Genomic DNA, 72,089 nt, shown 5'->3' on the forward strand with positions numbered 1-72,089 from the left:
CTAAAACCAAGCTCTAAGGGAGTAGACACGGGCTTACAATCCTCAAATTGAAAACGTTGAAGAAGTTGTCCAGTATACTTGGATTGTGTCATAATGATGCCACCCTCAATGGTGGCAAATTGGATGCCCAAATAATAATGAAGTAAAACAAGATCTATCATGGCAAATGTTTGCTATAAATCATACTTCAATGTTGCAATTTGACTAGCATTGGTTCCAGTGACAAGCATGTCATCAACATAAAGCACAAGAATAATAAAATCAGATCCATGATATCGAATGTAAGGAATAGCCTCGGTAGGGTATTTTGAAATCCAAGATATAATGGATGAGAATGTATGTGAGTGTACCAAGCCCACGGAGCCTACTTTAAACCATACAAAGCCTTCTTAAGACGATGGACTTTGTACTTAGAGCCTTTAAGTGCAAATCTTGGAGGAGGCTGAGAAATATATATCTCTTCACTTAGAGCCTTTAAGTGCAAATCTCAGAGGTTGAGAAAAATATATCTCTTCACTAAGATATTCATGTAGGAGAAATTCCATCTTGATGTCTGGCTGATGCACCTCCTAATGAAAGTGGGCAGCAAGGGCAATAATATTCTGATGGTAGTAATGTGAGAGGCATGGGCAAAAATCCCCTCAAAGTCGATTCCTTTGTTGTTGGGCATAGCCCTTGGCAACAAGGCCGGATTTGTACCTATCAATAGAACCATCTGGCTTTGTTTTAATTTTATAAACCCATTTGGTACCTATGGCACACTTGTTGTGAGGCAAGTCACATAGCTCCAAAGTGTCATTTTGATGGATTGAATCAATCTCTATCTTCATTGCTTCTACCCAATCATAATCTGAAAAAGCATCTTTATAACATAGGATTCTTCATTGCATGTTGTAGCCACCAATGCACATGCGAGAAGATTACCTTGACCCTTGCAAGCAGAGGCTCATGTGCAGGTAGCCAAAGGATGAGGTTGTTTGCTATCTCAGAGTGTGTCTAACAGCCAATGAGGGACTCTTTTAGGCTACTGAATTTCAGCCCTTGTATGCTCCAATTGATCTAGAATAGGGGGTTACTCTTCAAAGAAGGTATCATGATGTTGTTGTGGTTGTAAATCAGGCTGAACATATTGCTATAATGTATCTGTAGATGGTGGAAAAGAACGTTGAGAAGAAGGATCAACCATGGAACCATTATGGAAAAGCAGTAGTAGGCTATCAAGATGTTTGAAGCATCAATAGTAGGTTATTTTTGACAATCCAACAAGGGGCGAGAAGCATTTTCAGCAAAGTTAACATATTTGCTGAAGACAATAACCTTGCTTGTAGAGGGTTGATAAAGACAATACCCTTTACTTTTAGGACTATATCCAATAAATATGCAACAAGCAGCCTTATCATCCAACTTATGCCTTTCGGAGAAGGCACATGAGCATACGCCAAATGATCCAAAAGTCCTCATATGAGAGATGAAAGGCTTGGACGCACAGTCCATGCCTCATAAGGAGTGATGGTGCATAAAGCTCTTGTGGGACACTTGTTCAAAACATAAGCGGAATATAGAATAGCATCGAACCAAAAGGAATTAGGTAAACTCTTACTCTTCAACATGCATCTTGCCATCTCCATGAGTGACTGATTCTTTCACTTTGCTGCTCCATTTTGTTGTGGGGAGTAAGGAATGGTGCATTGATGATGATTTCCTCAATATGTAAGATACTTTGAAAACTGTTTGGAAAGATATTCACCCACCTTGTTGGTGCAAAGTGTCTGAATGAAAAATCTGCTTTGGTTTTCCACCATAGCAATAACATTCTTGAAGTAAGAGAAAACTTCAAACTTAGATTTCAGCCCATATACCCAATTAAATCAAGATTTGTCATCAATAAATGTAACAAAATATAACAATCCACCAATGGATTTGGTCTACATAGAACCACAAACATAATTGTGAAGGAGGTGCAAAATAGATTACAAATGAACATGAGAATCCTTAGGAAAGGAGAATTGATGCATCTTACCAGGTAAACAACCTTCACAAATGTGATTTGATGGCAAGTGAATTTTTGGAAGATCTTTGACCATTTTCTCTTATTGGAGCTTCATCAATGCTTGATAGTTCATGCGACCAAGTCTCTGATGCCATAAATGTGTATCATGAAAAGATTCCTTTGTTATTAAGGCACTGTCAATAGGATTTTCAACATGACAGACGATAGAGAGCTTTAGTGAGGGTGCATGTCAAGACAATGAAAGAAGAAATCTGATCATCATATACTACACATCGAGGGCTATCAAAAATGATGCAAAACCTAGAAGTAGCAATGGCTAAAATGGAGATAAGATTCTTCTTGATGCTGGGCACATAGAGAACATCATGCAATGTCAAAGGAGTGTCCAAGTCATAAAAAAAGTACATAGAGCACATCAGAGAGAGATGAAAATAATGTTCGACAGGAGCGAGAGGTGACGTGCTTAGATACACCACTGTGTCGAAGTACCAAGTAGAAGCTACATCAATAATAGAAAAACAAGTATAATGAATAGAAGGATTAAACTAACACTGAATGAAAAATGTATAATTCTTAAACTAAGAATAGCTCGCGGTCTCATGTGTAAGAGTAAGATCAGACTCAAAAAATAATTGCTTTCAAAAATAAATATTACCTAATCAAGGTCGTAATAAAAAATATACTAAAATTAAATATTAATTGTTAGAAATGCTCCAATAATGTAGACAATAGCCTCAAGTAAAATATTAGTATTGTCGACAAAATCCAAATATTATCGAATTCCATACTAGAAGGTGAATTAAGCCTCAACATTGATGAATTTTGATGAATTTAAGAAAATCCCCAAATATTCTAAAGAAATTGGGATGAAATTGGGCTCAAAAGATGAAAAGCCCCAAATTTTATCGAGAAATTGAAGAGAAATTTGATACTTTTTGTAAAACTTTTTACCCAAAAGATGTGGAATGTCAGGTGAGGTGATGAATTCTGCTTCAATGTTAATGAAGAATGTTGAATTGTGAAAAGGCCCTAAATTTGGTGACAAAAATAGAGCAAAAATTGTTCAATTTGATAAAAAAACCTCAACTTTTGTTGATGACACTGCCAAATTTTTTCAATTCGATGAAGAGTTCAGTGAAATTCATGCAGAATCCTCGAAGCTTGTTGGAAATTTGACCAAATTGGGTGAGTGTTGTGCAAACCCCCAAATTTGGCCCTATTGGTGCTTAGATGGGACAGTGGGCATGAGCTAGGGCCCAATATATATATATTACAATGATTTTACTTTGATGTTGGGCAAAAGTTGACAATGCGGCGCTCTGTCGTGAGGACTCAGGGCTAATGTGGCAAAAAAAGTCAGGGAAGTTCCTCCATGTGGCAATTTGCATGATGCATCGGCGTGAATCATGATGGTCGGCTAGTCAACAGGAGGGTGATGGTCCACGTCAATGAGACGAAACGTTCTTCAGAATTGTTCCAATGCCTGCAACTTCCTCTTCTGTTCTCACAAAGGGAAATACCTGTGTGGGACCTATCCGTAAAGCGTGCTAAAAATGCGATTGTGCGAGATCTCTCCTAGTTTTAGGCTTGGATCATTGCAGAAACAAAATCTAAGAACCAGGAAACATGAATACGATTGGAGATACTAATGAGCACCTTTCTCGGAGTGGGCAATCTGTCGCACGCAACAAAGCCAACTCCACAACCACAGGTTCACCTCCCTCTACTGGCATCATGTTGGAGCAGCCATGTGTTGGAGAAATCTCACATGATGGGATATGGAATTTTTTGGCGACACTTCAAGCATCAATCAATGCACAAAATCAAGAAATCACACGCTTGGCTATCGAGTGTCAAGCGTTGAAAAGCAAGAATACACAATTGGAACAGGCTGTGGAAGAACAAGCCAAGAGAATCACACACTTGGAAATGAGCATGGCAACACGCACATGCATGGAAATGCCAAAAACATGGGCCAGAGTAGTAGCACATACTCCCCCAAATGGAGACATGCATGTACTTCATGTAAAGGGCAGTGATGCAGTGGTAGATGATGTGGATGCACATGAACGTAAAAAAAGAGAAAAGCGAGCCCAAAACCTGGTTATTTGGGGATTGCCCAAAACAGATGATGAGACTGTATTATCTCTTACTACAGAGGTCACGGAGTTTTTTGGTAAGCATTTTGTCATGGCAGATGTACCTATTTTTGGTGCTCGACATATGGGCAAGAAGAAAGACGATGGGAAGGCAAGAGCCATTGTATGCATTCTACTAGATGCACATAAGAGAACTATACTTTTAGATAGTAGTCGAGTATTTACCTCAAGGGAATGGATTTTTATGTAAATGAGGATTGCACCTCCATGCAACATGAGACATGTCGGAAGCAATACAATAAGCAAAAGAAGTCTAGTGACAACACTTCAAAGGATGCATAGGGATGCTCGACCCATGGGAGCTGTGCGATTATGAAGGTGTTATTTTGGAATTGCAAAGGGTTTCCATGGCATAAAGGTGAAAGCATTAATGCTATGGTTGGTGATGCTGACATTGTGTTCCTTTCCGAGACATGGGAGCAGGAAACATGTAGAATTCCGGATATCCCAGGGTACATAATTCATAGCACATATCAGCCACATGTAGGAAAAAGAGGGCAAGGAGGAGTTGCATGCATATACAAATGTCATTTGGAAGGAATTATTGATGTATGTAAAGTAGACCAACATAAACGGTACATATGGATTATGCTCAAGCACACTACACCGATGTACATTGCGGGATGTTACATTCCAAATAAGGAGTTCCCCTTCTATGCACGACATGAAGTGGATTCACAAGAACCTTTTGAAGATTTGAGTATGGATGCATGCACATATATGCAACAAGGGCATGTGATGGTCTTAGGTGACTTAAATGTGCGTATTGGACGTATGCAATTTCAACCTGTAGTGCGTGATGAGCTAGACAAGGAAGAGGTTGTGGATGTAGATGTACATTGGTGTAGACAATCTGAGGATACAAACATTAACGCTCATGGATGTGCTTTAATGGATATGGTTAATGGTTTACACATGCCAATATTGAATGGTAAGAATTATTTCCCCGATATTGAAGGATGCATGTACTACTCATCTAGTGGAGGTTCCAGTGTGGTAGACTATGCAATGGTACACATGAATGATTCATGCATGATCAGAGAGTTCTGGTTAGGTGAAAAACATCCAGAATCGAATCATATAGCTTTGGTCTTAACACTTGATATTTTCCACCATGTAGAACATGCAGGGGACACAGTAGGTACTGGTGCATTCCGTATTGATGTAGACAAGAAACAAGCATATGCTGGTCACCTAGATGGTCTTATGAGAAATCTTACTAGGAGCATATAGACTGATCTGAGAGATGCAATGTTAAATACGGCTATAGAGGTTTTTGGGAAACCAAAGAGCAGTCACAAAAATGTCAAAGGATTGCCATGCAAGAAATGGTTTGATGATGAATGTAAGACTGTACGTAGAAAGCTGAAAATCCTCCCTAAGGGACAAGAGTGAAGTGAGGCAAAAAAACGATATAATGCTCTCACGTGTAAAAAGTGACGATAATATGTAGTGGCCAAAGAAAGTTAAGATGCTGGGGAGTTTGAGAAATGTCCAAGGCAAGCATGGAGAAAATTGCAAACCAAACGATCAAAGGTTATGGGGGATTTTACAGATATTGACATGCTATCGTATGTTACAAAACTTTACATGCATAAAGGGGTACATACCATCAAATGTGATGTACATGTGTAGCCATTTAGTGCGTTGTTCAAACATTGGAGACAGCCCTCAACAAGATGGCTAATGGAAAAGCATGTGATACTTTGCAGTTGAATGTGGAGATGTTGAAATGGACAACAAAGGAGATGAGATTGTTTATGTTGGCATGTGATACATCATGCTTTTGCATATGGTTTTCCCCAAGAATGGCAGGGGAATTGGATACAACCGTTATATAAGGGAGGAGATCGCAATTTACTCACAAACTACCGCACGATTATGGTCAGTTTAGCCATGGCAAAGCTATTCAGCACTATCCTGGAAATGCAATTGAGTAATTTGCCCTGGTCATAACACCATAAGCCATTTGGTTACTTTTTGTGTGCTTATGGATGAGAGTCAGCTTGAGGGAGTAACCTTGTATTGATGTTTTGTGGATTTTAAGAAGGCTTTTGACACTATACCAAGGGTTGGCTTATGGCAATGAATGCAAGAATTAGGGGTCCCAAGTGACCTATGCATGGGAATTTACAGGATATATCAACGAGTGGTGTGCCACGTCAAAGGTCGCAACAAGTTGTCACAAGTATTTGAGAGTAATATGGGAGTCAAACAAGGTTGCCTGCTCTCCCCTACATTATTTGGTTTATGCATTAATAAGCTAGAGGAAGTACTTCTCATGGCTATGAATGAAGAGGAAGCCAAAACCCCACATACTGGTATGTTTGCCATCTTGCTCCTGCTTTATGCAGATGATGTGGTCTTCTTTACATATACTGGGGAACGTATGTTGTTCATGGGGATTCTTGAACGGTTTTGTCAAGATAGTGGTTTGATGGTGAATGTATAAAAAACAAAGCTAATGGATGTGCGCACCAAGCAATCAAAGATTCCACCAAAAGTACATTATGTGTAACAGTCTATAGAGGTAGTATCTACTTTCAAATACTTGGGGATTGAGATACCTATAGACCACAAATGGCATACATGTGTGGAGCAGTGGTTAGCGGTAGGGAAAGGCAAGTATTATCACTTTGAAAATGACTGCAGGCGTATAGATACTAAATGCTGAAAAATATGTTGTATGATTTTTTATGCATATGTTCTACAGACGGTATTATATGGAGTGGAAGTGTGTGTGGGTGGGGGGGGGGAACATCTCCTCATATGCATGGAATGGCATTGAGAAGCTGCAAAAAGCTTTTATTCGTAGACATTTGGGCATCAAAAGCACCACACCATATGTACTTATGCTTTTGGAAACTAGCTATCAACCAATTGAGGTACATGCTATGATCCGAGTACTGAGATATGCCACCCAAGTACGTCAAATGGATGACAGTAGGCTCCCCAAATGGGCATGGGATGCTAGCACATGCCTATCTTCTTTGATTGGTCCCCACACCTTTGGAAGACCTACAGAACTTGATGATCATTGAAAACCACAAGTCACTCATGCATAGCTAGGGAAGTTTCACTATCAAGAACTAGAACCTACCATATTGGCCTCTAATATTTCATCTCAATACCATTGGGCACATTATTCAAGGGAAACCTAGCCATTTGAAAAGAATTCAAGAGTTAGATTGATGGAAGTGACAAAACCAACACCATCAAGGGTACTCCACCAAATCCTACACACATCTTGCCATCCAACCTAGGACTCAATGCTCTAGGAGTTGCTACATTCTAAGAAGGTGTGACAAAAGCCTTGGCAACTCCACACAAAGAGGCATTGAAGACACAAGAGATGGTGTCCATATTGTGAACCAATAAGTGCTTAAGCTATTGGGAAAAACTCTGAATGAGCCCATTCATTTCAACCTCACCATTGCCGATGGTTCCAAGGTATACCCCTTGGGAGTGCCAAAGGATTGGATGGTAAAGATAGTAGATGTCATATTTTTTGTCACCTTGGTGGTTATGTGGGGAGTGGACTATGACTTATTATAGAGACATCCATGGATATGCAATGCATGACTCATTGAAGATTGGGGCAATGGTTTAGTATTTTTGGAAAATCATACTGATGCTGTGTGAATTGAGATGAAAGTTGGAATACCATACTCATTGATCTAGATGCTATCTCTAGTTTATTATGAGACACAACCTTTCCTCCAACATTGGAGACTTTGAGATGATACCTTTCATGCCTCCTCAGGGATGGGAAATATTGGATGCATATCCTTGCTACCTTGGAGTTATCTTTCACAGAGGAAGGAGAGTATAAAGAAGCCAATGAGCATTTGATTCAATAAGGAACAAATCAACCCTTGTAAACATACTTGATACCCTGGAAGAAACATTCTCTATGATGTTCCTGATTATGAATCATTGCCTATCCACATCATCCAAGCCTAAAGGCTTTCCCACACCTAGTGACAAACTCAAACTTCACAAAACCCTTTCTCTATGGAGACCATGTTTTATACTTAGGACAAAGGAAGCTAATCTATCAATCTTTGCGGAATTACTTGCTATCATCCCAAATAAAAATGGAAAAAGTTGCATCCATGGCTATTCCACTATCATTAATAACCTCTTTATCTCAACTATGGATGTAAAGGGCCCAATTGCTGGCAATGAGAGTGACTTTGAGGATGTCCCAAAAACTGAGTATGAAAGTGACTCTAATTTTGATGTTGTTAAAAGGGTGAGCATGAGTGAGTGTGAGAGAGAAACAAAAGTGAAAGCAAGAGAGCAATGGCTATGGAGGTTTGAACTCAAGAGAGAGACACCAGTATGTGTGACATGTCTTCCCTTTATTATTCCATAGTAAAAAATGAAGAATAAACATAACAGTGACGAACAAGTGCCACCTACAGTGTACATGTATATGGGTACCAAGTACAGAATAAATATAGGTGGCTAGGCATATGCAACCTTTAACCCCTAATAACCTCGCAGTTAAATGTGAATGTACCTAGAGTAAGGAGAAAAATACAAAGTGTACATATGAATACAATAGGATGAGAAAAGATAACATCTCATCCTATGCCCATCATCTTCCTAAGGCAAGCATGGCATTCTACTAGGAAACTTTGATGAGCAAATCAACAAGATTCTCATATCTGAGTTCTTAACAAGCTCTATTTGTCTGTCCTCAATCATCTATCTAATGAAGTGATAACAGACCTCGATATGCTTGGCCTTTGCATGAAAGACCAAAACTACATGCCAACTAGATGGCACTCATAGAGTCTGAATGCAAGGTACGAATCATAGAGGTAATTCCAAGGTCTGCAAGTAGAAGGCCTAACCATAGGGCCTCCTTACAAGACTCAATGGGGCTGTGATGTACTCAGCCTCGGGTAGTAGACAAGATAATGTATTTCTGCATCCTAGACATCCAAGAAAAAGCATCTCTAGCAAAGGTGAAGACATAACTAGGGGTGGACTTCCTATTGCTTGCATGTCTTGCATAATCTGAGAGTATATCCCACAACTTTGATATCCTAGTTGCCATACCATAGGCACAAGCCTAAAATTCCCTTAAGGTATCTCATGGTACACTTCATAACATCCCAATATTTCATGCTAGGTATCAAAATATAATGAGCCATGACTCCCACTACAAATGTTGTGGCAAGTATAGTGGCTATCATGGCATACATCAAGCTACCCACTATAGATGCATACAAAACCTTGGTCATCTCTACCCTCTCATAATTTGATTGGGAACAATTTTTCTAACCTTCATATGGGAAGATAAAGGAATGCCAACGAGCTTACCACCTTGCATATGAAACCACTCAAGTACCCTATGAATGTATACCTTCTATGATAAGTAGAGGAGTCCCTTAGAGAAGTTATGCATAATGTGCATGTGCATACTAAGTATGTGAGAAGCATGCCCGAAAATCCCTCATCTCAAAGCTCCTCTTGAGTTGAGTGTTCAAAGCATCGAGCTCATCATGAGCACTCCTAGGAATAATTAGCATTCCATTGACATATAATACCAAGATAAGGCTAGCATCACGGGCCTTCTTTGTGTAAACACATGGATCCATAGTGCTACAAGTATAGGATCATGAATACATAAAGGTATTAAACTTATGATACCATTCCCTAGGTGCCTACTTAAGTCCTTAGAGATTATTTCTCAACTTGTACGCTAGGTGTTCCGTGCCCTTTTCAATAAAGCCCTTAGGCTACTACACATAGATGTCCTCATGTAAGTCCCCATGTAGAAAATCTATCTTAGCGTCCATCTGATACCAATCTAGATCCAACTTTGCAACCAAGGCCAAAACTAAGAAAAGGGTAGTCATCTTGACCATAGGGGAGAAAATCTCATCAAAATCACCTCCCTTCTCTTATTTAAAACCCTCTACAACAACCAATCGGGCCTTATATACTAGCTTAGGGAGACCAAGGGTGCTCTTCAACTTATACATCCACTTGCATGGCAATGCATGTTTATCATTAGGCAAGGAAACCAAATCCCAAGTATGATTATTTTGTAGTGAGTCAAAATTAGACTACATAGCCCTTTCCCAAGCAGAACTATCACCTTTGTGCATAGCTTTCTCATAAGTAAGGGACTCATTAGAATCAATCACCACGACATGATGAATAGAGGGGTCATACACCGATCAGAAGGGCATGATGCTCTAGTAGAGCATTGCAAAAGTAGTTGTGAAACTAGTACATCTTATCCTCTCTATCCATCATCAACATAGTCCTACATAACAAGTTGATCTGTACTGTATAGACAATGCTAGTTAGATACAGTAAACAAAAGACTCCTCCTAAAAGATCGTGTTGTGCACCTCAATCGCCTACTTAGGTTGCTTATGCATCTCTTCATCATGAAACACAACATCATGGCTACAAATAACTTTCCTAGCATGGAGATCCCAAAGATGATAGCCCATCTCACATGCATCACCATATCCAAGAAAGATGCATTTTACAGACTTGGGATCCAACTTAGTGTGCTTGTCTTTGGGAATATGGCAAAAAGCATCATATCTAAAGATTTACAAGTGTGCATATGAGAGAGGTTTACCAAACCATACCTCCTCAATAACCCTACCACTAAGAGCAGTGCATGGGGATCTATTAATCAAGTGAACTACCATAGTAACTACCTCAACCCAAAATGTATGAGGTGAGTCTTTTAGGGGTTAAAGGCTACCTATGCCTAGCCACCTACATTTACTTGTACTTACTGCCTACACATCTATATACTATAGGTGGCAACCACCTATCATTGTCACTTAATTCTTTCTATGGAAATAGAATAAGGGAAGGCAAGTCACACATTGTGAATATTGGATTTCTCACACATACCATCCTGCTCTCTCTTGCTTGAACCTCCATAGCTCTTGCATCTTCTTGCTTCAATTCGTGCTCTCACCTCTTGCTCCACTTTTCAACTAGTATTAGAGCAAGAATTTGAAGAGCTTCACTAACTACAATTGAGGACACGTCTATTGTTCGATTTGGACAACAAGTATTTTCTTGGTTTATGCTCTACTAATGCTTATGGGGAAAGTTTGCAATGCTCAAATGATGTATTGATGATCGAGAAAGGCTTTTCGATCAATTAGAGCTTGTTCAGCTCAATTCTTGAAGAGTTCTTTACTGTTATGTCCCACGGGAAGCAAGCATTCACTGTGAAGGCTAATGTATTGCATGTCTACATATGCTTTGAGGATGCTACTTTGATGTATTTATGCTTGGCATTGGTTATCATGCCCAAATATGCTTATGTTGAGCTCTAGTATTTTCTCTTTAGGTCTCACATCTTTACTGAATGCCTTTTGTTAATTCCTTTGACCTCACTTTAACTACATTAACCAACCCTTTAACTTTGAATTTTTGTGGTCCTTCTACAACCTTCTTTGTTTGGGGTTGATAGAGACATATAGGTATTAGACATCATTTGCATAGGCTTTTAATAGTGTATAGCAAAGGATAGGTCAATATCATCTAGCTCAAGGAGAAATAGCAAGTTTGTGAATCCAAACTAAGAATGACATGATAACACTAATTTAAAAATATCAATACATATCTCAAAGGCATGAACAAGTGTTAGTGGTCATGGGTAAAGTAGTCCACATTGTGAATAACACAATAATGTTGATAAAAGAAGATCAATATATAAAGGCTAGTCATGGGTGAAAAAGTAATAAGGCACGAATAAAAGATTTGAGTAATGACAATGAGCTACCTTGATGATAATAGCATCTATGATAACAACAAAGCTAGGATTTCAACACTAGCAACTACATGTCTTGTTATAAATGCCTTATATTAGTGAAGATAGGTCTACAATGATGAATAACAATCGTTTTTTTCCATCGTTTGATCAATGAATCTTTGCAGCAATACATGTAGTAGGAGTATGGCTAATCTCTATTGAAGAAGTCCTAATATATTGATTGGATATAAAGGTTTAGAAGCACCACTCCACAGCTTGATTCTAGCTAATCATTTAACAACTAATGTATAGGTAGGACAATGTGTGGCATTGCTTAGGCCAAAAATGTCAAGCATGGTAGGCATGAAGTGAGGTGGGTAAGATGATACAATAATTATCCTAAGTGGAATCCTTAGAAAGGCTGACAAGCCATCATTATCATGTGTAGACAAACTATGTTCATAGGGGTTAGGAGATGTGATACCATACATGCAAAAGGGTCAACCTTGGTGGGGTTGCTTTATGATGTGGCAACTATGTTTACATGGTCACTTCGACATAACCATATGGGATTTTATTTTATTTTTGTGGTGAGCCATAGTTCAGGTGGCTTCCCTTATCAATAACTCACAAGTCACATGGAAATCCCCCCCCCCCCCATGTGATGGGATCAATGCTCAAGAAGTGCATGTGTATTCCAAAGTGACATATTTATTTCCAAGTGTAAAGTGACAATTTTCAGATGCTGTGATGTCAAGATGTGACATATGTGTGAAAATGTTGAAATCATCTTTTAGCTTTAAAAGGTACTACAAAATTTGGTACAAAACCATATCCTAGTGAACATGCACTTGATGTGCCAATGAGGTGGCCACATATTCAAATATTGGGCTTGGTTACCCATGTGAATAGGGGGGTCAGAGTGCACACATTGTGGGTCACTACTTTTGTGTGGGTTACTCATGCCACGAGATGTGCATGCCATTCTCACCCATGGATCCCTTCATTTTGAGAGACAAGTCCCCATGTGAGATAGTGATAAGGGGTGGCTTCCATCCTTTTTGCATGGGGATTTGCGTAGTACCACTCAACAAGGTTGGATCGGCAATGATGTTTTCCTACTTAAACATCATTATTCCATGATTTGTGTCATTTTCAATCACACTCATGTGTTTTTAGAGGGCCACAAGTGTAACTTTGTCATCACATATTGTATGCATGCCTTCATCACCACCATCAAGTTCTTGTAGAGCCAAAGCTGTGGCTCCTATGTAAGAGAATCATCCCATGTACAACCATAAGCTTTGATTAATAGTTTTTAACATCCCATGTATAATTAGTTTGTTTAGGAGCTTCTTGGAAACTTTTGTCATCCTTGCTTCCATCTCTTTCCTTACAATCAATTCCCACTCCCTTGTCTTCTTTTGATAAATTTTCATGTATTTTTTGTTCTTATTGCTCTATTACGAACCTAACATGCCATATGCACTCTTTCAAAGCCCCATCAACATGGGAGAAAAGGTCCCCTATAGCTAGCCTCTTTTGCATTTTTGCATCAAGCTCGTCTCATGCTCACAACCTCTAATTTTGCCTTCTCCTAACCTACAACAATAGGAGGGAAGTATATTTGTGTGTGTGTGTGTGTGTGTGTGTGTGTGTGTGTGTGTGTGTGTGTGTGTGTGTGTGTGTGTGTGTGTGTGTGTGTGTGTGTGTGTGTGTGTGTGTGTGTGTGTGTGTGTGTGTGTGTGTGTGTGTGTGTGTGTGTGTGTGTGTGTGTGTGTGTGTGTGTGTGTGTGTGTGTGTGTGTGTGTGTGTGTGTGTGTGTGTGTGTGTGTGTGTGTGTGTGTGTGTGTGTGTGTGTGTGTGTGTGTGTGTGTGTGGAAATTAAAACATCCAAACAAGGCAGTTTTAGAATATAGTGGATCCCAAGCCATATATTTCTTTTCACAATCCAAATCTTCATTAATCAAAACCCTCATTGATCTAAACCAAATTTGCCTATGATAGCTACATGCATTAGTTTTGTTGGATTGTCCACTTCCTTCATCTCACTCCAGGGTTGTTATGTGCTTTTGGTTCATATTTGTCGTGTCAACACTATGCATATGAATCATAACTATAAGTTTAGGATCCTTATGTCGTTAAGATTTGATTTTGATTTTAAAGGGATGCTATGCTTTGAGAACACTAACTAGCTCTAACTCCCTATGGTAACTACACCCATTCAAATGTTGGGCATTCACTTACTCATTTGGGTCTTAGGTTAAATGCTCTCAATTTCTATTTGCTTCAATAAAACTTAAGATTACAGACATTGACAACAAGTTTATGCTCATTGCTTGGGTATACATTTTCTAGAATTGAGGAGGCTATGAGTTAAGTATCCTTATGAGGTTCAACTCCCTTTGGTAGCTACATCCTTTGCCTTTGCTAGATATTCAAATGTTCATTTGGATTAAGAGTTGTTAAGTGCTCTCATTTTTTTCCTAGATTAGTCTTTTTATTGCTTTTGATAAAGCTTTACTTTAGGTATTACTATTGTTAAGGTTGTCAATAAAGTTAATCAAACTACTCACAGGCATGCAGTCTTTTGAAACAACAACCTATGGTATTTGATATATCCGAGTATTGGTTACAATAGAAAATTTATTGTAGTTACATCTCATGGATATCTTCTAGGTTTTTCCTAAGCACTTGGTGTATTCTAGATCACTAGAGCTTGTACAGCTTATTTCTTGTAAGCTCAAGTTCTCTTCGAGTTCCATTGGGACAATTGATATAGTTATGTCCAATGTTGTGGCACTCGGAGCATCGGTGTTTAGGGTGCTTTGGACATTCCCTTTTGAAATGACCTAACTCCCTGCAATAGAAACAGCACGGAGATTTATCACTTGCGGTCACAAGGTTCTTGGTTGTCAATGCTAAGTGTTTTCAATTGCTATATGTTCTTGATCCTTTTATTGCTCTAATAACAATATGGTTTACGTTCTTTTTTTGTTAGGGTTTTTTTATGAAGCCATGTGATTGTTATATGGATTAGGTGTTCTTATGTTCACTTAAGTGCCTATATTTAGGCTTTCTTTTATTATGATTTAAATCTTTTGGACTTATGGTTTTTAAGTCATTTGGATTCGTATGAGTCAAGGTTTCTTTTATGCTCACCTAAGTGTAAGGGCTTAGGATTCTTGTGTATTTTTGGTTCATCTTATTTAGGGTTTATTTTATGCTACTATTTTTGGGCTTAGGTTTCTTCATTATTCTAGAGTCTAGATTATTAAAGCCATTTGGTTGAGAGTTTAGGTTTGTTACGTGCTATCAATGGTTATGTGGATTGTCTCTCTAGTTTGTATAGCACATCTCATGCCCTCAAGGATTCCATTCCCCATTTTTTCATTCTTTGAGTTATTGTATTCTCTCTTTCACAATTGATCATTCTTCTCAATGTTCAACAATTGTATTCTTCTCCTTCCATTGCTTTTCTCATTTTCACACACACATGTGTGCGCATGCATGCACGTATGTGCACGTGCATGTGCACATGTACCTATGCACATATGTGAAAGTAAACTATGAGGAAAAGTGAGAATGCATGGATAAATGACAATGCAAAAATTGTTTCAAAAACAAAGGTCCAGAATGTCAATTTTTTTGTGTATAGCTTACCCATTCCGTGATTGCATTTTTCCTATAAGGGGGGTGGGACATTAACTTTTCTTACTATGAACACCTTTCAATAATGGTAGCAAAAACACTCTATCCAACAATCCTTGTTCCTATGTATTTCAAAATAGGGTTACTCCATTCCTAGCTATCATTCCCTTCATTCCATGTTGAGACTTGTGTCAACATTTTCTCAACTAGCAGTTGAGTCTATCCCTATCCCTTCACTCAAGTCTTTCTTCTCCACATGAGTCAGTTGTGCTCTCTCCTCTTGACTCAAATGTGCTTGTTTAAGTAGTGCTAGTGGCTCATTAAATTTACTTTTATTCATTTGTCAAATCCAATGACTTGGTGACAAGGTAGTTACGCCTATGCACAAAAAGTACTCCTCCAATTACATTTTTCATTAATTCTCATTTAAAGCACCACTTTGCTCGAGCATTTAGTCCCATTCAATACAACCTCCCTTTTCTCTTCCCCCCTTCTGAACAAATTAGATGCTACAAGTTTGTGCCCTTTAGATCCTCTCCTTTTGTATTGTTAATCAAAAATTGGAATGTGAAACTCTCCCGATGCGACCTCCTTCCCAAAAAGAAAACCCCTTACTTGTGTGAAAACCATGTTGTGCACGAAACCCTCACAAGAATAGCCTCAAAAAGTAGAGGGCACAGCTCATACACATGCACAATGGTGTAAGTTTTACAAACATCATTACACTCTAAGTGTTATTGGCTCAATGGTAGGTATTCGACACATACATGCAAGTTCATCGATTTTAAAACTAATGTCGCTTGGTTCTAAGTATATGCATCATGATCATGTTAGTTGAATTTTTCATCCACACACACTTCTCTCAGGGCCGGAGCATTTGACACCAACTCCATGCATCTTCACGCTTTTATTATCTGCCGAAGTGTGAAATCATCCTTACAGCAACGTATGGCAAAATTCCCATGCTCTTTGCATTGGAAATACACATCATGGAAGTGATAAAACTTAACATCAATATAAAGCTCAAGACCATGTGGAGCAAAGAGATCGAGACCATGTGGATCAAAGAGATCAAGACTATCTAGAGGGGATTCCAAAAGTCCCAAAGGGCACATACCTTCTTTTCTTCGCTAAGGACTCTTATCCCTAAAACTCCTCTACCGGAGGTTTACCCATAAAACAAAAATATATGCAAACCAAGTAGAAGCCATCATACCATTATTTGAGCAACAAAAGGGAGAGTTTGTACCTTAAATCAGCATTTTTGATATGCACCTCTAAAAGTTTCGAAATTTGCACAAAGCCTTTTCCACCACAAGTTTATCATTGCTAAAAATTTTACAATCAATATATTGCCATTGTGCTATGGTACAATTAGTAATGGATTACCATGCAATGAAGGGGGGAAATTGACTGTGGTACAGTTATTAGTAGTAATAAAGCAAAAAATGGATCTTATTAAAATGATGCAAGGTGCTTCAAATAAGTTCAATGAGATCACCACCAAATAAGAATCAAGCTTTTTATCCATCATTATCAAGCCATGGTATTGTAATTTATCCCATTGAAGATTTTGCTCAATTAGTAACTCCAAGCCAAAGACGATTTGCATCTTTCCATCAACAATCTAATTTTATTCTGTTGGATTGACATATTGAAGGGTATGAACAAAAAATGTTCATAAATACACATTGTAACTTGCTTGTTTTGTAAAAAAACGAGGAATATATACTATTTGGTCTTTGTCCCAAAAGGCATCTCAAAGTAAACCTAATAAAAAGACAAACATCCTTCAAACACAAGTCTTGAAAAAATAAACTTTGGTTCTACTATTTACTCAAAAGATAATAAATGTTTGTGAACCAACCCTATATTATGGTGTTCTAAATACGTATGCCTCAACTTACTACATTTTCAAGTCAAGAAGGTTGTATTTGCAATATTAAATGAAGAGCAAGCACAAATATGATTTCAAAGTAGATTTTAGAACACAAAATAACTTGCATGTGATATGAAAGAGGTCTAGAACATGAATGAGAAGGCAAAACATAATATGATCTTACACTTAGAACCAAAGGATGGGATACAAGAAGATGAGTTCAATCAAGAACATCAACGAAAATATGTGGGAACATGAGCTTCGTCTCGCTAAATGATTGCCTTACAAGTATTTCTGAAAAACTTTGTTTACACCTTTAGCCATATTGACACCTAGTAGCATTTTTGACACAAGTTTTCTCCGAGGTTGGTCGCTAATAGGCTAAGATACATTTGCTACAAAATTTGTATACAAAGTAATTTTTGACACCACTTTGAACATCATGATGCCTATGAACATCACAAACTCCTCGGGCTTCAACAAAGATCATGATTCATTAGATCTACAAAGCACTTGAGAGACTACAACAGGACTATATTCAAGAATTAACAATAGCCTTGGTTCAAGGAAAGGTTGCTTAATGTTATGCATACCTTATCCAAAGATGCCCAAGGCAGTCTAGCTCTTAGTGATTTAGTATTTGGCAGCACCATTCTGCACAAGTATATGAGGCAAGGTTGTCCTTAAACCCTTTATTATGAAACATTGCAGCTCATCTATTATTAGTGGGTCTAGAATACAGCTAGTAATAAAGAGCTTGTAGATCTTGACTGTGTTCGAAACTATATCAAGTCAAGCATATGCGAGTAAGCTTTCCTCATCATCTTGAAGCACATAAAAGTGAACCTGCAAAGCTGCTATCGACTTTGTCTACGCATTCCCATGAGCTTCTGAATAAACATCAAGGGGGGAAATTCTCACACTAATAAAAGTATTTTGCTGCATAACTTTGGATGCTTGGAAGCGGCAAGGAAAAATACATAGTATAGAAACTATATCAAAGGAATGGGATGTTGAATTTGTACGTGTTATTTCCAAACAACAGAGATACATGTTACTTCCATATAACAGACAAAATGGATGTTCAATCAGGTTACACACACACAGACACAAAGGATACCTCAACCTAGAACAAAATTGCAAAATTCAAGATTCCATCCATGGGAGCAAAGAAAAGAAGAGGATGTTGTTGATACATATGTAAGGTGTGGAGAGGTCCAGTATGCTCATTAAAATGCATTTATTTTATTAAGTTAAATTTCCTCATGATGCATTACTCCCCTCCCTACATGTGGCATCGTCGTCCATACAAGGCTCCACATGGGAGACCTTGCATGCTCAGCACTGTGTAGCACAGGATGGCTGGGGAAGTGAGACGAGCACATGGCTGATGAAGACTCCAAGACCAGTGATTCCATGCAAACTGAGGAAGGTAGCAGGAATATCCTCAAGTGCCTCCCTTGGACCTCTTATTTCTTTCTACTTATCAGTAATGGATAGGAAACCTGTTCATTTAAATATCGACTCACATTTTCTTTGGAGCAACAAACATCATTTTCTTTGGAATAATAAAGCACCCTAACAGATAAGTAACGACTTTATCTTGGAAGGAAGTATGCAGCCTAGCACTTGGGGAGGACTTGGTTATATCAATTTGGAGATATGGTTGGACCATGGTTTTGTCAATTTGGAGAAGCTGTGGTCTGTGAAGGATCGATGCTGTAGGCAATATCAGTTACAGTCTGATTCTTGGTACATTTGGCCACAGATAATGTTAATCTGCCTAGCATTTGTTCTCCAATAGGTCGAATATGTTTTTACTCAAAATATTACATCTTTTCTAGCATTTCTTTTTTGATTACTTAATATCAGAAGTTCTCTCTCAAAGAGCTTGCAGGTTAATTTTCTTTCTTTTGAGGCCTAAGGTTGCTCCAGAATATTTGAATATCCTCCAACAAATTAAGGCCCTGAATGGGTAAAATATTAGCAGGAAGGGATTATCTTGCTAAGAGCAATTAGAGCACTTTTGTTGATCACCAATATGATCCCAAATTTAATTGGCCAAAAGATCAACAGGCTTACCAGGTAAACGAAATAAAATGCTTAAAACCTTCACACGGTTTATCATCCAGTGGGGCAAGGTTTTACAGATTGTAGACATTGTAAAGAATTGTCTGCCAACACAGGCTGGCTTCAATATGTAGGTTTTTCCTTGCCATCGGAGTAAGGCCCTGACCAAATCTAGGAAAAGGAAAAACAGGTTAATGAAAATCAAAACCTAACTATCGTCAGAACTTGAGTGATTACACCCAAATCTAACATAGACATCTTCACGCAGGATTACATATACACAATAACAGATTCCAATAAAGTTCAATTGACGATTAAGAAGCTATACAAGTCACAAATCTTAAGCAATTTTGAGGGATAAGAAAGTGGTACAAGCTAGCCAAAAAGCCACGAAGGCTAGAATGTATTAACTGCTCAGAGAAGTCATGCTCTGTGGAAAGTCTAATTGCTTACGCATTTTCATTGAATTTACGAACCACGACATTCTTTCCCAGAAGAAGAGCTGTGGATGTTCAAATCATCTCAGTTGCATGATAAGTTTTTCTTCCAAAACGGCTCAGGAGTGCATATAGGTTCGCATTACAAACATCACCGTGCCTTGAGTTCATCCTCAAAATTCTGCAATTTCTCCCGTATAGCAGGCAAAAAAGATTGTAAAGCTTGCATGAAAACACTCTTCTCGGAGTCCGCAATGGCACTATTATCTGACAAAACCACCTCAAGCTGCCAGAAGAACAAAAGACACATGACTTCCAACTCCTCTAACTTTACACCATGTCACTTTCCAACAAAAAGTTTCAAAGAGAGATCCACCCACAGCAGTGATTCCATGTTAAGCATTGAACAACAAAAGATACAAGACAATGTTGCAAAACATGTTAAAATGTAGAAATTGCTGCATGTAAGACAGGCTTATTTAAAAGGCATGAGAAGAGAAAAGACAAGCAAGAGACAGCTTCATAGATCTGAGTGAAAGATCATACTTTCAGCTTATGTCAAACATACTTTCTGCTTAAGTTACTTCAGAATGCTCAGCTCAAAATTATACAGATTGAGGTGCTTCTTTGCAAAGGACATGTAAAGTCCTCGCTACTCATCCTGATCATTGATAGTTAAAAACAAGGTAACTCTGGAGTGGATTTAATGTTGGCTTTCCAGGAGCCAGCATTAGATCCAAACTGGACGTGCATTTGAGAGCAAAGAAGTGTGGTAGCTTCATTAGCAGCGAGTAGGTACAAAGCATCAGAGACTTGGTGCTTCTGGTGTGTAGAATCATACAGATGACCTGTTAAGAAGAATTGCATGACCCCACTGCAGGCTTGTGTGCTCTTGCTAGACTACCAATTGACTTGTGAAAACATGTCAATGCTGTGCTCAATATAACATACAACCCTAAAAAATTTCACTGGCAAATCTTCAGACTTGCAACTTTGATGAGCTAAAGGTGATCACAAGTATCAACAATACATCAGTAATTTGGCAGGAGGGGTAGCCTTCTGTCAAGGGTGGGTACCCTGTAGCTTTTAATATTGGGTAGCTTTCTATCAGGCTGGGCATCATATAGATTTTGAAAGCAAGCTCTAAAAACCAAAATGAAGTAATCCCCTTATAATTATTTTAGGACTTCCAAAGTCACTCACTCTCAAAAAAATGCTGGTCTTTTGGGTTAAAAGCTGTGGTTTTAAGTTAACCACCTATGACCAGCACACCATGAGGTACACCAGCCATGATGTGGCCATGAGCACATGAGTGGCACTGTGATGACGCCCAGTTAAACATGATAATGATATGAAGCAGGCAGGAAATGGCTAAGTGACCTTTATAATTGCTACATCCCAGTCCCATAAGCAGTCAAAAAGGGCATCCAGCCAGTGAATTGTGAAAGTGAGCAACAGAAGCAAACGAAAATGGAGAGATGACAAGAGAAGATGAAACATAAATGAGATGGAATGATACCCTCTGATCCAAATGCACATACAAGCTGGCTGCTGCGAACAGTCAGCCTCTGCATGTGTGAATGCCAGGTTGGAATGATGGCAAAAGATGAGAATCTGACTGAGGAAGTTAAAGAAGATGATCACAGCTGGATCAGATGACTGCAACAGCAGTAGGAAGGCAGAAATCAGCTGCATTCAATGACCTGCGAGGACAGGAGCATGTGGCTGTAAATAGCCTGCAAATAAGTGACTGGCTGACTGGCAATATCACCTGAAAACTGGCAGATTGCTGAAGATAAATGGTCATCTCTTGCGAAATATCCACTCTCCAGGAAAGGGGACACAGTGTCAGCCCAGCTGTCCAAAATGTCTGTTGATGCAGGAGAGTGGTATCCCAGGCAGGAAGATGCTATGAACAGCAGAAAAGAGTGTAGATAGAACTGCTGCAGTGCCACGTGGGTAGGAAATATTGGGACTGGGCAGGGACAGTTGTGGAAAAGGGTCCTATCATAAAAGAGAGACTGAGGACACAGCCACTATCAAGCTCCTAATCTCCTTGTCTGATTCTGAGTGAGGCTCACAAGCAGAATATAAGCAAAAAAAAAGACACAGGAAAACATTCTGCTAACAGCCCCTCTCAGATCTTGGGTGTGGGCCATGACCCAAGGCAAAAGCAGAAAATCCAACGGAAGATCGGAACATGTCAATGTTGATGAATTCTGTCGATGAAGAGAACCAACCAAGCATGATCCTTCTCCAAGCAAGAACACAACTATATGGGAAGCAAGAACAAGTCAAACGGAGTGAAGAGGCCTCGAACCAAATATTTCCACTCAAGAGTGGATGAGCCAAGTCACCTGATTGACCAAAAGATGATAGTGATGAGCTACCAAAGTTGCCGCAATGCATTCTTGCAAAAAATGGACATCAAGGACCAAAGGGCATGGATGGGCATGCTAGCAGCAAGGATGGCTCAAAAAGAGGCAAAGCAGCCATTGCATGAGGTACAGGCCCTATGAAGATGAGAATCCCTAAGAAAGCTCCTCACAAACTTGGGGAACCCCTATGAAACTAATACAAGGACCAGGGAATCCACAGCCACATAACCCATACTGTATCCCCCTTGCAAGGAATAGAGGATCAAAGGAACCACCAAAGGAGATTGTGGGAAATAGGTAGGAACTTGTGGGATGGAAAATAGCCGAATGGGTGAGGCAATGAGGAGATGCCAAAGAAGACCACACACAAAAGAAGCGGAATGGAGTTAACAAAGCCCGCGCTTCTGACAACATGCCCAAAGACCAGCTCCTCAAGTAGCATCCTCTACAAAGACGAACTGCACCATAACCTCAGAGCCAAGACATGTAAGGCCATAGGCTGAGACAAGATGGAGGCCCAAATCCAGAATATGAACCACCTCCACTACCAAACTCAAAGATGGATGGTCAGGTAGAATCGACATTGGTGACCACACCAGGAATAGGACTGTCACTACGGCGATGACACTCTCCTAGGAACTTAGATCCTGGAGCCAATCACACCTGCAAATGATGTGACTCAAAGCACTGCTATCCTCAAGCCAAGTCTCTTTGAAGACAAGCTTAGGTAGAGTCCTCCACTGATATAGTATTTGAGTACAGGCACTGCCACAATGGATATGAGGTAAAAGAACATGCTTGCATTCCTCAATTCCCCTTCCCTTGCTTGTACTTGGGAAAGGGATTCTGTCCTTACTTCCAAAGCTGGGCCTGATGCTTGAAGGCATTAGAGGCAAACCCACATGTCAACTCCAATAACTAGTAATGTAAAACTCAAATATGGTAGAGACAAAACTTGCCATTTGCAAAAATGATTACACCTACTAAAGAAAGTATTTGTGTGAATTGAAAGATAAGGTAATAACTAATTATTTCCACCCCACAGCCAAATTTCTAGTTGAAAGATTTTCCAAGTTTCTTTGGAACAATTAAAGAGAAGATTGTTATAGATTCATGCATAGCCTCTTCCACTCCTCTCAAAAACTAACCTCAGACATTATCTACTACTCGTAAATACAATGTCAATCTCTATAAATTTGATGGAGCCTTTGTCTCCTAACAAAAAGATAAAGGCAAGGTGGGCTCGTCATCTGGTGGAAAGCATAAGACCCAAGGGGAACTCATCATTGAGTAGTCAGCCAAGAGGTGACAACCAAAAAAGAAGAGATGCAACTATTGTCACAAGAATGGGTATGATTTTCAAGTTCCTCAAGGCTTCTAAGGACAGAAAGAAGCAAAGTGGGTTTAGCCATTGCAAGAGTATATGTTATTACAACCAATAGTTTTGGCATTTATTTTGTTCTAGCACGATGTATAATGTGGGACGTTCTTGGTGCCCATGTAATTGTTATAACTAGCGCTTTATATGGTTGGATATATTGACTTGATATCTACAACCGACAATCTAATTCCGATGCATTGGTAGTGGACTCTTCTACTACCTCCATTACTAAGTTGTGGCATGCATGGTTTGGCCATTTGAAATGTGGGTGCTTTGTACAAGTGCACATTTGTGACAAATGTCTACTTGGCAAAATCCATGGCTTTGAGTTTCCAAGCGCAAAAGCACATTTGTGAGGGGTATCTACTTTGCAAAGTTCATAGTGTTGGTGCCACTCGAGAAATACAGCTTGTGCATAGTAATGCATCCAAAGCTTTGCAAGCTCCGTCACTTGCAAAAGCACATCTACTATGTCACTTCCATTGGTCTCAAGGAATCTGATGTTTTCAATATTTCCTTGCATGACAAAAAAAACAATGATTGCAAGTTGGTCATGTTTAATATAAATAGAGGGGAGGGGAGTACATGTCTAAAGTGCTTATTGCACTTTTGTCTTCATTTAAGATCATAAATCAATGCACCGTACTTTACACATCACAAAAAAATGGAGTTGATTAGCACAAGAATCAATCACCAATGGAGATGGCTAGCTGTCACCTCAGGGTTTGGTCGAGCGCGATTATGATAGCATGTTATGGGCATTATTCACCCATACACACATTGAAGATGTCACCAAAAAGCCTTATAAGCTTAAAGTTCATCTTAATGAGAATAAGAAATCTTAATGCTTTGCTTAGCATTTGATTAAGTTGTTGATTAAATGTGCAAATGTGAGGTGTATATGTGATATGCACGATAGTTATTTCACAATAATAGGCTAAGGACCCCCTGAGAAGTGAACAAGTGCCAAAGGCAAGAGTTTTAATAAGTTGTACTTATCATGCCAAGTGGTATAATTAATGAATTAGTGCGATTTCAGCCACTAATAAGTGCTCAAGAATACTAGATTGACAAAATTGGTCTAGCCAATTTAATTGTTGGCTAGTATAGTGTCTCTTTAAAAGCAAGGACTAATAATTAAATTAGTTTTTAGAATATTAACTAGGATGAAAATTTCTCAAAAATGCAATTAGAAGGCTGCCACTTGGCAAAAACCTTCCCATGCAAGAGGGAAAAGGGCTGTTAGAGGCTAGTGAAACCTCATTCTATAAAAATTACACAGCGTAGCGAACAAAATCTCAACAAGGGAATAAAGAGTACACAACAAATATGAGAAGAACAAAAACTTCTTTAACATCCCGCAACTCGATGCGATGTACCTCAAGTTTGCTACCAGCTTAGCTACTCTATGGAAATTTGGGGACTTCACACAATTTCAAGAGGTCAATCAACCAACATTGAATTTGGGCTAAATTTTGTCTTTCTAGGAGTAAATTGAAGGCCAATCCCCATCAAACCAATGGGCAATTTGGTTTAAAAACTTGCTAGTTGCTATGGACAGAAAGATGTATTGAAGATTGAAGAAGATGAAGCTAGATCTCGATGTACTTTAACCTTTGGCAATACAAGTTAAAGAAATACCACAAGGAGACCTAGTTTTGTGGCCAATCAAGTGTCCAATGTCCAAGATTAAGTGGTAACATTTGCATTCACTTTATATGAATTTATACTTGCTATAATTAGTGTTAAATCAAGTCGTTGCCACCCTTTCCCTGAAATGAATGCTAGTTTCATGGTTCCATTGCCACAATACCATTGGCTCCCTTGAATTGGTGGGTCCATGGCACTTGAATGGAAGTCGAAAGCAATGCTTTAGTGTTGAATCAGTAATCAGCTAAGGATTACAGCAAAAATGTCTTCAGTGACTAGTTCGTACTCAACAGGCGTCGTCGTCGTCGTCGTCGTCGTCGTCGTCGTCGTCGTCGTCGTCGTCGTCCCTCGTCGTCGTCGTCCGCCGCCCGCCGCCGCCGCCGTCGCCCGCCGCCGCCGCCCGCCCGCCGCCGCGTCGACTCCTCACACACACACACACACACACACACCCACACACACACACACGCACCACTCACGCACCACACCACACACCACTCACACCACTCACTCACTCACACACTCTCTCCATCCATCCATCCCATTCACCCATCCATCTCTCTCTCTCTCTCCAATTCTCTCTCTCTCTCTCTCCTTCTTCTTCTTCTTCATCATCATCGTCATCCGTTGCCTCATCATCATCATCCATTCAACTCAAAAAAAATTGTCCATCAAACTGGTACCAGAGCACAAGTTGTGCACGCTTCCCGAAGCCAACAAGTAGCAAGCAATAGGTAGCAGTCGGACCAATCAGCAGGTCGCAAGCACTACAGGTGACACATGGACAGGCGGTAGACAACACGTTGTAGGGGAGTCGAGACTAGCACGTGACCACTGTAAACGATGATGCGCAAACGCGCCGACCAGACTACAAACAAGACGGCAATTCACGCACAGCCAGGCGGACAGGACCGGCGACCACACCGTGTTGTCACGAACGTGGCACGCGGCGCCAGGCACAACAATAGGCAAAAGTCAATGTTTTTTTTAATCAGAAATATCCTCCTTTTTTTTTCTCCATCAAGTGTTCACACACAAAGGCACAAAGTCAAATTTTGACCAAGAAAATTTGGGCTTTTCCCAAATTTGGAGACTTTAATGCAGAAGTGGACAATCTAACTCAAAAATTGCAAAACCGGTGCACATTTGCTCGTGAAGTTTTGGGGCTTTTCACATTTCAATGAAATTTCTTCAATTTCAGTGAAATTTGTGCACACCAGACCCAAGAAATTTGGGCCTTTTGCAGAATTTCATCAATTTGTGCAAGAATTGCCTAGTGTATGCACTTGGATACATGTGTTGATGCAATCTGAACGGATTATCCTCTAAAAATTTTGGGGCTTTTAATCCAAATTGTCAAATTTGTGCTCAGGAATGCCTTTGGAGCAGAAATTGCAATGAAATTTTGGGGATTTCACATGTAACTGGTGGCTTGGTCTCTAAATGTGTCAAAATTTGCTTAAGAAGTGCAGCAAACAACATATTTTAATTCTGAAAATCTATTTGCAGACCTGAAATTTCTGCAATCTTGGGATTTTCATTGCTGGTTGATACTCTTGTGTACTGTAGTCACTTGTGTCACATTTGGGCTTGCCTTTGGTGTCTGGTTAGTCAATTTGGGACTGTAAATTATGGCTAGAAACAGTGACAGCAGTAATCTTTTGCACATAAAGAAACTTGAGGGTGCACATAATTTTGCAATTTGGGAAAAACAATGCTACAATGTCTTGTGCAAAAGAAACATGTAAAGCCCATCAAAACAAAGGGAATCAAACCAACAGACATGGAACAAGACAAGTGGGATGACTTGGCTCTGCCATTGAGCTCTCAATGTCAGACAACTTGCTCTTTAACATTGAGAAGCTGAATTCAGCATATGCAATGCGGCAAAGGCTTGAAGAATTGTATGCTCAAAAAAGTGCAGCCAGCAAGCTGTTATTGCAGATTTACAGGCTTAACAGCCAGCAAATATTGGCCATTGGGTCCGTAGGTCGACTATAGTGCAAAAATAGCCAAATAGATTTGTTCTTGGAATAAACTATGTGGCTGATTATGTCATGTTAACAGATTGTGGTGAACCATCATGCTTCCAGGAAGCAATGGATAGACAGGATAGTAAGAAATGGCAAAAAGAAATGCTATCAAAGATGGAATCTCTTATGAAGAATGGCACTTGGGATTTGGTACTTTTGCCAGAATCAAAGTTTGCAAATTTCAAGACTGAATTAAAAGGCACATTTGCTATGTTAGATATGGGCTATCTACCAAAGTACAAAGCAAGATTGGTTGCAAAGGGGTACGAACAGTACCACTTCATCTGTATCTGCTTTGTCTTTGCATAAAAGACAGGATTCCGTGCTAGCATGATAGCACTCTGACTATCACAATGGAGAACACGTAACTCTGTGATGCCAAGCTCTCCCACCAGACGTGAAAGCCATAAAGCCTCCTTGCATGCCTCAGTGGCAGCCACATACTCTGCCTCTGTAAGTAGTGGACAATGCAACACACTTTTGTAGCCTTGAGATCCAAGAGACTGCTCCTCCTGTGAAAGTAAACACATACCCAAAAGTGGACTTTCTGCAGTCCACATGACCAACAAAGTCTACATCCGTAAAGCCAACAACAAATGCCTTCTGCTTTCCAAAGCAAATGCACAACTCCTTTGTACCTTTGAGGTATCTCATAATACCTTTCACTGCATCCCAATGCTTCTTGCCAAGGATTGCCATGTATCTGCTAACCACTCCCACTACAAAGGCAATGTCAGGCCATGTAGCAACCATAGCATATATCAAACTGCCAACAACGGAAGCATATGTTATCTTGGCCATTTCAGCCTTCTCATCATCAGATGTAGAGCTATCCTCTGTACTAAGTTTCACATATGGAGGCAATGGAACCCCAATCGTTTTTTCCCTATCCATATTGAAACGCTACAAAACCTTGGAGATATACTCCTGCTGAGATAGATAGAGTAATCCTTTCGACCTATCTCTGAGTATTCGCATGCCAAGAATGTGATTTGCATCACTAAGATCCTTCATGTCAAAGCTGCATGACGACTTTGCTTCTGCGAGTCCAAGGCTTGAGTATCCCTACCAGCAATCAGCATGTCATCTACATACAAAACCAAGATAATAAGGCTGCCATCTGCGGCCTTCTTGGTGTACAAGCAATGATCCACTTGACTTCTATGAAAACCTTGAGACTGCATGAATGTATCAAACTTATCATACCATTCTCTTGGTACTTGTTTCAGCCTATACAAATTTCTTTTGAGTTTACATTCCATCTTTTCTTTCTCTTTTTCAACAAACCCTTCAAGTTGCTGCATATATATGTCCGCATGCAAATCACCACGTAAGAATGCAGTCTTTACATCCATTTGTATGAGTTCCATATCTTCAGCTGCAACCAAGCCTAAAATGATTCTCAATGTAGTCATCTTGACTACAGGAGAGAAAATCTCATCAAAGTCAATTCCATACTCCTGTTTGTACCCCTTTGCAACCAATCTTGCTTTTACTTTGGTGAGGAACTAGATGTGACCTTCATCTTGTAAACCCATTTGCATGAAAGTGTTTTCTACCCTTTAGGCAACTGCACCAAGTCCCAAGTGTCATTTTTCTCAAGAGATTCCATTTCTGACAGCATGGCTTTATACCATTTCTTGTTGTCCTGTCTGTCCATTGCTTCTTTAAAGCAAGACGGTTCACCAAAGTCTATCAACATGACATAATCAGCCACATTATTTGCACCAGGAATAAATCTATCAGGTTGTCTAGTAGCCCTAGACAATCTCCTAACCCAATGATCATTGTTTGCTGGTAGTTGAGCATTTTTAGCTTGCTGTCCTGGCATTTCAGCCGGCAAATCAGCATTAATAGCTTGCTGTCCTGACTGTTCCTGCACATGTAGTGGCTCATTATCATGGGCAATAGCTGGCTGATCATTTTCAGCATTATTTTCAATATTTACAGGTTCATTTACAGCAGGTATTTGCTGCTGTACAACGGGCACATTTTGCTGTCCAAAAGGTATTTCTTCCCGGAATACAACCCTACGGACCTCCTCAATCTTTTCAGGCTGTTTATGCATGCGATCTTCCCAGAAGATAGCATCATTGTTGCATATTACTTTCCCTTTCTCGAGATCCCACAATCTATACCCCATTTCACCCTCATCACCATATCCTAGGAAAATTCATTTACAAGACTTTGGCTCAAGTTGCTGTGTTTTTCTTTACGAATGTGCACAAAAGCCTTGCAGCCAAACACTTTCAAATGAGCATATGAAGGTGGCTTGCCCGACCACACTTCTTGGAAAAACTCCCTCCCCAAAGACCTGTTTGGTGACCGATTAATCAAGTGTACGGCTGTCATAACCTCTGCCCAAAAACCATGGGGTAATGCACCATGAGACAGCATCGTACGGACCTTATCCTATATGGTCCGATTCATAAGCTCTGCAACTCCATTTTGGGGTGGATTATAAGGGGCAGTAAGCTCGCTCTTTATCCCTTTGCTGTCACAAAATGCCTGAAAAGCCTTGGACACAAATTCCCCACCATTGTCAGAGCAAAGACATTTAAGTGTTTTATCTGTCTGATTTTCAACCAACGCAAAGAATTTTTTAAACTTGTCAAGCACTTAATCCTTACTACGAATAGAGTAAACCCATACCTTCCGTGTAGCATCATCAACAAAGGTGACAAAATATTTCTTTCTCCCTAAAGATAACCCTCGTATCTGACATACATCCGAATGTACTAACTCTAGAGGAGAAGATTTTAAAGAAAGAGACCTTTTATGAGACTTCTATGCATGTTTACCATAAATACAATGATCACAATGCTCAAAATCAGCATAACGAAGACAAGGCAAGGAACCCAGACGAGAAAGCACTTTCATTCCTATTTGACTCATGTGTCCCAACCGGCCATGCCACAAAGAAACACTTGGCTACTCGGTCACAGCAACAACATGGTCACGTACACTAGATATATGAAGTGGATACAAAGTATCACTCTTGCAACCTCTAGCAATAACCCTAGATCCCTTACAGATCTTCCATTTTCCATCACCAAAGGTGATATGAAAACCATCATCATCTAGCTGCCCTGAGCTAATCAAGCTCTTCTTGAGCTAAGGTATATGCCGTACATGCTAAAGTGTGAAAACAGAGCCATGTTGAAACTCCAACTACACACTGTCAATACCTGCAAAGTCACATGCATAGTTGTCCCCAAGATGGACAACACCATATCGACCCCCTGTATAGTCAGAGAACCACTTACGATAAGGGGTGACATGGGGTGACATGAAAGGAAGCACCTGAATCGAGAATCCAGGTATACATGTCATCATATGTGTCTGCAAGTAAAGCATGTGTACCAAATGTGAAGAGACAAAGAGTACGTCACTCCCACTATCACTGTCATGAGTGATTGTATTCACCTCTTCAATTTTGACACTGCTTTTCTTAGGCTGACTGTATTTCTTCTCTTTCTTGCTATCATCTGTCTTATTGCCCTTTCCTTTCTCTTTCTTCCATTTGTAGCAGTCACGTTTAAAGTGACCCTTCTTGCCACAATGATGGCATTCAATATATTTGCCACGTGATTTACTGCATCCCTTGCTATCATATTTGCCTTTTTGCTGTGATCTGCCCCTAGTATACAAAGCACTCGAAGACTTACTCGATGCATTGTTCTGCCGATTCATTTCTTCCATGAGTAGAGCACTCTCTACATCAGCATACAAAAGGATCACATTAGAATTGCTCATAGCAGTCTTGAATGTATCCCAACTCTCTGGTAGAGTGCAAAGCAAGAAAGTAGCCTTAAATTCCTCATCAATCATGAACTTCAAGGCAACGAACTGGCTGAAAATAGAGTTAAACTCACTCAAGTGAGTAAACATTGATGTACCCTCTTTCATACACAAATCCATAAGCTTTTTCATCCAATACACTTTGCTTGTAGCACTCTTCCGTGCATACAGTTTTTCTAGTTGAGTCCATATAGCATATGCAAAATCCAAACCTTCAATGTTAAACAGCAAGGCATCAAAAATCGATAGCTCGATGGTTGAGCGCGCAAGCTCATTTAACTCATCCCAATCTTCCTGTTCCATGTCCGCGGGCTTTGCCCCTTGTTTGTGTTTTGATCGGCTTTGCCTACTTCTTTTGCAATAGGATATTGTAGCACTACTTTTGCCAAACTGCAAAGTTATGTGCTCCTTCAAGCTTCTTTATGTGCATTACATTACTGCTGTCATTGCTGCCAGCCATGATTCTCAACCCAAATGTGACCAAAAAACAGCAAATGCAGGCCCAAAACTGTCACCCAAGCGACCAAGGTACAAACAAGTACCAACCAATAATAAATAACCACTAAGAAGCACAGATTTCAGATCTGTAATTAAATTTTCAAAAGCACCAAACCATGTGCTACATCATTTCACAACTGATTACAGCTGTTCCAAAGGCATATGCATCACATTACATGAGAAATCCTAAATTTTAGCTGCAATTTCTGTTGTACTTGTACCCATGGGCATAAAATTTGACACGAACGGTCAAAAGCCCCAAAATTTTTGTGCTCAAAGTATCAACCGCATATCTACATTTCCTCTATCATGCATAGAACAGGCCAATTTTGCCAAAATAGAGCAATCTCAGCAAAACCCCCGAATTTTACCAAGTGTTGATGTCCAAATTGCGTGGAATTCAACCTGCATGTACATAAAATGACCAAATGCTGCACAAATTTTGCCCAAACTGCAAAAGCCCCAAATTGCACAAGGTCCAATGTGCATTAATGTCCAGAAATTGGGTAAATTTCAACCCAATCTGTGCATATACATGAAAAGCCCCAAATGTCAAGGACAAAATGTCGCAAATTCCTGCAATTTCTGAGATAGATATCACTGTTGCATCTTGCTCGCACCAAATCTGGACAAATCCCCAAATTTTGAAAGTCTTGCGCGCACTAATTTCAGTGGAATTGAAAAAATTTCACTAAAATGTGAAAACCCCCGAAATTCCCAAGCAAATGTGCACCGACTTTGCAAATTTCTAAGTCAGAATGTCCATTCTGCGTTAAGATCCCCAAATTCGGAAAAAGCCCCAAATTTCTGGGCCTAAATCTGCACAGATTTGCACACTATGCTTGCACTGCGAACACTCCGAGGAGGGGAGGCAAAAGCAAACTCAAAATTTTTGAAAAAGAAAAAAGAAGAAATGCGGGTCAGCGGCCGTTCAAGTCTGTGACCTGTCGCACCAGCTAGACGGCCGCCCGCTGGTCGCCCGTCACGTTACGCGACCTATGCCTCGCTTATCCTGTCTCCTCGCTGGAGTCTCACGTGGTGCCTGTCGACTATCCTCACTGCCTGCGCTTGCTCACAATGCCTGCAGTTGTCGACTGTCCTCACTACCTGCGACTACCCACAATGCCTACAGCTATCGACTGTTCTCACTGCCTACAACTATTGCCTGCCAGTGACTGCCACTCGTACATGTCTGCCTACCGACGCTCGTCGAGCCCACCTAGGACTCCTGTAACACCTGAGCTATCTCTTGTCCGCTCTGATTCCAATTTGTAGTGACCAGGAGGCACGAAGATCGAGGCAGTAGATGTTCGTTGCGCACGAAGAGACAGAGAGAGTGAGAGAGAGCAGAGTAGAGAGTGTGCACAATTTGTGGGTACAATGACAAGTGTCTACCTTTAAGTTTTTAGATAGATATATATGTGTAAGTACAAGTGCTAAAGGTGTGTTCACACCCGAGCACATTTAAAGGCACGAGGGCCTTTATTCCCAACAGATACTTGCAAGATACTCAATCACATGCATTATTATTTCCCAGGGGGAAGACTTGCAATTACAAGCTTACAGTGATTTAGATTGGACTCGTGATGCAAATACTAGGCAGTCTACAGTGGACACCGTTTCTTTCTTTGCCATTCATGCATTTCATGGCTAAGCAAAAAACAGCCTACAGAAGCTATCTCATCCTGTGATGCTGAGTATGAGACAACCTCACGACAATAGTGGGATGTGTATGGTTGTGCAGATTCTTGGCTAATCTACATTTACCATTGGAGGATCCTACCTCTATTCTTTTTGACAATCAGAGTGCTATTGTAGTGGCACGAAATCCTATGTTTCATGCTTGCACGAAATATATTGAGATGCATTACTATTATGTCAAAGAGATACTATACAGGAGAGATCAACTTGATGTATGTTCCTACATAGGAAAATGTTGCAAACATTTTCACCAAGGCATTATCTCGTGAGAAGTTTGAGACTTTTCAAAAGTCCTTAAACTTGCTACCCTTTGGTGACTGATCATTCATGTACTTTACCACATTGGTACAACAAGGGGGTGTTAGAATTTGCCAATTCTATGGACAGTGCCCAATGTTTACTCTTTAGTTCTTAGTATGAATACAACTAAAGTTATAAGTTATGTCACTACTCTTAGACTTAAAGTCAGTTAACTCTAGTTAGAGTTAAAGCTAGGTCTATCTTAGACCTATCTTATGCCTTTCATTCTCATTCTTTTAGTTCAACAAGTACACTCTACTCTTTTGCTTCACCACGCTCTCATTGTCTCTCTTTTCTCTCCTCCATAGTTGATTGTCATTTTCCAACATCCTTTGTCAATTCAACAAAGAGATTTGCTACTGTTCTCATCCGATTTTTGAATTGATCATCAAATTCCTCTTCCTCTTGTTACTAGTCATCAGCCTCGTTTTGCCTTAAAGGCCCTACATCTTGCCCAACAACAACACTTTCAGTCTGTTGTCCATCATGTGAGTCTTGTCCAAGATTAGGCATTGCAATTCCTTCTTCCCCATGTGAATATCCATAATGAGAGGCATCATCACTGCTTGAGATTCCATCTCACTGTGTGAAGACATCTTGTTATACTCAAAGGAGCACAAAAATCAACACTACCACAAAGCTTTGGCTTGCAATCAAGTGCCTCCGGCCCACCAAATCAAAGGATTGGGCACTATCCCAACAATGGAACCATGAAACCAGTCTTTCTTTTTGGATAGGGTGGTAGAACCTGATCAAGCACTTAATTATAGCCAATTAATTAAAGAGCATAAACTGAAATGCACACTTTACCTTAATAATATTGGACATTGGACACCTATTGGCCCCAAAACCAGTGCCCCGTGCCGTATTTCTTTAACTTGAATTACTAGTGGATTGAGTACAAGCTAAGATTCCACAATCTCCTTTGCTGATCCAAAAGCCCCTTGCTGTGCAAACAATCAGCAAGCGATTCCGGCCAATTACCCTTAATTTTCACTGAGGACTTGCACAAATGGAATCACCAACTGACCAAACGCTACCCCAATTTACAATGGATGAGCTCGCATCTGAAATCCTTGACAATACCCTGAATTTCAAGTGCTGATTTCACTGTATGATGCCCTTGACTGATGGCACAGGTCCCATGGTGGCTGTTAAACCCTTAATTTCTGCAAAACTTTAGGGTTTATAGAAAAATTCTCATAGCTCTCCACCAAGTTTTACTAAGATTTGCTCCAAATGGCTGAGAATTACTGAGATTGGCTAAGCCCAAGCTAAAAAGGTGAGAGTATGCTGAGATGAGAGAGAAATCAAAGATTCTTCGCGAGAAAACCCTAGAACCAGCTGCTGCCTGCTCCACCTACATTAAATGCAATCACCTATTGACCCAAAGCCCCAAACAGTCATCACCTCATCAACACTATCGTCGCCAGCCCCTGATGAGTGTCTACCTATTGTCGCAAGGCCCCAAATGGCTGTCACCTGCAGCAAATGCAAATTTCTGCACACGAAAAATGTCCAATGGCTTTCTCTCTCTCTCTCTCCCCCACAACCTACCAACCTGAATCAACCTCCACCAACCCTTTTTAAAAAAAATTCAATTACATGGGTAATTTTGCCAAAAGGCAACCTTCTAATCCCATTTTGCAACAAATTCCAGCTATTAAATTAATCTTCAAAATTAATTACTTCTGAAAATTACTTTCAATCCTTATAATCCTACCCAAAATTAAATGTGCCCGTCCTTAATTAAATTGCTATGCCATTTGCAATCTTGAGTGGTTCCCAATCTCAATTGACCCTTTGACTGCCATTAATTAATTAATTAATGCCTACTCCCTAATGTCACCACTCACACTTAATGGCCAATTAACTATTTTAGGGTCAAAATTGACACCGATTGACAACCGAAGCCTAACTGGCATAACTTGTCACAACCTTTGCCTTTGACATCCACTGACTCCTCAAGGTCCTTGGCCTATTACCATAAAATAATTGCCATGTGCAACATGTGCCTTACAACCTTGCACATTTGATTATTAAATTAATCAAATGTTACTAGCAAGATTAAAGCATTTCACAAATTTCACGTCCCCATGATAGGAATCCATCGAGCAGCTTCGTAACTACATTTAGAGCAAGATATGCTACTCTTTTTTACCTAAATTTCATCAAAACAAGTTAGCGTAGAGGATCCTTAAAAAACAAGGTCTAGCCATATAACACTTTATTGTTATTGGCATGCACCAATGATGTCACAAAGTGGTTTGGAGAAATGGCTAGTCTAAAGAGAATATAACAATTTGACAGGCTAATACGTATTCAAAACCTGTTATTTTACCAATCCACAACCTTTTTATAATGAAGTGTTGCAATGTCACACATTAGAAGGCTATTTCTTTAATAACGTGAAGCTTCGGCAACACTCGTACCTACATTTAACCCCGTCACTTTGTGAGATACTTATTTTGGTTCATGGAAAGCCTCAATGCTTACATCCCATCACAAAGTTTCCGCATTAATTTCCGTGGATGAAGAGCAACACACATTTCTATAGGTCTTATTCTACTAACTCCTCTATCATATTACAACACAACAGGTTGAGATCCTCTCCTCTACGATCAAGTCTCGTGTACTTTTTGGGCAACTTTATTGCAAAGAAAGTAATTTTCTCAAAGTTACACTGTGAGAAATCCCTTTGTTTGTGAGAGAAATAATATGGGATTGCATGGGGACTATGCACAATAGTTATCAAAGCAAATACTTCGTGAAATTGAGTTCAAATGTTGATCGTGAGAAATCCCTTTGTTTATGAGAGAAATAATATGGGATTGCATGGGGACTATGCACAATAGTTATCAAAGCAAACACTTTGTGAAATTGAGTTCAAATGTTGATCGTCATCTTTAGGGTTTGGCCAATTGAAGTGTTTTTTTGCATTTTTCAACACTTTAAAGTTGGTTGGAGACCAACATCAAAGGTGACAAGGTCATTGAGCACCTATGGATCAGTTGTCACATGAAAATGCTGAAATACAGCCATTTGTAGTAATTTGGAGAATGCACAGTAAGATTGTAGCTCTTTTATCGCAGAAATGTATGGGAAAATTAGGGAAGTGAAGGGTAGGACCAAATAAAATACATAAAGCAGAGATTAGAGAGTTTTCAGGTATAAATTGAATGTTGCTTTGCTGTGACAGCAGTGCAGGTCTAAACTTACTCAGTTTGACAATGAATAAGAGCTCCAAGAAAGACAGTTATGATGAACTTGAAAGGTGAAGAGAAACATGTTATAGGAAATGGTAAGGATAATGATCTGGACAGAATTGGCAAATGGTCTTCTCTTCCATAACAAGTTGCCTAAGTTCTCCCAGACTCTTACCAATGTCAATATCCTTTCAAACATACTAACAGCAGGCACTTATTCATGGTCTTGATCTAAGAATCTAATTTGGACTTAAACATCCTAGAAATGCCTGCCATGAATCCAGTGTTGAATAGCAACCATGGCCTGTTTTTGGTTCATCTAATATTTTGCTTTGACTTCAGAGTCCTAGAATGAAATGACCTGGTGCCATTAAATCACCACTCAATTTCCCATCTATTGATGTAGAGACACTGTAGACTTGCATCTTTGACATGATTATCAAAATTGGAAATATCAAACCAGCTGTAGAGTCCTTTTTCATACATGAATTCCACGCATTACAGAAAGTGAATAATGATGGAATTGAAGGTAAAAACAATACATAACACATGATGAGGATAATGAAAATGAGCTCTTCAGTTAAGCTTGCTGAGTCATATATTTATGATAGTGAAAAGACAGTTAAATACCTGAACCTCATCAAGATCATTATATGAAGCCTCTGGAACTTTTAAAGTGCCTTCTACACTCTTAGTTTCTCTCCAATCTCCTGGGTCATTATACGATGTTAGTAACTTAGCAGACACTTATTCAGTGAGACAGCTCCAAAAGTGAAGGTATAAAACGAACTAACCTTCAAACTTCATCGTGATCTCATAGGAATACCCATATCGCTTTTTATTTCTCACGGTAACAAGAGTAGCCTGCATGCATGTTTATGGGAAAAAACCAGATGCTCAGAACCCTTTCCCTGCAATTTCAAGCTTTATATCAAGCAAAAAGGTGCATATATCGCTTTTTATTTCTCACAGTAACGAGAGTAGCCTGCATGCATGTTTATGGGCAAAAACCAGATGCTCAGAACCCTTTCCCTGCAATTTCAAGCTTTATATCAAGCAAAAAGGTGCATACATCCCCAATGCAGCTGGAAATACTTGTGACTTTTGCCTGACCATGCTCCAGCTCCAAAGGGTCTAAGCTCAAAAGCAATTCCTAAGGCAGAAGCCACAAAATCAGGCTGACTGAAGCAAGTTACAAAACTTGCAAATGTGACAAGCACTTTCAAGCATCATCAATCTAATACACCTGAATTCTGGTTGTAGCCCATTTAGTTAAGCATTTTTCTTCCCAAGTGCCAGCCTGCAAATCAAATAATTCATCAGCTATAACAAATTTGAGCACCCTGTCTAGTCAAAACTTGTTGCAAAATCATGTCCACAAGGGAATGGAAACACCAAACGACAACAAAGACTACTTGTTTGAAACAACACCAGCTAGTTGAGCAAACCTTAGGCTTTCCACTGTTGTTCACTTCTTGAAGTTTTTAGCAGATGCACAGAATTCACATACCATGCAGAATAACGGAAGACCTACTTCCAAATCTTGGTTGAAATTTTCATAGAGCGAGCTAGACCTTTTCTTTAGGCCAAGTCACTAAGGAGGACAGAGCCTTTGCTTATGAGTCTGACCAGTAAAATATTCAGTAATAAACTTGTTCATTTGCCCTGTTACCCTGCATCCGCAAGTAGCAATGCACTAGCGAAGTCATGAGTGAAGCTGATGGCTTTAGCTCGACAGAAATTGCCTTTGAGATGGATTAGCCCATCAGGATTATGATGTCTATTTGGGGAGGATTGCAAGATTTCCATCTGTTGCGAGTACATGGAGAGCATGTCTAGCATACCGGTAACACCACTAGTTGCAAAGGATCAAAAGCCCAAAGGTGTGCCTTGCAGGTTGTATTGTATATTCACAATTGCATGCAAATCTTTGGAGCATAGCTTAGCAAGACAAATACATTGTTTGTTGGCTGGGGCTTTTCAACTTTGAGCTGAAGGTGTCAAAAGAAGTAATTCTCAAGATTTCCAATTCTTGCAATGAAAGTGGACAACATGAGCTTTTAACCAAAGTGACTAGGTATTTCAGCAAATGCTCTAATCTTGTTTGATTCTTATGCTGGTAGTGGATCAGTACAAGGAAACATAGACATTTTTGGAGACATGGAATTATAAGAACTTCAAGGGTTCGCTACAATGGGCTAGAGCCTTATGATGAGTCTTATGATGAGTCTTCAAGGAGTTGATTGTGGGCTCACTGTCTTCTCTCAGTGCAAACCCTAGCTTATCTCCGCAAGGTATCAAACCTGGTTGATACATGCCCCTAGGATCCAACCTGCACATGAAACTTGACGCCTCACAATACAAGGGACTAGACATCAGACTCACCTCCCAGCCATAGAGCCAAATGGGCTCACCCTTGAGCCTGGGAGCTCGCAACACTCCAGGTCACAACCACATCCCAAGGTTTGGCATCTCATACCACCAACTGGCACTGTCCCAGTGTACAAATGCGACGGCCAACAGGCCAAGAGTCCAAGAGTGGTGATTACACAATGAATGTGATCAATAAGGCCTTGAGTCCTATAAATAGGACTCAGCTGCCCTAAACCCAAAATGCCCTTAGTGCATTTGCACTAAGTCACTTCATGACCATTGTGACCAATGCTACTAGCACCCATCTAGATGTCCAAAAACATAACACTTTATGATACAACCTATACGCAAGACTTCGCGCAAGACAAACTCACAATTAAAGGTACTGGACATCAAACTCACCTCCCAGCCATATAGCCAACCAAGCTCATCCCTTAGCATGGGAGCTAGTAACACTCCAAGTCACAACCACATCCCAAGGGTTGGCACCCCATACCACCAAACCACACCATCCTGGTGTATGGATGTGATGGCCAACAAGCGGAGTCCAAGAGTGGTGATCACACAATCAATGTGTTCGATAGGGCCTTGAGTCCTACAAATAGGACTTGGCTTCCCTAAAAACGAAATGCCCTTAGTGAATTTGCACTAAGTCACTTCATGACCACTATGACTGATCCTACTAATGCCCATCCGAGTGTCCAAGGACATAACACCGATGCCCTTTTAAAGAGTATCCTCTGGCTATCGTGGAAAGCTTGGTTTTGTGCAAGATACACAAACAACACATAACTTATTCAGAATGACACAAACAACTCCATCTTTGAATCCTCTAAAGCTTTCTCTAGCTACTCCTTCAATGGAAGCCCTAAGAAGGCATTATGGTCTTGGTTTGGAGGACAAGGATCCTTTACTAACCTTTATTGTACGAATCGCTCACCAAGGCCCAACTCTTCTTTGTCTCGCACTCCTTCACAAGGTTCTGTCAAAGTGTAGCGGTGTGGAAGCGGACTAAGAGAGAGAATGCAGAGAGAGAAGAGAGAGAAAGAGACAGTGGAAGATGAAGATCTGCTGTATAAAGTGTGCTGTATACAAAGATATGCAGATATATACACGGGCGCAGTGCGCTGGACTGCGCATCTCCACCTCGACGATGCAACATGCTGTTCATCTCGAAGTCCGCTGCAGTCTGCACGATCTCCTGTCTGAAATCTGCGGACAGAGACAGAATCTGCGTGAGCCTCCAGCCTGTAATCTGCGAGCAGAAGAATGTGGGAGACTGCTGGAAAAATCGGCTATAAATAGCCAAAAACTGGGCGCAAAAAAAACAGGCAGGTTGGCTGCATTAAATGCAGCCAACTGGTGCAGTACCAGGTCGGACTGCCACGTGGCAGTCTGACTGGTCAGTCCGACTGACCAGGATCTGAATCGTTAACACCCCCTCTCAAAGCCTGGGCGGGGCAGAAGCCTAAGGGATCTGGCATGTCTCCAAAGTAAAGCTTGGGGTAGCGCCTTCGTAAAAAAATTTGCAAGATTGTCCTCCGTCTTGCAATACTCCACAGTGATGGTCTCATCCAGAAGCTTCTCTCTAATGAAGTGGTACTAGATCTCTATGTGCTTCGTCCGAGCATGAAAAATAGGATTCCGTGCCAAGGCAATGCAACTCTCATTGTCGCATTGCAGTAAAGTAGGACGAGTCTGGGGGCAGCCAAGCTCCTCCAACAATCTCCGAGGCCACACAGCTTCACATGTGGTGGAAGACACAGCCTGATACTCCGCCTCAGTAGACGAAAGGGCTACCGTGGGCTGCTTCTTGCTACTCCATGAGATAACACCTGCACCCAAGGTAAAACAGTAACCTGTAGTAGACCGCCTGTGGTCCACATCACCGGCCCAATCCGAGTCGCTCCAACCTGCAAGAACAAGGTCTGAACCACCTGTGCCTGCGGGATAATGAATCCCTAAATCAGACGTCCCCCTCAAATACCAAAGTATCCTCTGAGCAGCCTACCAATGCACCGTCTGCGGTTCACTCATAAACCCCGCCAAGAGCCCAACACCAAAACAAAGATCAACATGAGTGTTGAGGAGCCAAATCAATGATCCAATCAACTGACGATAGCGGGAAGCATCCACCATGGGAGAAGCTAAATGGGAAATGGCCTTCCAGTTCGGATCCATAGGAGTAGAAAGGGTCCGACAATCCTCCATCGCAAAAAGAAACCAAGAGCTCCTGTACATATCTCTGCTGAGAGATAAAGATCCCCCTCTGAGATTGATAAATCTCATGGCCCAAAAAGAAATGGAGTAGACCCAAGTCCGTCATCTCGAACGTCTGATGTAAAGCTGCTTTCGTCTCTTTGACCTTCTGTGCATGATCACCTGTGACAATCAAATCATCAACATACAACACAAAAAGCACACAACCAGCCTCGGAAGTGTGTACATAAAGCTGTGGATCGGCCTTGGAACACCGATATCCCAACTGTGGCTGAAGGAACGAATCAATCTTCTCGTTCCATGCACGCGGAGCCTGCTTGAGGCCATACAAGGCCTTCTTCAACCTGTAGACGTTCCCATCTGAAGATCCAAAGCCAGGAGGCTGCTCTACATAGATCTCCTCCTTCAAATCACCATTGAGGAAGGCCGACTTCACATCCAACTGGTAGACAGGCCATCTCCTATGGCCAGCCAAGGCAAGAACAGCTCTAATAGTCGCCATACGAGCAGTGGGGACAAAAGTATCATGACAATCAATCCCTGGGCGCTGTGCAAAACCTTTAGCAACAAGGCGAGCCTTGTGCTTGTCCAAAGAACCATCGCTAAGGTACTTGGTCTTGAAGACCCATTTGACGCCAATCACCTTCTTATTCGGGGGGCGAGGCACGAGTGACCAAGTGCCATTCCTCTCAATAGCCTCCAACTCGGCTTCCATAGCTTTCTTCCATGGTGTAGACTGTAAAGCCTCCTTCACAGAGATGGGCTCTCGATCCTGCATAACACGGGTCATCAAACAATAGTTAGAGCAAACAAGCTCCGAAGAATGTGCCTTGTGCCGCCGTGGACCATCCTGCGGTCCCCACTCCTCAGGGACCCCCTCGATCCCTGAATCACGGAGTGTGTCACGGGCCCAACGAGGAGGAGGCCGGACCTCTCCTCGTCTCTCTCCATCAGCTAAAGACTCTGGGATATCCACCGGTGGTAACTCCTCGGGGGTGACCGGTGGAACAGTAGACTCTGTATCAGAAACAGAATCAGAATCAAAAGGCGCAGGCTCCAAAGGAACTGTCACGGGAGCCCAACTCTCCCCTGGATCGCCAAGAACGGGATGCTCCTCACCCGCTGCTATGGCCCGAACCTCCACAAACCGCACATCTCGACTGGTGTACACATCCCGCTTGACGGGATCATACAAACGATAGCCTTGGGACTGGGAGCTGTAGCCAACAAATACCTGTCTTCCGGAAGCTGCGTCAAATTTATCACGATGAGCCTTGGGAATGTGAACATAGGCATCACACCCAAAAACCCTAAAATAAGAAACATCGGGCTTAGTCCCAAAGTAAGCCTCAAAAGGTGTCATCCCATCAACGGCCGAGATGGGGGATCGGTTAAGGATGTGGACTGCAATAGCCACAGCCTCGGCCCACAGAAACTGAGGTGTCTGTCGGTGCTCCATCATGGTACACGCCATCTCGATCACACTTCGGTTCTTCCGTTCAAGAATGCCATTTTCTTGAGGAGTGTTGGTGTTAGCAAACTCCTGGTGAATACCTTTATCTACACAAAAACGAGCAAACTCATTAGAAACAAATTCACCACCCTTGTCGGATCGCAAGGTCTTCAATCTCCGGCCTGATCAGTTCTCCTCAAAGAGAAGCCAATCCTTGAAGTGGGAGAAAGTTTTTGACTTCAACGCCAAGAAATAGGCCCATGTCATCCTACTGTAGTCATCTACGATCAACATGAAGTACAAGCTTCCTCTCAAGGACTCCTTCCTCATAGGGCCACGAAGATCCGTAGATACAAGCTCCATCGGTGAAGTAGACCGCCACGAAGCTTTGTTGGGAATCGCATCCCTATGCTGTTTCCCACGAATGCAGGAGACGCATGGCTGCTGGCTCACCACTATGTCCGACAACCCTCGAACAAGCTGTCCACGTGACGCCCTCCGAAGATAATCATAGTTGAGGTGACCAAACCAAGCATGCCATAGCTTTGACTGTGTCTGAGAGGTAAGAAGAAGAGTAGAGAGAGCGGTAGAAGACTTCAGTTTGTAGATGCCGTTCTCCTCATATCCTAATGAGAGAACCTTCCTTGACCCACGATCAAGGACTCGCACCGAATCACTCTCAAACTCCACCAGAAGTCCAAGGGAACAAAGCTTATGAACCGAAAGAAGATGATACCCTAAGCCTGGCACATGCAAGACCTTTGAGGTATGGGTACCGCCACGTCCATCTGGAATAAGCTGCATCTCACCCCGTCCTGCAATAGACACCGAAGAGCTATCTCCAATGAGAATCTGCCCACGCGAAGGTCGCAACTGGGCAACACCATTTGATGAAGGAGTCATGTGCCGGGAGACACCACTGTCAACGATCCACTCTCAAGCCTGGGGAGCTGTCATCGCAGCATCAAAAGCATTCGGTATAGAGTCCTCAATGACAGCTAGATGAAGAAACGCAGCTGATGAGGGTGCAGCCACCGCTCCAGAATCCTTCGTGTCCTTCTTGTTGGTGTCCTTCTTGTCTTTGTCAGGGCAATCCTTCTTCCAATGGCCAGTCTTTCCACAAATATAGCATGTGGATTCTTTGTCCTTGTCCTTGTCCTTCTTTGACTTATTATCCCCCTTCTTCTTCTTTTGATCCTTCCCCTTCTTTTGAGAGGCTTGACTTGTCAGTGCCTCCGACTTGGAAGCATTCTATCCCTTCAGTTGTTCCTCTTCGTCCAAGACCATAGGAACCAACTCTTCCCACCGAAGAGTGGACTCTCGCCCCGAAGCAATAAGGGCGGAGTAGAAAGCACCGAATTGTGGCGGCAACTGGGACAAGAGTGTGATCGCCATGTCTTCGGAGGAAATCGTCTTCCCCGCATTCTAAACCTGCATCTAAAGCTGTGTAAGCTTGTTGATGTGCTCCCACAACGAAGAAGACTCGTTCACGAACAAGGTCCGCATCTGTACCTCCAAAGAAACCCACTTCATAAGGGTCATCTGGTTATACATCTGATCAAGCTCCAGCCATATCTCCCGAGCCACCGTCAAGTGCTCGATGTGAGCTATCACGGCTGTAGTACAAGACATAAAAAGAAAGGAACGAATCCTGGCATTCAATTTGTCCCAGTGAGACTGTGCCTTGGCCAACTCCGCACGAGCATCGGAAGAGAGTTTGGACTCATCTCTCACCGAGGGCCGGTCGATCTCCTCCTGTACAAGCTCCGCCAAATCGTAGGACTCTAGAATGGCCAACATCATCACGCGCCAGATGCGGTAGTTGTTGCCATCGAGCTTCTGATCTGCGAGAAGAGCCAGTAAGACAGGCACCTTCCGGTCCATAATCGTCTGGAACTCCAAGTCAATCTCTGTAGACATCTTCACCTGTAATGCCTTCACAAACGCAAAAGCAGCCCCCTCTGACTGTGAAAACGCAGCCTCTTAGGGCTCTTCCATGTCCCGAAACTTCTTCACCCGCCGGAGGCGATTAAAAAGTAAAACCTGCACTTGAAAGCTGAAAACTCAAACTTCCTTCTCGTCAAATAGCAGTAAACAGCGGCAAATCCACCACCTGGACTCCTTTCCCGCGCGCCCACGCTCGCTTCAGCCTTGTTCCGAGGCGCAGCCCTCCTACCTACCCTCAAACGCTGAAAACGCAGCCTTGTGTCGCGATAGAAACTCCTCTTGAGGTTGGTTCTGCACTCAGTCAGTCCTTCTACACTGCTCTGATACCATGTCAAAGTGCAGCGGTGCGGAAGCGTAGGACACAGAGAGAGAACGCAGAGAGAGAGAAGAGAGAGAGACAGTGGAAGATGAAGATCTGATGTATAAAGTGTGCTGTATACAAAGATATGCAGATATATACACGGGCGCAATGCGCTGGACTGCGTATCTCCACCTCGACGATGCAACCTGCTGTTTACCTCGAAGTCCGCTGTAGTCTGCACGATCTCCTGTCTGAAATCTGCGAACAGAGACGGAATCTGCGCGAGCCTCCAGCTTGTAATCTGCGAGCAGAAGAATGTGGGAGACTACTGGAAAAATCGGCTATAAATAGCCAAAAATTGGGCGCAAAAAAAACAGGCAGGTCGGCTGCATTAAATGCAGCCGACTGGTGCGGACTGCCACGTGGCAGTCCGACTGACCAGGATCTGAATCGCTAACAGGTTCATCTCAGTTAAAGCATTCCGTTGTCGAGACTAGTGATCTCTCAGTTGCAAAAAGACTATCCACTCAAGACAAAGCCAAAACTCTTCATAATCAAACCCAATGGCAAGTTCGTACAATCCATTTTTGTGCGTGTGTCTCATTTTTCTATGCTGCGCCTTCTATTGTGCAAGACTCAATTGTAAAGTCACCATGGACCATATTGGCATTGGTATGGTATTGAAGAAAACTCTATGTTAAGAGATGTTCCACAAGGTAATCCTTCATCCTTTGTTTCATTTCGAGTATGAGTTTGGTGCTTTCCATTCATCTCACATTTCCTACCCTTCCCTCCCACTATCACTTCACATTTAGATTCCTCTTCTTTCAATCTAGACCTTTACTTCAGACCTACAATAAGTTGTCCAATCTTAACACACATTGTCTTTGATGCAGATCAAGGTTTTAGGCCATCACTAAACACTCAGAGATATACCATTATGCACCCTGGAACATCGTTAGGGGGAACACCCCCCTTTAACATTGTGCCTTACACCCACCCGCAGTACGTTACTCTATCCGCTAGTCTTATTTTGCGGAGAAAGGCCCTATCTTGCACACTATACCACCCTCCTCAGTTGCTCAAATGCATGAATCCCCATCTTGTGCTAGTGAGTAGTCTCCTTCTTTGAAGGACACAACGAGTGGAAAGGAATCACCTCCACATTTAGACCCAATTTTGCTTTCCTCAATTGACCCTAAACACAAACCACATTTTGATGTCAATGGTCACTCCTTTGAAGGAAAAAGTGATTAATTAGTACACTCACACCCTCACAAAGACTCTCGTGGCACTTCTCACCTAAAAAGAATAGATTTTGTACATTTTGCCAAAAAACCGACCATGTAAATGACAATTGTCGCTCAAAGGTCAAGGATCTTAGATCCACACCCAAAATCACCTCATTCATAGCTAAGAGTCTCCTATGCACGCAAAGTTGAATCCAATCCCCATTTCTAGACCAATCTCAACCCCTTCCGACAATGGTAGTGCCACTCCAAGGAGGTTGAGAGGGGGTCCTTCGCAAGGAGGTAGCACAATTTCTCTACCCCCTCTCGTATACATATTCATCAGTGGCTGGCCACCAATACATGGATCATGGATCTCCCCCTCAATCAATGCCTCATAGTATCTCTGACTAGTTCGAGAATTCTCTTCCCCTAGGCTAGTCTCTTAGGAGTCCTAGGTTATTCTTAGGCACCTTAGGCTAGTTCAGGTACATCGGCTAGTTTGAGTACTTTTTTTTTAAGTCTTCCGCTACATTCTCCACTCACTCAGTTTTCTTTTCATTCGGAACAGCATCTAAAGCATCTCGATATGAAAAATCTAGTAACACGATTTCTTTTATGATCTTTTCATGCTCAGTTTTGTATTTAAATTTAGGACTAACACTGCAAGTCCTACTTGGACTGAAGGTCTGTTTTTTCGATCCTTGCCTTGGTGAGTATTTCCTCCATCAACACGGAGATGAAAATAGAATCTACTTTATTGAGACTGGGTCTTAGGTATTTTTTTCTTATCTTGACATCCACCTTTCTTTCCTTTTAATTGAGGTGTTTTTTATCATTTAACTATCGTTTCATACACTACTATTTGTTTACTTTTCATGACAAGTGGACTACCACTTTGGTGGTTGGGCCTTCACATTCTTGGCTAGCATCAAAGCCATGTCCCAAGGTTGAGTTTCGCACATGCTTACGACACTTAGTCAGCATTGGGACCCTCTCCCACAAATTAAGTACGAGTACATCTCAACTGCCTTGGTAGCTAACTTATCCCCGCTCTTCCAATTGGGGAAGGTCAGGCCTTCCTCCTCCATCCATTCGATCTATTTGCATAGTGGGTAACTTTTTTCCGCTCTTCCAACTAGGGAAGGTCAAGTCTTCCTCCTCCATCCATTCATTCTATTTGCATTATGGATTGCCATCTTCGCGTTTTTTGATAGAATTGAACCATCTCCCAAGGTTGATATTTGAGCTTGCCTATGCCACTCGGTCCATTGGAGCCCCCTCCTGAGATCGAGTGCATGCATGTTCCACATACCCAAATGGCTACTTCTCCTTTGGCCATTCCCATTAAGGAATATCACATCTCCCTTCATCATCACTTTGGGTTTTAGCATTTGTCTTCGATGCCAGCCTCCCTTCCCTATTGTACCTCCCCTTTGCATTGCATGGTCATCATCCTTGTAAAAGGGTGCTTGGGACAAGTAAACAATTTCCCCACAAGGGACACCATCCAAGTGGCACCTTACTACATGTGCATTCTCATCATGTAGTATTTTTGCATCTCACTATGCGAAGCCCCTTCAGCAGATCCTAAGCTATTTCCACTTGTGGTTCTTCTATCACCTTACCATCACACCTCCATACTTCTTCACCCTTCTACTTCGTCATCAACACCCTCGAGTGGTCAAGATAGTTTGTTTGTTTTGTGATGTGGTGGATCTAACTATCCCTATTTTTTCTCCCCACAGGACACAATTACTTGATAGGCCGCAAACCATTTATTCTCCTTTTAGAAAACAAAAAAAAAAGGGTCAATGTGACTCCATCTGCCTTTGCAAGTGCTAGTAGGCCACTGGGCAACCGACGAGTATCCTTTGTCCAATGCCTTGGCCTCTCTAGGGTGATCACTTGGGCTCTCTAAGTAAGATAATCATGGTCTCTATCATCTTGATAAGCCACTAGGCAATGACACGTACCCTTTGTCCAAAGCCTTGGCTACTTTGGGATTGAACACATTGGGGTAAAATGGACTTGAGTTTTTCTTCCAGTCCCTTCTCAATTCCAATTTTAGAATGCATTACCAAATGTTTCATTAAACGATATGGGATTCTAAAGAGTTTCTATGTCCCATAAGCAAAACCCTAATTAGGGAGGATTCTTGTGCATCTATACATAAACGAGTGTCCACCATTCAACCCTTGTTTGCACATTTCCACCTTCATTACCTCCTCTAGTAGCTGTCCAGCCTTTGCAAAATGATGTCGTCTGTATCAACTGAAGTTTGGCAAGTTTTGAAATCCTAGAGCCAAGGTTGACATCCATGCATTTCTTGCCTAGCCGACTATGTTTCTAGGCCATTATAATGTTGGCCAACCTTATGCATTTTAGGTATTATTTTATGCCCATTTATTTGTGGGCTCCTCCTCCTCAGCTATCATTTACTTGCAAACTTCTAGTGCAAGTTCTGTTGGAGAGAGGGAGCCATTGCCAATGTCAATGGAGCCACTAACTCGCTATTGTATGCAACTATCTCGTGTTTGGTAGATGGATTCCATTTCCCAAGCATATCTCTAAGTTCTCCCTTTGCAATGTTCTTTTGTTTTCTATATTTTCCTTTCTCTCTCGTGTTGTGCAGTCTATTTCTGCAATCTTCTCCACTTCCATCACTGCATCCACTTCTAACAAAAGTCAAAGACCAAGCCTATGTCGCCTCCATAGGAAAGAGACCAATAAGCATGGTATCAAATGAGGCAATACTCCTTAGAGTTCGCCTCTTTGGATTTTCTACCTCAGAGATGGATGCACTTGATTTCTTAAGTACAACTTAACTCCTTTAGTCTTATATTCACATTGTTCACTCTCTTTTGTATTGACATAAAATCTTGTTCAAAAATGAGCATTTGAGAGAAAGTGTTTGATGATAATCATCATACTTGTATTAATTTTAAGGTTTCTCACTAATCCACTCAAGGCATAGTACTTAGGTATGTTCGAACACAACTAAGGTTCAACCAAGAACATGGGCAACCTTGCAAAAGGCGAAGGTGGCTAAGGTTCAACCAAGAACACTACGAAAGCCATGATTGAAAGGCTTATTTCAAACATGAACTCCACAAACAACTTCAAACCATTGTATGATCTCACATATAGCCATGAATCTAGGTCAGCTAAGCTGCCTTGCATTGCTTGCACCTTGTAAAGAATCTGCCCAAATGTACAGTATCTCTGTACCAAGAAAGGGACTGGAAAGCAAAACTTTTGACAAGATTAACATACGTCAATCAACAATTGGAGACTCAGAGGTAACATTGACATCACAAATTGCATTTCCCTTTGATACCCTTACATCTATAACATATTATTTGCATTTTGTGCCAAATCATTCCAAAATCATAAAGGTTGCATATTGGACTGATGGCATCTTAACCCTATAAGGAATCATTTACTTAATATGCGGGTGAAAATAGGTTTTCCCCTACAAGGTTGCATATGGGCATGATGGCATATTAGCCCAGGTCAGATTGACATCATAATTTGCATTACCCTTGGATACCCTTATCCCTGCATTTGCATAATGTGCCAGGGTTTCCCTTAGATACCCTTATCGTTTGCATAATATGCCGGGGTTTCCCTTCTTAGTGATCCAAAATCGTAAATGTTGCATATTGGCTCAACGGCATCTTCACCATATAAGGAGTCATTAGCTTAATATTCAGGGTGGAAATAAGTTTTTCCCTGCAAGCTTGCATATTAGCATGATACTGCAAGAGGATTGATTTCTAAATGAAACAACTACATGGGAGGCATCTTAACCCTGCAAGGAATCATTTGCTTGACAAGCCGAATGGAGATAGGTTACTACCTAAACGATTGTTCGGAAACTATAGATGTAACACATTGAGATCTTTTAAGGACTGGGTGAAACCGAACAGAATATGGTATACTGATTCAAGTGAAAAAATGGGCGAAGGGGAAATACCTGGTTCCACAGAGACCCAAGAGGTGCAGCTTGTGTAGCTCCGGTAAGGTCCCCGGAAGAGAGCTTGCGAGGGACAGGGTCAGGGGCGGCCTGCTCAGTCTTCTGCCGGACCCAATACGTGTAGGACGATTGCTTCTTGGGGGCCTCGTCAGGCGGTGCGGAGGCCATGTCGGACAGAGAAATGCAGGGTGCGTGTGTGTGTGTGTGCGTGCGCGCGCGCGCGCTCGATTGGAGGTCAGGCCAGAGCCCTGATAGGACTACTGGCTCGTCGACTGATGGTCGCTCGGAGGCACACACCCCGATCTCGCTTCTGCGCAACAGAAACGTACCGGAAAGAACTCTCTCTCTCTCTCTCTGTCTCTCTCTCTCTCCAGAGAGTTCTTTAGACTGCCAATCAGACTCCAATACGACCCAGCTCCATTCACGCTGCCCGCACCGCAGAAACACAGCTAGGAACCTGTTCCCATCAGGACCTGTTCACATTTGCTGTGGGACTCCAACTCAGTTAGGTCTTTAGGTCTCCATGGCCTGTGGGTTTGCCACCGGTTTCGAACTCGCAACCACCACCATGAGCCATGTGCTCAAGGTGCTTGCCACTCAGATCGATGCATTAAATGGTTAAAAGTGCAACTTCTTTATGATGTGACAACTCTTCAAGCTACAACAACTCTCTTTTTTTCCTCAAAATGTGAAAGTTTAATTTTTTATCGCACATGTTTGACCAAAGCACCTTGGCCTTTAACTTTATCATGGACATGAACTAGGTTTGGCACCCCTGAGCGTGGTGCAAATAGATTTTAGGTTTGTGTGTTTGTGTGTGGAAGAATTTGTGGAAGGGTATGGAAGAATTTTTGGAAGAATTTGTGGAAGGGCGGCTGGGGGTGTGTGTGTGTGTGTGTGTGTGTGGAAGAATTTGTGGAAGGGTAGGGTGGAAATAAACAACTTCAAACAAATTAGACATTGTCCTATGGAGGCTTCGTTTCATAAATTTTTTAGCCAAATATCAAGTCTTTTAAAGTCATGAGGGTATCTAACATGCTAACTAACCAATAATCCAATCCAATGTCGTGCCCTTCCTCCTCAACACCATTGAAAGTTGTGTGTTATTGGCGAGATATTTTTGGTGCATTGAGCCTATGTTAGGCCTAGCTCAATTGTCGACACCCGTAGAAAAGCCATTTGCCAACTAAACCTACTCACCCTATTTGCAATGACACCACCCACTACCTCGTGTTCTCCTCCCCTTCATCATCATCGTATCCTCTCCTCAACATTGTCACTTAATCATCTCCATTGTCGGGAAATGGTACGTAGTTCGGATGCTGGATATGTACGTAGCGAGCGTCGGAAGGTCCCCAAGAACAAAAGAACTCTACTTTAGCACAAAAAGCAAGAAGATAGACTTGCACAACATGAAGAAAAGAGACCAATTGGATACAATCTCCCCCCATGCCTTATGTGAGCGCTCCACAAGGCATGTATTTATAAATTTATTCATTTCAAAACTCAAAAATAGCCGAATTTACAACTAGCATGCTTTAGCTTTTGTGTTTGCTTTTGTCCAAATAAAGAATAAAGCGGTTGGGCGTCCCACGAGTCGAGTTGTGCCCAAATACAATGTCCAATAATGAAATATTTAAACTGTGTGCCCATACGCATACAAAATAATAAATGTCTGTCAAACGCTTAAATAAATAAGTGCGCCTAAATAAATATTAGCGCCACGCCTTTAATGATAAGGCGTGCACCCATCAAAAATGATTGTTTTTTTAAAGTAATCTAGATACACGCAAACGCCCAGTGCTTCCCAACGCCACTGCTGCCTGCTCTTCACATCAACTGAAGCATTCACAATTGTTAGAAAATAATAAAATTAAACCGACAAAAGTGAATACCTAGCAGTCTTCAACTACAAAATAAATAAATAGATTGGAACTCTGTCCTAACCTTAATTTAATAAGAGTGCACTCTAAACTCATAAACATCCATTAATTTAAATATGTATTTTTCGAAATCACCTGCTGTGGAATCACCCACGTGCACATTAAATTGACATGATGCCCAAAAAGGACAGGCATTCCCATCAACTTCTCGCACAAGGAATCCACCTTGTGTACGAGCCCCAACAAATAAACATAGTTTTATGGAATCCACCGCAAAACCTTATGGAATCCACCGTGGTCTCACTGAATCCATCATGGAATATGCCTCTTGACATCATATCCCCCGAGTGGAATAGTAATTATCCTCAATTGCTATTAGCTCAATGTGGAGCCAACAGTTAGGGGTAAGCACTTAGGTCACGAGCGTGCATCCATTGAGCTTCTTCAACATGATGATTTTTAAACTTAACTAGATATCTAAAATATCTACGGCTAGTTCTAGTGGTCATAAAGTCAGTGTCTAGAATAGTTTCAGGTTCAAGGATTTCAGTTTCTTCTTCTAACAAAGGAGGGTTTTCATAGACAGGGTGAACATGTAATTGGCCTCTAAAAGGTCGTAATAAACTGATATGAAAAGTGTTGGGGTAATTCTTATTTGCATTGTCATTGATCTTGTGAATGATCTTGAAAGGTCCATAAAATCTAGAAGCTAACTTTACAACAGGGTGTTTCTCAACACTTTGTAATCGTCTCTTTTCAATGCGTAACCAAACATAATTATCAACTTTGAAACTCATAGCTTTTCTTTTCTTGTTAGCTTGTCTAGTATATGATTGCTGGGCTTTCACAATCATGTCTTTGACTTCAGCAAAAAAATAGCATGTATATTGGCAATATCATCAACAGCTTTAACTTTGTTTGACAATGATGTAACAGGTGTAAGCAATCTATGTCCATAAATGATTTCAAAATATGCTTTCTGTGTAGCTATATGTGGTGTATTATTGTATGAAAACTGAAGTAAATGCAAGTGTGTATCTCATGTTTGTGGTTTTGAAATTGTGTATGCACGCAAAATATCTAAAATTGTATTGTTAGTAGCTTCTGTTTGTCCATTTGTTTCAGGATGAAATACATATGGAAAGTCAATCTTTGTACCTAAATTAGCAAACAAAGTAGTCCAAATATTATTACAGAATCTAGAATCATGGTTAGAAATAATAACTTTTGGCAAACCATGGTTAGTGAAAACAATTTTCAAAAACAATTGAGCAGCTTGAGATGCAATTAATGTTTTCTTGCATGGAATGAAATATGCTTGTTTGCTAAATCGATCTACAATAGTCCAAATCATATCATGATTAGCTTGGGTATTAGGTAAACCAATTATAAAATCCATTGAAATATGTTACTATGGTCGTTCATGAATTGGTAAAGGCATTAACAAACCATATTGCTTGCCATGGTGTCGCTTAACTCTTTAACAAATTAAACACTTAGATACAAAGTTAGAGACATCAAATTCCATATGTGGCCAGTAAAAATCTTCAACCAATGTACACAAAGTATAAATAATATCTCTATGGCCTTGATATGGAGAACAATGAATTTCGTGCAACACAAATGATCTAAATGGAACAGTTACACATAACATTTTCTCATAAAACATAAATCCATCAATATAAGACAATGAATCTATTGGAATCCAATTATTTGCAACTAATTTATTCAAATCACTTTGAAAACTAGGGCCTTGATCATAGGTATCTTTCATAGGAATTAGGAAATCAAAAGATATAGCAAAGATATTATGAATAGTTAGTCTTCTACTCAAGGCATCGACAACAATATCCTCTTTTTCAAGTTGATATTGGATAAGTGGATGAAAACTTTGAATGAAAGCAGCCCATTTAATATGACGGTCAGAGATTTGTGGTGGCTGACTAAGGAAATGTTTGATACTTTATTGGTCAGTTTTGATCATGAATTCAGATCCCATTAAATAGTGTTTCCATTGATGTAAAGCTTTTACCACTGCTAGCAATTTCTTATCATAGGTAGAATACTTGAGTTCAGAGGGTTTAAGTTTGCAGCTAGAGTAGGCTATGGAATGTGAATCTTGCATAAGGACAGCTCCTATTCCAGATCCACTAGCGTCAATGACTACTAGGAAGAATGGTCTATTAAAGTCAGGTAGTTGCAATCCAAGAGCATGTGTTAAGTCATGTTTCAGTAAATCAAAAGACTTTTGCTGATTTTTAGACCAATGATACACAATACCTTTCTTTAATAATTTTGTCAAAGGCAATGCAAGCAATGAAAAATTTCTCACAATTTTTTTTGTGAAAGCTAGCAAGACGTAAGAAAGAACGTAATTCATGCACATTTTTAGGTATTGGCCAATTCAAAATTGCTTCTATCTTTTTAGGGTCAACTTTAATACCTTCAAATGAAACAATATGTCCTAAGTATTCAACGTGGGTTTGGAAAATTTCACTCTTTTTAGGATTAGCATATAATTGATTCTCTTTCAATAATTTGAAAACCAAGAATAAATGTTCATAATGCTCATTTTCATTATTGCTGAAAACCAATATGTCATAAACAAGGAAAACAATGATACAATATTGATGCTTCAAAAATATGCGATTCATCACACGACTGAATGTGGCTGGTACATTCGTTAAACCAAAAGGCATAACAAGGAATTCATAATGTCCAAATTGAGTCCTAAATGCAGATTTGAAAATATCATATGTATCCAGTCGTACTTGATGGTACTCAGATTCAAGGTCTATTTTACTAAATATTGTAACCCCTTGTAGTTTATCCATGAGGTCGTCTACCTTAAGGATCGAATATCTACTCTTGACAGTGATCTTGTTTAGGGCACGATAATCAATGCACATCCTATAGGTATTATTATTCTTTTTGACTAATAGGACAAGTGCACCAAAAGGAGAACTACTAGGCCTAATGAGTCCTCGGGTTAACAAATTTTCAACTTGGGTTTGAATTTCTTTCTGTTCAATTTGATTATGTCGATAAGGTACTTTATATGGTAGTTGTGATCCAAGAATTAAGTCTATTTTATGATCTTCAAGATGCGTGGGTGTGGTAATCCAGGGGGTAAGTCAGCAGCAAAACAATCTTTAAATTGTGAAAGAAATTGCGCGTACCTAGGATGCATCTGATTTCCCTTAACTTTAATTTCATCTGTCCATATTAAGTATGATTTACTAGCTTTTCTCAATGCATGTTTAGCATGTGTATGACTAAGCAATTGAAAATTATCAAGGGTGTGCATACTATGCAATGTGATTTGTTTCCCATTATAATGAATCTTCATTGAATGCGTGGAGTAATCTATATCGGGATTATATTGATGACACCAAGGCATTCCTAAGATAATGTCACTAGATTGCAAAGGCACAACTAAGAAATTTCTGCGTTCAACATAATCACCAATTTTAATTTCTAGGTCATGCACTTCTTGTGTTCCATTGCATCTAGTACCTAAGAATGCAACCTTGATGCAATAATGAGTCGAAATAGTATGTAAATTCAATTCTTTGACCAAATTTACAGAAATAAAATCGTGTGTGCTCCTGTTATCATGTAAAACAATCTTTTCTCTACCATGCACAAGACATTTCATCGTTAATAAAGAATGGGGATTTGGCATACGTGGTAAAATATCTGAAGTAGTATCGATATCATCATCGACCTTTCTGTGAAATCTGGCATTTGTTCAGCATCTTCATCTTCAGTTGCTCCCAGATAGTTGATGTGAACAGTTGGCTTTTTGGATTGACAATTCACCGCTAGATGTCCAGGTTAATGGCACTTATAGCAGACTATGGATTTGGCTTTGGAAACATTATTGGTGATAGCAGGGAGTTTAGAAATGTTGGGATTTGGCTGGAGAGATGGCTTAGGATTTGGATTTGTGTTTGATGGTAAAGCAGGGGTTCGTGTCCAAAATTTACGGGAAGAAGATGGAACAAAGCGGTTTTGATTGAATCTTTGAAAGTTAGAATTAAATTGCTTTGTACCAAAGTTACCGTTATTTGAGAATTGTTGTGATCGCTTCTTTCATCCTCGAATTTTGTCTTTAGCATCATGGGCCAAAGAAATCGCATCCTCGAGAGTTGTTGGCTTGAACATGTTCACTTCTGCATAGAACTGACCAAGCAAACTAGACATAAACTTGTGCTCGTGGGTCGCCTCAGGTACATCTTTGAGCATTCAAAGTTATAATAAAGCATTCCAAAAACTCTTGGTATATTGTGAAATAGGCTCGCAATCTCTTTGTTGCAGAAGATCCCACTGTTTGATTGCTTTTTTGTTGAATTGAGGTGAAAGAAAATTATGCAAAAATTTCTTTTGAAAAGTCTCCCAAGTAGTAGGACAGTCAATACTTTTGCATACAACAGTCCACCATAGTGATGCTCTATTCACTAAATGATTAGTGACACACTTAAGTTTGTCTTTCTCGACATACTGTTCTTCATGGAAATAATCATCAAACTGACTGATAACAGCGAGAACAGTCTTTCCATCGCATAACCCATTAAAAGTACAGAATTTGAAATTTCTTTTACTTATCTTGGCTTCTTTCTGGATAGATTGTGCTTCAAGTGTCGCATCAATCATGCGTTGTATAACATCTTCGGGTTGGGTCTGTCTTGATCAGCAGTAGATCGTTGAAGAGTGGCCAGTTGAGCTTGCATCGTTTGACGTGCTCTTCGTTCCTCTTGAAGCTGCATCATAATTAAATCCAGTTTTTGCTCCATCATTGGTTCCGGTAAATCACCTTCAATCATAAAATCTTCCATATTTTGATTGGACATCCTGTAAAATTTCAAACAACCTCACACACTTAAAATCTTGTTAGTGGGATGAGTGTAGCTCAAAGTCGGGTTTACAAGGCTTGTTTCTCTTTTTTTTTTAAATGGCCTTTTGCAATCTTTTTTCTTTCCGGACACGGAAGTTGATAAAGTCATTCTTTGATGAATTCTTTGCCCGTAAAGACTACGTATAGCAATCTGCTTGCTGAAAATTATCTCTATCATAGCACGGGTGTGAACAGAGGCTTGCAGGGAGGTTGAAACGAGTTTGGAATAAGCTAAGTGCGAATGCCTGCTTAAGAGGAGATTGAAACTTGAAAATTTTAAGCCTTAGTAGCTTAAAAGAAACTTAAGCTTTAATTAAAAAGCTTGATCAAACGATTTACTAACGACCAAGGCGGCGACGACTTTTCGCTGATGTCGACTGCAGCAAGTACGTCCTTCCATCGTTGACGCTGAGATTTGTGGGCTTAAGCGTTTTATTAATAAGCTTATTAACCTTGTAACCTCCAACTAAGCAAAATTTGACTTATCTTCTTCTCTGAGAAAAAATGACTTGATGAAGGAGCTTGGGAAGTGGTTCTCCACCATCAGAGATTGGTTCTTCATGATCCAACAACGTAGCAGGGGATTCTTCACTGCCAGGAACACGCTAGTATTGACGGATTATCGTGAGATTGACTGAAGAGCCCATTCATTCCAGGAGCTTCGCCCTTCACGCAAGATGGTAAGCGATTGGAAGCCCTTGATCTCAGCTTTGCTCTGATACCACTGGTGTGCAGATCGGATGCTGGATATGTACGTAACCAGCGCCAGAAGGTCCCCAAGAACAAAAGAACTCTACTTTAGCACAAAAAGTAAGAAAATAGACTTGCACGATATGAAGAAAAGAAACCAATTGGGTACAATCTCCTCCCATGCCTTGTGTGAGCGCTCCACAATGCATGTATTTATAAATTTATTCATCTCAAAGCTAAAAAATAGCCCAATTTACAATTAGCATGCTTTAGCTTTTGTATTTGCTTTTGTCCAAATAAAGAATAAAGCGATTGGGCGTCCCAAGTGTCGGGTTGTGCCCAAGTACAATGTCCAATAATGAAATATTTAAACTGTGCGCCCATGCGTATACAAAATAATAAATGTCTATCGAATGCTTAAATAAATAAGCGCGCCTAAATAAATATTAGCAATGCACCTTTAATGATAAGGCGTGCGCCCATAAAAAATGATAATTTCTTCTAAGTAATTTGGATCCACGCAACCGCCAGTGCTTCCCAACGCTACCATTGCCTGCTCTACACATCAACTGAAGCATTCACAATGGTTAGAAAATAATAAAATTAAACTGACAAAAGTAAATACCTAGCAATCTTCAACTACAAAATAAATAAATAAGTTGGAACTCTATCCTAACCTTAATTTAATAAAAGTGTACTCTAAACTCATAAACATCCATTAATTTAAATATGTATTTTTCAGAATCACCCACTGTGGAATCACCCATGTGCACATTTAATTAACATGACGCCCGAAAAGGACAAGTGTCCCCGTCAACTTCTCGCACAAGGAATCCACCTTGTGTACGAGCCCCGACAAATAAATATAGTTTTACAGAATTCACCGCAAAACCTCACGGAATCCACCATGGAATAAAAACTCACGGAATCCATCATGGTCTCACAGAATCCACCGTGGAATATGCCCCCTGGTATCAACAAATTTGATATGTATGCCAACAAACATCGGGTCTCAAGATGAAAGAGTTCAGTTTAAGAAGAGATGAGTTTCAAGGCTTGAAGATGAGAAAATAACAAATTATTAGAAGGCTTACCAATAGGGTAAATAAATAGATTCAAAGCTTATCTATATCCTCTTATATTTTATAAAAGCAAGCATCCAATACATGTATAGCATATACATCAGTTTTGGAGACCTTTGTTCATAAACTTGGCTATGATCAGCCTTGAATGAGCATAAACATCCATACAACTTTTTGGACTGCAAACAATGCTTTTAAGGAAATAAGAACAATCTTGTTTATGTATAAGAATAGCTTGATACTTATTTAGCCCGTATATTCATAAAATACAATGTTCTAGCCCAATAAATAAGCCTCTTGATCAACCCAGCACATCCATCTTTTATTCCAAGACAATAGTGAACTAAGAATGTATTAAATTGATCCACATACTCTATTGTTTCATGTCTCAAGTGCATACATGATTATAGAGATTCAAGATAGCAGTAGGCTACATAAAAGCTCTCTAATCTTTGATTGTGAATAAGCAAAACCCAACATACTACAATCCACAAAGCAACCATATTTATCCTTATGTTACTCTTCATACATCTCTCCATACTAACTACAATAATATATGGTTATCCAAGAATCATAGGGTACACGGATGCCTCCTACACAAATAAATGCTACTTATCCTGAACATCTCCTATAGTGATTTTAACGTTTTGACATGTGGCATACAAATCCCTTAGTACATTATTTGCATCTTGCATTCTCCACCGCGATCCATATAAATTGGCCATCTTCTACCTTGATAATGTTTCCTTGTCATAACATTTATCTCTGATCCATGATCTATCAATGCAATACATGACTCTTCAAGCTCACCCACTTTTAGAAGAGCCTTTATAGTAGCTCTGGCCCAATGGTTCCTTACACAGTGACTCTTCAGAATAATCTTGGAACTTCTTATTCTATGAAGCAAACTTGTTTTACCCCTTGAGAAGTTTGGCTACAAACTACTACATTTTTAATATCTCCTTCCTTTGCTTTTGCATCTCATGAATTTGTGATTCTTGTGTACTTTGTATGCCCTATGAAAACAATTCTTCTTCTCCCTGCAAAGTGGCACTAATTGATTTTCCTATAATTTGATGCTTTCTCTTTTAATAATGTCAATGATTTTATCAAGAAATTATTGTTTAGCAATCCCTATAATTTCACCTAAAGCAAATTCCACTTTTTATTCAACATTGTTTCTTCTAGGACTTGCTTCAAATTTGTTGTTGTTTCAATGTCAGACTATAGTTTACAAGCTAGATGTTTTGCTTTAGCTTCAATTTGGTATAGCTTTTTTCCTTTTGATGGATTTTCTATGGATACATCAAGTGAAGAGATTTCATAAGGTATAGAATCAAGCTTTCCACTTCCTTTGCTACTCATTTTGATGTTCCTTCATTATCATCATTTCATTTTTGCTTCTCTTCAACAACAACTCCAATATTTTGACTTTTAGCAATATATGCGTATACAAAAAAAGGATATACAGGATTATGCCAACTAATCATTTAGCAAATGCAAAGTCTTGCCTAGTTCAGTTCATACCTAGAGATCTTTCCTTTTTCAGTTGTCTATATTGCATAAGACTAAGGCTCATTTTTCTTGTCAGTCATGCATCCTTTTTCAGCATCTCTCTTTGTAACATTTTCAAAATGCAAACCATAAGTAATTGTTTTCGCAGTAGCAAATGCATGCCTGATAAACATATCTTCCACTAGCTTCCTCATATCACCCTTTCCAAAAAAGCACTAAGGAGTAACCTTGTTTCACACAAATGGATCTTTCTATCTTTGAAGAAAATAAGATCATTGTTCAAGGCATCCTTGTAATTATAGTAGTAGTCTTTCCGGGCACGGTCTATGCTATCACACCAAATACATCTAAACACAAGCCCTTCATAGTTTGGAGGCTTAGATCCAAAAGAACGGCCTTTCTCCTCTAACTTTGCAAACTTCAATTTTGCAAATCATGTGTTTCTTTCACTGATTTTCCCATCGTATCATATTTGTTTGGAGCTAGAGTATACAACTGGCCGTTTACTTGCTTTCTCTTCTACAAACTAGATTGATTCTTGTTGCAATGGTCAATTTGTCTCTTCCTCTCTATCTTTTCACAAGCTTAGACACTACATTTTGCACATCTTTCTATTCAGTCTTTAACCCTTATTATGCGTTGCCATCTTCTAAAATCTTTTCAAGACTTGGTTGCAGTGAAATATTTGTAGCTTAAAGAAATAATTCTATTTTCTTCATCTCTAGAGTCGATTGCTTTGTTTTATCTAGTATTCCATATTTGTGCTCAAATTCTCAAAGGAATTATATTGCTTCTAGGCTTAGAAACCCACTTTAAGAATGTTCTTTTCATCACCAATTCTACATCCTCCATATAATATTCATCCTTGAGTGCTTTTGAAAAATCATCCTAGCTTGAGCCATGATCTACAAGAATTTCATTTACATGCAATCTAAGTTCTTAGACTACAATTTGAACAAAGTATCAATTATTTGATTTGCATACAACTTTACAAATTCCAATTTTTTGACATAGGGCCTCAAATACTTTGATACATCCTGTCCTTCAAATTGCACTGGTTCAACCAAAACTACCTCAAACACATTTCTAACAGTTTCTTTATGCTTATACATCCCACATGTCTGCATAATTAGCTACGAATCATCTCGTTGTACAAATCTTGCATTTGAAGGATCATCCATGATGTTGGTTTCACCTTGCTTAGCTCTTTCACATTGGGTTCATCAAAAACATGTTGAGAAATTTGTTGTGTATGACTAGGAGACACCAGGTCTCAAGATGAAAGAGTTCAACTTAAGAAGAGATGGGTTTTGGGGTTTGAAGATGAGGAAATAACTAATGATTAGAAAGCTTACAAACAAGGTAGACAAATAGATCCAAAGCTTTTCTACATCCTCTTGTATTCCATGAAATCAAGCATCTAGTACATTTACAGGATATAAATAAGTTTTTGAGGCCTTTTTTAAGCATAAATCTAACTATGATTATCCCTAAATGAGTATAAGCATTGATACATGTGTTTGGACAACAAACAATGGTTTTATGGAACAAGAATGGTCCTATTTATGCATGAGAACAACCCGATATTTGTTTAGCTCATACATTCATAAAATACCATGTTCTCTAGACTGCAAGAATAAGCCACTCGATCAACCCAATACATCCATATTTTATTCCAAGACAATATTGAACGAAATGCATATCAAATCAATCCACAAACTCTCTTGTTTCATGACTGGAGTGCATACATAATTAAAAAGAGATTTAAGATAGCTGTGGCTTGCATAAAAGCTCTCCAATATTCAATTGTTAACAATAGAAACTCATCATACTACATTCCACAAAGCATCCTTGTTCATTCTTATGCTTGTTGTTCATATATCTCTCTTCTAATGCCCTCTTTTTCCCTTTTAAATATAGCCCCATTCATGCTTTGTAGAGCAACCTTGAGTAGCTTGAATCAACCCATAATTTGTGTTAATCTGTGCCTATTTCTCTCTCCTCAGATCACGACTTCTTGTTGTCCTCAAAACTCCACCAAGGTCATATTTTACTCTCCCCAAATTTATCTCCTCCCTTAACCTCATGCATTCAAGTTCATATCTAGACTTTTGAGTAACCCTTGTCTTCCAATTCTAAGAGGATATATAACAATGTAGAACACTTCTAAGTCCTATCCTATATGATGGTCAATGTCATATATCTCTAGTAGGGTGGTCACTTCAATTGAGCTATATTAGCATTTTATGGTTTGCCTTGCCAACCACATGACACAATTGGCATTATGTCTCCCTCTTCACCATAGACCATAAACTTATCATTTTCCTTACTAGCGTGCTTCAACAAATTCCTCTCCACCATTTTATATTATTGATATGCTATCATTGTGTCATAAATTATCAAGTTGACCATCCAAGATTGATTAAAGGTTATGCTAAGGTTTAACAACAAGTTGCAACATTTGAGGATTGTGTAGAACGCCCCAAAGAGAAGACGTCGAGTGACAACTCATGGACCAACATCCACCCAAAGAGAAGACATAAAAGAAGCGATGGATCACACAAAATACTCAAATAAGGAGCTCTATTAGATCATACGAGGTCAGTAGTTCATAACCTTAATAGACCTAGTCTACGAAAGCACCAATATTGGTCCAATGTAAACAACCAAAAAGGTTAATAGCCTTAGAGAAAGCCTAATTTTATCATAAGGAAAGGAGTCCTAAAACTCAAAGGGGAAGATTCCATCCTTCATTTAGTATGGGAAAGCCATAGCAAGAATTTGCAAAGTTGTATTGACTATAAACACGTAGATGATGAACTTCGGACCCTTAGGCCAAGATAATAGGATAACTAGAGAATTCAAAAGCCAACCATATGATACCTTAGAAATGACTCAAAGTAAGTAAATAGTAGCCCTACAAAGGCATAAGTGATAGGGATAAATATCTAGCTAAACATAGAGGTTCACTATAAGTATTAAGGAAGGACCTGATATGAGGACAAATGGCCACTCATTATACAAGCTATTAATAACTCAAGAATAGGTGAAATCATTGAAATGGGGATGTTCTCATAGCATATAAGAGTGAAAAGTGTATTTAAAGACCTATGATAATCTTATTTAGCCCTATAATCCTAAGACGAGAGAAGGGGAGTCACCTCTTAATAAGAACTACCATATCCAAGTAGGAAACCAAAGTTAAATGATGCAAATGGAAACTACTTAAGGGAATCATTGAGTGGAGATAGACAAAAAACTTCCCCTTACTTACAACCTAGCTTTAGAAATGAGATTCGAAAAAAGGAAAACTTTAGCAATATCTTTGAGGAGATAAATAGAGATTAGCGATTAAGTTTGAAGGAGGCAAAGGTCTATGGTTCTTCTTTCTTGTCTTGGGATAGCATTTACATCATTGATCACCATGTCAAGGTAAGGCACATGGTACATCTTCTTGACTTAGAGAAAAACATTTACAGAATTTTTTTTGGGTTACAATACAACACACAAGCACATGTTACACCTTGTACAAGATGAAGAGAAATGCAAGGCACTATGATATATTCAAGATTGAAAGACCCCTCAAGGATCAGATAGCCCTGAAGGAGATCACAAAGTATATGGCAAGCTTCTTCTCACAACCTTTAGTAATAGTTAAACACAATATCTATGAGGACTAAGGTCAATTATCATTATTCGATACAATGAGAGGTTGGGCATCACACAAAGCCCATCAGAAGTACATCATTAAACCGATATACAAAGTTGGTCATAACCCAGACAACACAAGCTACCAATATGCCTTGAGAAAAGCTGAGATGAAATAATGAAGAGTGACTTCGCAAGCCCACCAATACACAATCAAATAATAAAGAACACTTGTAGGCCATTAGCCCACAATAGCTCAATGGGAAGCCCCATCAAGACTTCCAAAACACCAAGAGAATTGACCCTCGCAAGATTGCATAAAAGAGTGTAGCACTAGTCAAAACACCATCCACAAGGCCAAATACAAGCAACACTTGAACCTTCATAAACCAACTCACAAAAACACAAACTTGTTAACCATATCCTTACCTTATAGAAGTTGCATGGTGCTCTCACATTATGACTAATTGCATCCCATGATCTTCACAAAAAAGCCCCAATAGGACTCCAAAAATATTATTGCAATAGGCATTTTCAATAAGCAAATGACGCCTTCTCCTGCTATGAAAGAATTTAGCACAAGGTCTCCATATTTTCCATTATACGAAAGACAAAGTAGAGAAATAAAGCCACAAAATACTCTCATAGCCTTTGCTTCTTCGATACAAAAGATAATGAAGACAATAATCTGCAATGGTTGGTAGCTTCAACTTGAATCTCACATAGTTGTCAAAAAACCTTTTTTAATTAGACATGTAATAGTTTGAATCCTTGCTTGGATGGCACTTTAGTTCATTCTTTTAACTCTCCTCGAGAGTCTTGGTACCCATGAGAACTAAACCAAACTAATATAAAACCCATGTTTTGAAGGGAAGGGAGGGAGAGGATAGTTTATATGATTCCAATGTATTCGCAAGGGGAAGAGGCTAGTAGTAGCTCATATCTCACATATTGTGGAAGAGAAACAAGGGAAGAATAGCCCCATGTCATGATCATATTTTAGAAAGCTAAATGAGGTTTGGGAGGTGCCCTCCAATATTGTAGTATATCAAACACATACATATATAATGCTCCTAAGTCTCCAACACGAACTAGCAAGGCAAAGTTGGCAAATCATATAATGCTCCTTAGTCTCCAACACAAACTAGTAAGGCAAAGTTGGCAAATCCAATCCTCAGAGAGAGAGAGAGAGAGAGAGAGAGAGAGAGAGAGAGAGAGAGAGAGAGAGAGAGAGAGAGAGAGAGAGAGAGAGAGAGAGAGAGAGAGAGAGAGAGAGAGAGAGAGAGAGAGAGAGAGAGAGAGAGAGAGAGAGAGAGAGAGAGAGAGAGAGAGAGAGAGTGTGTGTGTGTGTGTGTGTGTGTGAGTGAGTGAGTGAGTGAGTGAGTGAGTGAGTGAGTGAGTGAGTGAGTGAGTGAGTGAGTGAGTGAGTGAGTGAGTGAGTGAGTGAGTGAGTGAGTGAGTGCATGCATGTGTGTGTATGATAGTTAGTTTAGCATAGGATAGGTATGTGCATGCTCCAAGATCCTCAATGTGTAGAAGGACCATACTAGGAAAATGAGAAGTCAAAAGAAACCATAAGAATGAGAAAGGGGTATATAACTAAGGGGAAAGCCCTAGGGTACACATCCAAGGTAGCCTTACACATAGGTCTTTGTTTTTGATGGCCCCCTTTTTTAATAAAAATGAAGGCGCACCTATGACAAAACAACGAGGAGCCCTTATGTGTAACCTTTATCTCAATATGTGCAATGAGAATGATACAACTTGCAACATAGATGACCTATCCTCATTGGATGACCATTTAAATGCACAAGGATGTACAATACTATTAATTATTAGAAGGATGAGTTTAATAGGACACTTATAAAGAGAAAGAATGAGAGAAAACATCTAGGAGTTGAGTGGAAACATGTGGGACGCATGTAATAAAATGAGTGGACTAGCAAAATTATGGGGTTGATGGGAGAGGGTAGGGTAACTATGTCTTGGGAGAATGTTTCAATGACAAGCAGTCTCTAATGACAATCTCTTAACACATGATGCACATGAATCTCATATGGCAATTTCATGAGGTGAAAACTTAAGATGAATTCAACATTTATCATATACTCATATAAAAAGTGCATTTTTCAAGCTTTCAATTGCACGATTTGAATTTTCTACTAATTGATGCACTTTATGAGATTAGTTTGTCATTCTAATGGAGAGCTAATTAATAAGTGATACAAATACTTCAACCTTTATTGCATTCCTTATTTTAAACTTCTCGATAATTGCTTTAATAACATGCAAGAAGTTTCTCATAACTCCGGTTCCTTTCTTTCTTTCTTTTGTAAATAAAGGGCATGAAGGGTAGGTGTAGACATTTAGGTTGTACTCTACTAGGGGGTACCAAGTTATTGCACTTGTTGTGTGACAAAATTTTGATTGTACTTTAATTTAGACTATGCGATTGAGGAATTACATGGGTGTGTTTGAACAAGATACACATAATATCTATATACATCTAACAAAGTGTCTTTTCCTTTTATCTATCAATTCAATATATTTGGTTGTCTATCTCACATAAGTAGATTTAATGCTCAATGGGCCCAAAACAGGAAAAGATTGGACATATCCCCCATACTATACCTCCACAAAAGCATGCGCTGAATGATCCAAATATAGCAATGTGGAAAGTTGCTTGACAACATGAGCAAGGGTTCTCCACATAATTGCATCCAATAGAAGGGATGTGAACTTCTCTTGCAAGTGCAATTGGGTTGATGAAGTAGGATGATATCCATAGATCGAGGAAGAAATATGAATCACGACATTGACACATGAAACATGATAGGCAAAAAAACCCGATAATATTTTTGAACTATCATAAAAAATCTAGTATTATTAGGTTCAAGAATCAAAAGTTAATGTACGATTTATGTAAAAATGTAAACCAAAAGTTAATATACACTTTATCCATAAAACTTTCACTTAGCACTTTGGCTACACAACACAAAATTTCGACTTAGTGAAGTAATGACAATGAGGCTATTTGTAGATGCATACGTGCAAGTCCTTGAATGAAAGTACAATAAGAGTGCAAGTAATATCGAAGAAAATAAACTTAAAAATATGAACTTTTATTTATCAGAACTAATTTCACCCAAGAACTTTAGAAACAATGATGAGAATGCCAATTAAAGTTTAAGATAACATGGAAGAATCCTAGTGATTCAAGCAATAATAGAAAAACCTTACAGACTCACGTGTAAAGTTTTTTACATAGCATCAGCATTAGAAAGGAGATGTTGACTCATCTATGTCAGCAATCCATTGAACCTAGCCATAGACATTTTCAATGTTGAAACTTCCTTTTGCATGATAGATACTTGCGTCAAAAAACAATGAAATGACACATGACATTCACTCTTAGAGTCTTGTTTGTCTGTCTCCTTTTTGGGAATGACAACCACATGGAACACTTCCTTGACCATGGCATCCATGTATCCTCTTGTTTCAATGTGGCTTTAGATGCACCTTTCAGTCTAAGCCATAACTTACTAATGTTACCATGAAGGTTAAGATGTACAACTTGTATTTGTTGAAGGACCCCATAAAGAGATGTACAACTTGTATTTCTTTAGTCATACATTCCATGGAAGCATGAATATGATCATTAAAATTTTTGAATCTCTCATTGATTCTAGGAGGTTCCCATGACATTGAAGACACATTTTTACCCTTTGAAGTTCTTAGACACTTGCATGTAGCAACATAGGTGTTCCTATTCACTGTCAATTTCTTTTACAACATGTGCAATGTGCCCAAGTCCTTTGTTTCGGTAACCTTATCATTGTAAACTCAAAGATACATAATTATATACCGTTCTCATAGACTATCTATGACATCACTATATTTACTCTCTATCAAAGGCCTTATCCCATGATGAACATAAAGAGAGGTGGACAAACAATAAAAGAAGAGCATAAGTGAAAGCAATAATTCTTTGAAATGATCATTTTCATTTTCATCCACATGTATACATTGATGAGTTTGTCAAGTAGTGGCCATTGAAAACATTTGAAAGAGGGCAATCAAGAAGTTATACATTTCCATACCCCATTGAATGACACCAAGTAGGCAAGATTCATTGATGTGTCATGGCTGCATCTTCCCTCAAGTCAAGCATATTCATATTAGCAAGTGAAGTAGCAAGCACCAAATTTAGAATTATTTTCACAGCATCAAGGATATAGGACTACAAACTCCATGCAGGGTTCTAATAAAACCACAAAATTAAGAAGCTTTATATATAGCACAAAAGAATGAGAAATTATGAGTATACCTATTATTGGTTTGCATAGAATATACCTAAGGGAGGCATGGGTGCCAACATGTAGTAGCCAAATGGAAGACTCAAATACTCAAAATAAAAAAATCATATTTAAACCATGTTTACAAATAAATTATTCAAATAGGGTATAAAATCACACCATAAAGTTATCTTGATGTCTACAAAAAGCATCATGGTACACAATATTTATTGTCAAATGTGATTCAGACCCTTTTTGGACATCAAAACTTTGATTGAATTGGGAGACTTAATTTGTAAGAAGGCAACATATAATTGTCCATGGGAGAAGATTGGCGTCCTCAAATATAGACCCATATAGCTCATGGGACTTATTGATAGTCATTGCAAATGCTAATTGAATGGAAAATTGTTTGCTTCTCATCACAAATGGAAGACCTACTAACATGGGAATAAATGTGATCTTGGGAATAAAAACCCAATCATCAATATATATTCATGTAATGATTTCAACTTTCAACACCTTTCTATGAAACTGCTTGCACACCAACCTAGAGCCATTGCACAAACCCATTCCATGATTGAAATAGGGTATTTTTCTAAAGTACCAAACAATGGGGATAGAAACTACCACCAATATCAATAGAGTTAAGATACTAAGTTGAGTAAAGGAAAGAATTAGCATCACTATTGACCATACAATTAGCATTATAGTACATGTGAGAATCCCCAAGCATTCTATACAAGATAACAAAATTCAAGGCATCAACATCTTTGTTTTGTGAAGCAAAATTTCTAGACCATTGAAGAAAGATGCAAAGTTTTGGACAAACAAAATATTCATATAAACATGTGAAATTAGATCATCCATGGAAACATCATGCAAGACCATGTGTGATGGAATGGCAACATGATTACTACCAAGCAAACAATTCTCACCATTTCCAAGAGAAAGAAGCTAGTCAATGAAGCTTTGATTCCCAATATTGCCACTTGCATATTTTGAGACACCTTCAAAATTCACATATGGCCCCAAAGAGGAAATGACAAAGAGTCACATTTGTATGCTCCTCCCACCCAACCTTGGGGATGACATGTAAACTCTAACAAAAATCTCCCTTGAAAAGAATTAACTTTTCTCCAAATGGCAGGTAATATCCCATGATATCTCTTAAAGTCCTATCCAAAGACTCAAAATCCAATCGATGCATCATGGGTGCTTCATCCCAAATAATAAGTCTAGCAGCACTAATCGCCCTTGAACAGGGATGTTGCAATATTATGTGCTCGTTAGCTTGAGAGGTATTCTGAATCTAGACTGGGCGATGCAACCTTTTGGCAACAACAATGCTATAATGCCAAATGATGTTGTCGCCAACACAATTTTTTCTTTTGCCTTCTCAATAGACAATTGTATAAGTATGTTTTTCCTAACCCTCCAGTGCCATCTAGAAATAACACAACATTTTGCACATTATTGTTAGCAATAAGAACATTAGAAATACTCTTCTTTGACAACCATTTAGAATGGAGTCCATTGAATATGCCATGCTTTGTCATTGCACAATGTCCACATCCAACTCCTCATAAATCAAAGGGTCAAAAGCTAAAACCAATGCTCTATCTATCTCTGGCATCCCCTTGAACTAATCAAGACTTCGACCATGTTGCTGCAAGATGACTTCTAAATGCATCAATCCAACATTGAAAGTCATGTCTCAAAGAGTAAGAACATCACTATGAGTAGTAACCAAGCCATATAGAATGTCATCTGTCATGTGCTCTCTAAATCGCTCCCACAATTGGCCCGAATTTAGTGGGTCACAAAAGGCCAACAAAGTAGCAAAAAGTGCTTACAATTGTCATGGCTTCCTTCATACACGCAAACCACTCATGACCACTCTCCAACAAATCCTTTGCCATGCAAGTAACTTTGAAAGAAGGGTACAAAACTGCATCCACAATATGCAATTCCTCAAAAGATTTGCATATGCACACTTCATAAGAAGCATACATAGGTAATAAAGCTCACCTATAGAAGGGTCCATAATTTTCTTCTAGCATTCCAAACCCACTTTGTAGAGAAGTCTTGATATAACAACTTATTTGCACCAAGGTTGAACTGATTGCATTGTAACCACTCTATCAAGGTTGTCCCTCTGCCGAATGTTATCATTAGCCAACCAATTCTCCAACATCATCGTTATCAAAGAAAGTAACTATGTTTTGTCCAAGCAAGTGAATTTGCAATCGATGCACATCAAGTTTCTCATTATGCAATTTGTAAAGGTATTGATTACCACAACTTGGAACTAGTGACACAATCATGACCTTTGTAGACATAATTGAAACGATATTTTACCACAAATATGGTGAATCCAACCTCCACATTGATATGTGCATTGTATCTAGAGAAAGATATGGATTGTAGGCATCACTCCATCGGCAGTTATCAAGAAGCACACCTCTAACCATGACTTCTTTTCCATCATTTCTTTTCATGTAAACAAGGTAATCATATTCATCATCCACTGTAGTGTTTGTGAAGCTTCACAGATAATGTCTCGAACACTTACCATCCACCTTGCATGGGCTATTTGCTCTTAAACTTCTACATGGAATGCATAGTGCATGCAATGATAGTCTAAAAAAACTCAAAAAATATTCCCACTCAAGAAGCTTAGTCTATCATAGTGTTGTATATCTTTTGGCTTATAATCACCCCGCAAGATCAACAAAGTATGTGTGTGGTAAGCCACGCTTCAAAAAATCCACAACACTTATATATCGTACAACTTTTCCAAATAAAATTTTCTTTAAAATGGAATCCATGATGTCCTTGCAATACGACAACAAACAAAACCATGGACCCCAAAGGTGCAGCCATTTTGCCTAGCAAGTAGGGACTCGCTTATTTTAGCACCCATTGGCACAAAAGCTAGTGCAACATTGTATGGCCGAATGTTTTTCTTAAACTTTGTACTATGCACATGCTCACCAAGCAACAAACTCTACAAAGGCTATGGTGGTTCTTAGAGGGGAGGCAAGAAAGCTTTTTCGTTTCGATAACAATATTTTCCCACTATTAAACCAAGAGTAGTCTTTGACTCACAACTCCAAAGTATTGCATCACAATGAACACATGATTTATTCATTTCTAAAAGGCAATGACCTCCACAATCACATAAATGCAATGCACACATTGTTGGATGAATTTTCATTTCCACCATTGGAAGGTTCAAACCTTGGTGGCTCAACTAAACATTGGTCATCAAGTGGTCTTTCAAAAATGGTTGGCATTGTGCCTCCTACATGCAACAATGGGTGTAGTTGACTTGTAAGCATAGTTATATCTAGCATTTCAACACTAGAAGCCTCATGAGAACTCCTCCTATCACTTATAATAGAGGGCACTTTAGGTGTTTGATTTCTTATAGATAATAATTATTGTGAAGAGTGCACTTGATCAAACATGCTATTCTCATTTGCATCAAAATATGAAGCAAGACCTAAGTGAAACCTATGCATTTGTGTGCGAAGCCTTGCATGGTGTCTTCGACTAACTCTTTTGGAGTTTAGCCATGCAACTATAGCATGGGCTCCCTCGAAACCATACATACATTTGGAGCCATATTTGGGTGATGATATTGAGATCTTTTTGAAAAAACCAAGTTAA

General features: G+C 39.8%; 1 protein-coding gene across 1 annotated transcript; it reads right to left on the reverse strand.

Annotated features, from left to right (window-relative positions):
- Positions 1–19,849: 19,849 nt before the first annotated feature.
- Positions 19,850–50,865, reverse strand: LOC148017121 (chaperone binding / ATPase activator). Its single transcript, XM_087663115.1, has 6 exons — positions 50,405–50,865; positions 38,149–38,202; positions 37,975–38,055; positions 37,697–37,766; positions 37,533–37,612; positions 19,850–20,243 (listed from the first exon to the last, which is right to left on the reverse strand). Exons 1-6 carry the CDS (start codon positions 50,570–50,572, stop codon positions 20,109–20,111), a joined length of 588 nt encoding a protein of 195 aa, XP_087519241.1. The 5' UTR covers positions 50,573–50,865; the 3' UTR covers positions 19,850–20,108.
- Positions 50,866–72,089: the final 21,224 nt, after the last annotated feature.

Source organism: Lygodium microphyllum, chromosome 22 (genome assembly GCF_053477565.2).
Source record: "Lygodium microphyllum isolate KBCC chromosome 22, Lygodium_microphyllum_v1.1.10, whole genome shotgun sequence".
NCBI classification, from domain to species: domain Eukaryota; kingdom Viridiplantae; phylum Streptophyta; class Polypodiopsida; order Schizaeales; family Lygodiaceae; genus Lygodium; species Lygodium microphyllum.

Excerpts from the sequence above, each read along its gene's own strand:
- LOC148017121 (XM_087663115.1), bottom strand. The coding sequence starts at position 50,572 with ATGGCCTCCGCACCGCCTGACGAGGCCCCCAAGAAGCAATCGTCCTAC. Across the intron at positions 37,767-37,974 it reads TTTCCAGCTGCATTGGGGAT|GCTACTCTTGTTACCGTGAG; the intron begins GTATGCACCTTT and ends ACATGCATGCAG. Across the intron at positions 37,613-37,696 it reads GATCACGATGAAGTTTGAAG|GAGATTGGAGAGAAACTAAG; the intron begins GTTAGTTCGTTT and ends ATAATGACCCAG.